At 34.8% G+C, this 72,089-nt stretch overlaps 5 protein-coding genes across 5 annotated transcripts; 2 read left to right on the top strand and 3 right to left on the bottom strand.

Annotated features, from left to right (window-relative positions):
* Positions 1 to 787: 787 nt before the first annotated feature.
* LOC149076498 (ras-related protein Rab-35-like) lies at positions 788 to 12,305 on the bottom strand. The gene is made up of 6 exons (XM_089245552.1): positions 12,093 to 12,305; positions 9,286 to 9,336; positions 8,924 to 9,047; positions 3,321 to 3,445; positions 2,882 to 3,006; positions 788 to 1,027 (listed from the first exon to the last, which is right to left on the bottom strand). Exons 1-6 carry the CDS (start codon positions 12,142 to 12,144, stop codon positions 917 to 919), a joined length of 588 nt encoding a protein of 195 aa, XP_089101678.1. The 5' UTR covers positions 12,145 to 12,305; the 3' UTR covers positions 788 to 916.
* Positions 12,306 to 13,631: 1,326 nt separating this feature from the next.
* Positions 13,632 to 25,557, top strand: LOC149076499 (uncharacterized). The gene is made up of 6 exons (XM_089244074.1): positions 13,632 to 13,693; positions 16,653 to 16,794; positions 18,707 to 18,880; positions 19,897 to 20,079; positions 22,494 to 22,681; positions 25,193 to 25,557. Exons 1-6 carry the CDS (start codon positions 13,671 to 13,673, stop codon positions 25,326 to 25,328), a joined length of 846 nt encoding a protein of 281 aa, XP_089100200.1. The 5' UTR covers positions 13,632 to 13,670; the 3' UTR covers positions 25,329 to 25,557.
* Positions 25,558 to 25,658: 101 nt separating this feature from the next.
* LOC149076500 (uncharacterized) lies at positions 25,659 to 33,596 on the top strand. Its single transcript, XM_089244075.1, has 4 exons — positions 25,659 to 26,957; positions 31,867 to 31,979; positions 32,823 to 32,952; positions 33,409 to 33,596. The coding sequence occupies exons 1-4, from the start codon at positions 26,785 to 26,787 to the stop codon at positions 33,500 to 33,502; spliced, it is 510 nt and encodes a 169-aa protein (XP_089100201.1). The 5' UTR covers positions 25,659 to 26,784; the 3' UTR covers positions 33,503 to 33,596.
* A 2,749-nt stretch (positions 33,597 to 36,345) lies between these two features.
* On the bottom strand, positions 36,346 to 41,572 carry LOC149076501 (clavesin-1-like). Its single transcript, XM_089244077.1, has 4 exons — positions 41,402 to 41,572; positions 38,774 to 38,967; positions 37,268 to 37,378; positions 36,346 to 36,590 (listed from the first exon to the last, which is right to left on the bottom strand). The coding sequence occupies exons 1-4, from the start codon at positions 41,544 to 41,546 to the stop codon at positions 36,423 to 36,425; spliced, it is 618 nt and encodes a 205-aa protein (XP_089100203.1). The 5' UTR covers positions 41,547 to 41,572; the 3' UTR covers positions 36,346 to 36,422.
* A 10,484-nt stretch (positions 41,573 to 52,056) lies between these two features.
* LOC149076502 (alpha-tocopherol transfer protein-like) lies at positions 52,057 to 68,303 on the bottom strand. Its single transcript, XM_089244076.1, has 6 exons — positions 67,742 to 68,303; positions 61,975 to 62,151; positions 59,864 to 60,109; positions 59,553 to 59,746; positions 55,803 to 55,913; positions 52,057 to 54,238 (listed from the first exon to the last, which is right to left on the bottom strand). The coding sequence occupies exons 1-6, from the start codon at positions 67,758 to 67,760 to the stop codon at positions 54,062 to 54,064; spliced, it is 924 nt and encodes a 307-aa protein (XP_089100202.1). The 5' UTR covers positions 67,761 to 68,303; the 3' UTR covers positions 52,057 to 54,061.
* Between the last annotated feature and the right edge of the window lie 3,786 nt (positions 68,304 to 72,089).

Here is a 72,089-nt window from a genome sequence, read left to right on the forward strand (position 1 = left end):
ACACCCCCTCCAAACCAAATGGGTGATGATGATGATCCCCCTCAGAAGTTCTCTTTTTTTTCCAAGAGAGTGAGGAGAAAAAAAAGGGGAGAAAACTGACCAATCCCCAAATAGCGTCTGATTTTACCTCGCGATGAAAACAAACCAGCTTCAGAGAGTCGCGTACCTCTTGAGCCGCCTCTTTCTCCTCCTCGTCTCGCTGCCCGAGTATGTGAGGCGCAGAACAAAACAGTACATTTGTTTTCGCCGCTATTTCGTACCTCTCCGCTCACATCCCCAGTATGTGTTCGGCCTAAGAGTGAAAATAGACTCTTATAAAATCTACCTTATTTATTATACTTTTTCTTGTTATATATTTTTTCTTTCCCCCTTTTCTTTTTTTTTTCTATTTCTAACGTGCGGCCAGGTTAGGACAAGTTTACCAGATTTATCACGGATTCATCAAATAGAGATAATCCAAATTTGTTGCCAAAAGCTTGTAGGCGAAGTGGTTAATTTACCAGAGAAAGCACCAGAATATTTCCAAGGATGTCACAGAAGCTAATGACTAATATTGCTAAATGTTAGGGTTTTAATATTCAGATGTCACACTTTTTTGTTCTGCTAGTGATTTACAGCGATATCAAGGGTTTTCGGAAAGATGGTATACCGTTATGTAAGTACGGTATTGAAAATCGCAAGTTTACGTGAATAATGAATTAAATGTGCGAAATATTTTTTCAATGTATTTTCCTGATGAATTTCTTTAAAAAAATTTAAAATCCGTATTCAAGAGAGAAAGAATCTCAACATTTTGAAAAAAAAGTTTATTTACATTAATACAAATTGTGCCACAAAAAAACATTTTTCATGCATAAAATAAAAAAAAACACCTCTTTTTTTTTTCTCTCTCTTCTTGAAACTAGTTAATTTTTCTTCAGCAAGAGCAAAATTTCCATCTCGAAGTTTTTGTTCGGAATACGTCGTCAGGTATGGAATGATAAAATGGGCTGTTGTCTAGCATCATTTCACATAACGTCTCGAATGCCTGGTAGAGAATTGAAAAAAAAAAAAATTACCGTAATTATCCAAACGTGCAAATTTCGATACTATATTGTAGCAAAAAATGTCATCCTACGTACGATCCGCATGTGCGAATTCCATTCGTCAATAACTAAATTCTAAGAAATGGAAGGCCCTGACGTTCGTGTCTTTGAATAAAAAAATATTTATTTTTCTATTCAGTTATATATATATGTATATCATCAGTTGCTTTGCGCATACAGTAGTCTACTTGCGGGGCAGACCATATAAGCCAGTGGTTCCCAGACATTTTGCGTCATAGAGCACTTCTTTAGGTGAAAATTTTATCACGGAGAGCACTAATTTTGAAAAACTTAAATGATTTTGATACACTAAAGTGTCACAGTATAAAAAATGGATAATAAATATACATATCTTATTGCACTACTCAGCTACATCTGTATATATATACAGATGCCCACCCTGTATATACAGGGTGGGCAAGTCCAAAGTCCACATAGAAACTTTAAAAATTCACGAAAACCGCAAAAATAACAGAAATTAAAAAATAAACCACGTTAAATTGGAAGAATTTTCATACGGGACCGGAGGTTGTATGTCCTTAACATTTTCTCACCTTTGATACTTCCAATCAGACTACAATAGTTTGAAGAAAAAAATTCTTAGTGCCAAGAAAAATCATCATTTCATACTGCTGATGCAAACACTTTCCTAAAAGAACTGGCAGGGTCGGATTAACCATTAAGTAAAATAAGCACGTGCTGAGGGCGTCAGGAGCAGGGCCGTAACTAGGCTTAGGAACTCGGGGCACTGCCCTGAGCCGAATGGGAGGAAGGGCTCACAAATAATGTATATTTATTTTGCATAATTTTTTTGTCTTTCAAGATGGCCCCCAAGAAAATGTCTGCCCGAGGCACGAAGAAGGCAAGCTACGGCCCTGATCAGGAGAGAAGGATCACCATGACAAATGATCATATTGTTCATTTTCTTTTTAATGTAAATTTTTTCCCCAGCGTCAACCACCCCATAGGGAATCCTAAAATTTTAAGAGCACTTGATTTCACAGTTGAATATCTTTAGCAAGGTTGATCTGGGCAGCAACTGAAGGAGAGGGGGGAGGGGTGGTCTGGCACCCCGGGCGCCGGACTTGAAGGAACGCTGGTTTCACTCTTTTTTCGTTAAAAACTACAAGGATGGGGGCGCAAAAATGGATACAGACCCACAAGCGACTGAGTAAATTTTCGTTTCTACTTACAACCTTGAAGGTGACACAAAAGCAGAGAAACTAAGCTAATTGCTAGCAAGAACTTGCGTTAATGTTCGGTATTTTGGATTGAGATTTCACCTAATTTCGATTATGATCCGAATCGTCTGAACAACATCATAGTCACCCCTAACCCGGGTAAAACAGTCTCTTTAAGCTATAAATACTTGCTTATCCAATTTGCAGCTCACTCTCTCCAAAATTTCAACCAGATCAAATCGTCATGAGGCCTGCTCAGCACTTGAGTCTCTCGACCCGTGGCATTATAGGACCCGGGCAAAACAGTTTCTGGAGACCCTATCCCCCGCCTAAAAATACCCGTTTACCAATTTGCTGAGTCACTCTTGAAAATTATGAACACATCTAATTGTCACGAGGCCCCGGCCATGAGTTTTGATAAAAAGTAAAGGGAACGGGGGCACTAAAATTACTTGAGCGCTTAGGGCCTTCATATGGGTTAATCCGGCACTGGGAACTAGTAATAATATAGGTCACATGCACGCGGTTTGATATTAAAATTAGGATCATGTTTGTTAAATTTATCAAAGAAATCATTGGATTTATATTTGGTTTAAAAACAAACAGAGGACTTACCTCTTTGACATTGTGATTTTCCCGTGCACTTGTAATAACATGAACACACGACATCTCACTGGCGTAAATTTCAGCTTCTTTTCTCAGATCATCGTCGTCAGCACAATCGTCACTCTTATTACCAACTGTAATTAATAAATAATTAAAAAAAATCTTTAATTTCTTATATAGCTTTTTTCCATTTCAAAAAATTCATATGAATCAAATAAGGTATTAATTGTAAGAAATTTATAAAAGAATGAATTTGTGAAATGCATTTTATCATTTAGATTTTTTTTCTTTCTTTCGTAAGAAGCAAAGATAAGTAATTTATGAGAATAAGTAGAATGAAAGAAGAATGAGTTTGAAAATACAAATAAAGGGGAAAAAAACGTGACCTTAATGCATTAGCTGCAACATAAAAAAAAGGAAAAGGAAAAAATATATATATTGTCTTCACCTAATATGAACGGAACTTCCCCGACAACATCCCTGAACTCTGCAACCCATTTCGGGACGTCCTCGAATGTTTTCCGATCGTTCAGGTCGTAGACAATCAGAGCACCGTGAGCACCGTGGTAGAACCTATATCAAATTATTTCCATTTAGAACATTATATGTGTTACGGCCAAAGCCCGAAATTGGCCAATTAGAGTTGGGGCTGTCACTTCGCGAATCGGGCAATTTCGTTAAATATTGACCCGGCTGACCAGTTCGCGAAGTAGCCGGTGATACCTGGCCAAAGTCCGGTAACGAAATATATGATTCGAGATAATCGTCAAGTTGGTGTATTTTTTCGTGATAATTATGTTCACGTTAGTTAGGGACCGTTCAAGTATTACGTCATCATCGATGATCGATGGGGGGTGTAGGAAGGGGGTTTCCGATTTGCTGATTTTTGATAACAGGGGGGGGGGGGTTTTGATAATACTAACGTCATCAACCACCCTTTATGAAAATATGAGTTAGGATTCAGAGGGGCAGAGCTGATGACGAAATTTTGCTGACAAGGGGGGGGGGGAGGGAGAGGGGGTCAGCGTTTTGCTGACTTTTGCTGACAAGTGGGGGGGGGGTCAAAAATGGCTAAAAAAAAAATTTGCTTACGTAATACTTGAACGGCGTCTTACTTACGGCTATAGCCACTAGAATGGCCCTTATCAAGTCGCCTTAGTTACGGCAACCCTCAAACCAGTGACAATGCGGTAATCATGTTTTTCTCAAAAATTTGGCAGAAAAAAGCTATATAGTTATTTTTACCTCTAGTTTTTCTCTCAAATTTCCCTTTTTTTTGTCAAGTCCGAATTGCAGAAATGGTTCGGACTTTGGTCGGCCATTTCGTGGAGTGGCCGGAGATTTCTGGACGAAGCTCGATGTGCTGATGTAAAACTGCCCAGTATAGCCAAATCTATTGTTTTAAACGCCAACGTTCTTCTGAGAGATACTTCTACTTCACTTCTGAGATATAGATGGCAGCACTGAAAAATCATACACAACACTAGCTACGCACTCGGACTGTTAGGTACACACAATTACACTTCCGGCACAACTCTCTAGGTAGTGAATTGCCTATGACGATAGACCTGAGTTGTGCTCGGTTTGGAAAAACAAAATCGCCAACGTGTGATACGTATCTATATGAACTCCCTATAACGAGGCAAAAAAAAAGCGAAATTTGAGAGAAAAACTGTAAAAATAATTATATAAACATATAGTTTTTCTGCAAAATTCTGAAGGAAAAAATTACCGCAACGTGATTACGGTTTGATGGGTTGCCATAACTAATGTGGGCATAATTATCACGAGTAAATACGCCAACTTCACGATGATCCCGAATCTAGTCTTTTGTTATTGGACTTAGCCCAGGGATCACCGGCCGGTTCGCGAACTGGCGTTGTCAACAACGTCAACAACAACGTCAAAATGGTCAATTGATGGTCAAAATGGTCATCCCCGTCGCTAATTGGCCAATTTCGGACTCTTTGGCAATAACATACATATAACTTTGGCAATAACATATATATAACTTTGGCAATAACATATATATAACTTTGGCAATAACATATATATAACTTTGGCAATAACATATATATAACTTTGGCAATAACATATATATAACTTTGGCAATAACATATATATTGTTACAAATATTATTTTAACATGACTAATATAATTACCACACACAGACAAATTTGGCTTATTCGAAGTTGGGTCATTCAAAATTTTGGATAATTATAATTTTATTAATTCCCCTCAAGTTTCCTATTCAATTTAATGTAAAAATTACTTGGACTTTTTCTAATTTTTTTTGGATGATTCGAAATTTGATTCAGACATATGCCGTTCGCAAAATGTCTTTTTCCCAGAATTCCTGAGTAATTAATTATATTTCTGAGAATTCCTATATATAACTTTTAGTCATTCTTTTCTTTATTTCGTGGTTTCCTGATTTTTTCCCCAGAATATAAGATGCAGCCACCATTAAAACATAAAAAAATTACAATCATTAAAATCTGAATTTTTTTTTGTTGTTGGTTACGTAAAAAAAACCAATGATTTCTCTCTCTCGTTACCAGTTTTCACGCATTGGATTTTGCCTTACAACTTCAACTTTTTACATGATCTTGGATGACTTCATTTACACCTGCTAATGGCGGATGCAAATGCTGCTGCTACTCGGGAAATGAGAAAGTTTGTGCGTGTATGTTGTAATCACTTTTTTCCAACACAGATGGGGAATGTTTTCAAGTCAGAGAGTAGAATTGAAATTCTAGTTTGTTTGGCTGTTAAAATTCATGACTCGCTAGCATTATTGTTCGTTTATTTCGGGATATCAATATGGCTTAGTAACAATTTTCTCCATGTCCAAAGGAGTTTCGTGCGCTAGTTCAACTCTGGGGGGGGGGGATGCGGTTGACTTACGGATGCGCACATCGGTGAAGAAGTTGAGAATAAAATAAAATTGAATCTTCTACTGATGAAAACGAATTTAAGAAAGCAGCAAAGATCCCAATTCCTTCGCAAATCAAATAGTTTTCGTGATCGTTCACGTTTTACGTAAACACTAGCTGCAACAGCGAGGAAATTGGCATAATATGTGTTAGCACTCAATATATTACTAATTATTAAGAGAATTTTTTATTCTTTTGTGAAAGGAAGTATAGTTATCCCATATTAAGAATTGGAAAATAATCGTAAATACTTTTTCTTTAAGGTATCCGACTACTTTTCTTGACACTTTTCTATAAAATGGTACTGGAATGAACTTTGATAAAATTTTTTGATAGAAAGTGACTCAAAATGATGAAACTGTCATTTTCTATGAAAAAATTGTTTTTATGTCACATTTTAAGGAAAATTCATGTAAAATTCGAAACGTGATCGCAAAAAATTCTATGAATGGATTTATTTGCCAATTTTCACAGTATATTCAGCTAATGATGATGCAGGTTAAGAACTAAAATCTACAGATTGTATAGTATGCTCATAAGTTTCACCCAAATCTGTTGATGTACACGTGAATTCTGAATTTCCACAAATAAATATGTGGAAAAAATTCCACATATCGTTTGTAAAACACTAACTAGACAAATACATGGAATAGGCCTTAAATTTTGGTTCAAAACCTTTACACTATATAACAAAATGTCGTATTAAAATTTTGCAATGATACAATCAATAGATTTTCAGAAATCGTCTTTCAAACTCAAGTAGAATGTCAAAAATAGCACAAGAAATGAGGCTTTCATAAAAATAAGAAAAAAAAATCTATATTTTCTCTCAAAATAAATGTTTTAAACGTAATCGGATTAATTTCTGAAAGTCTTCAACCTTTCAGATATTTCGAGCCGACTTTCAACTTCCCACGAAACCCGTGGGACGCCACATCAAGTCATTGCGCTGCTTATAATTGTGAGATAGAATCCAGATTCACAAGGACTTAAATAATATGCAGCGGTGTCTTAACGAATTAGCTGAACATGGCCCAGAGCAAAAATATTGGCTCCAAATATTTTATTTGTTCTGAAATTCATTTCCTTTCTCCAATTCTAAAAATAATTTTTGATTAATTCTTTCTTTTATTATAATTCTGAAATTTTCCACATACTTCTGCCATTATTATTTTTCATTAATTCTGAAATTATTTTTCATTAATTCTGAAATTATTTTTCATTAATTCTGAAATTATTTTTCATTAATTCTGAAATTATTTTTCATTAATTCTGAAATTATTTTTCATTAATTCTGAAATTATTTTTCATTAATTCTGAAATGATTTCTTTCACTGATTCTGACATTACTATTTTTTTCGAAAAAATTCTGACATTAATTTTTTCATTAAGGCAACACAAATATTTCTGTAAATTGTGTAACTATGTATGCTTTTCCCAGCGATAATGAAATTAAGGTGCCAAAAAAGAGTGTGCCCTCTCCTCCTCATCTTGTTTGGACGAGCCAGGTATCATATGCACAGCGTTATGACAGTGGAATGCGAGCTTCATAAATTCATTATTACGTTTTTTATTTAATCATCTTTCAATTTTTTTCAGCTACTTTTACAATTTTTATTTTTTTCCCAAAAAATTGTCGGCCAGACACGCCCTATGAAGTAGTCTCTAAGTCAGAGGTCTTCAACCTTTTTCCAGTCGCGAGCACTGCCTGTACCCATCATCAAAAGAAGAGCACCCTTACGGCAAGTTTGGCATACGAATACATGAAATGACGATGATTTCAGTCCTTGAATGCAATTCCTCCAACGTGTTTAATTGGAACGTTGATCAAGTGCTCGCGAGCACGAAATAGGACACGAGCATCGAGCACTCTGGGTACTTCAGGGAGCACCATGGTGCTCGTGAGCAATGTGTGGAAGATGCCTGCTCTAAGTAAACAGTTTTTTTATACATTTTGTGTGCTCCATTTCTTCCAGAAGGGTCAAATTTTTCTTGATTAAAGTTTGAAATGATCCTTTTTCCTGAAATTGCTTTCTCTATTAAAGCATTTTTTTTCTTGTTGAGAATTTTTGAAGTTTCATTTTGATTGTGTTGTGCAGTTTTTGTATTTCTAAAGCTATGAAGTGCCTTATCAAGTTTTGCTTTATTTGCACTTAGTTGGTAGGTGATAATGCAGTTGCTGCTTCTACTTATAAAAAAAACGGAAGTGTGTGTATCTAATTTTGCTCTTAAGTCGTTTTCGTTGCTACCTAAACTTTCCGTACTATTTCTTACTTAATTTTTAAAACTCGCCCGTTAAAAAAAGAATTTCTGGAGTGAATTTCATTTATTTATTTGCCACTGTTATCGACAAGTTTATCTGATTTTAAATTTTATCAGAAGTTGATAAAGGAGACGTTGCAAAAAAATTTTCGGCTTTGCAGCAATCAGTTTATCGATTATCGGAAATCGTCAGTTAATTATAGAAATTGTTGGTCCGGCAAAGAGAAACAACGAGGATGTTCCTCCATGGAAATTAGAACCAAACAATGCAATCAATCCAACCCGTTATCGGGAATAAAGATGAAACTAAACTGTTGCAGTGGAGAAAACAAACATGAAATTAAATGTTTCAGCTTTTTGTTTTTAATATCTAGAAGAGGTTTCAGAAACGGAAGAATATGTCTGATTTTACAATTGCTTCACTTTTCGGAGGTGTTTTACTCTGAACAAAGCAATATCGCAGATAAATTCAATTATGCGTTTCTTTAAATTGTAGTCACAGATGTGTTGAGCTCATTTAATTTCAGTCAAGTTTACTGTTCCACATTACCTGAAATTAACGATAAGTTATTCAACAAATAAGTTAGTCTTTTCTATGTGTGTGAGAGATGTTTAAAATTTCTGTAAACACTTATTATTTTGATTACCAACGTCTCAGTAAAGAAGTTTTAATAGAATAAAGCAACCGACTTCTTTAAGGGACTTGAATGTTTTTACATAATTGAATAACATCTACATCAAGATAATAACCTTTTCACAAAGAAATTAATAGACATAAATATTATTAAAATTATAGAGACATAACAGACATAAATATTATAAACTTTTTTTAAATATTGAATAAATTTCTCACGATTTCGTAATTGATCGATACTTTTCTTGGCCTGCTGTGTCCCATAACTTTAACCTGATCCATGTGTCATGGACCTGAAGGTATGCTTGACGGCAGTCCACTCCTATTGTAGGTTCAATACCATCTGCAGAAAATATGTATTTCAATGCGAAAGGAAAAACATTGCAAAACACACACACATTTCTCCATGAAACTTTTTTGGTTTTTGTTTGTTTTATGAAGCGATAATTCATAAAAAAAATTTCAAATAGTGAATGGATCGAATGCATTTAGAAAAAGGTTGTACGAGTTGAATCTTGTGCACTTTTTCTTAGTATATTTTCCCGATCAGAATAATTTTATGGAAAACAAAACTAAATTACCTGGGAAATGGTCGTCAACAAACCGCACAAGGATAGAGCTTTTGCCAACCGCTGTATTAAGAGAAAAAATTATTTAATTTCAGTCGTCGGCATAAATAAAATCATAAACCATTGCCTAGTATATACAGTGTGCATAGCACCAGCAGACATCGAATTTTACTGGCGGACCGTTGATCATAGAGGCATACTTTCAATTAGAAAATGTATCCAAATAACAATCCAATAAATAATCTCATTCATATTGCAAGGGGTTCTAAAGTTATTAAAAGAAAAAAAATAACTTTTCATACGGGGATCCTGTGCACAAAAATCCGATTACAAAGTTATTGCCCTAAAGTTGTTGATGCTTAAGTTCCACGTTTCTAAGAGCAATATTTACTGAGATATTTGAATTAAAAAAAAAATGTTGGGATGGGGGTTAAGACCAGGATACAGGATAAATGGGGGTAAAACGGTTTTCCAGCATTTAGAGCTGTTTTTTTCCCCACTTTCCTCTGATTTTCAAATTCGAATATCTCAGTCACTTAGAAAAGTGAAATTGTTTTGTTGGCATCAGGTGAGATAGTGCAACAACTTTATAATTGGGGTTCGGGGCACACGAGGATTGTATAAAAAGTTAATTTTTTATTTTAATAACTACACAACCCCTTGAAATAAGAATGACATATCTGAGTACTACACGTTATTTGGAAACTTTTTCTAGTTAGAAGTATACCTCTAGAATGAACGGTTCGCCGGTAAAATGCCATATACCCCTTTTTTACTACGCACTCTGTTTAATGCTTTATTAATTTTTTTTTTTCAGAACGAAAATATTAATCAAAATGCTAAAAAATTATTGCTTTAAATGTGAATATTTAAATAATCCTGTCAATCATATAGGTCCCACGTAGTCCGGATTATAGAGGTACGATCATATCATCTTTTATCAACGCTCCTCTTTTCTCATCCGAAATGCGCTCCACCGCGACACTCTTTTGTCACTTAGAAAACTATCTACCCACTGGCGCTATTCGCGATATTGATAACAAAAGCAAACGCCAATTTGGCGCAATTTCTGTCTGGGCAAAAACTTTTGTAACTTTATGTACTTTTGTAGATACAGTCAGCCCCGTTTAATCTGATAAAGGATAAACGGAAACTTCGCTTAAGCGGATAAAATCCATCCGGCACAAAAATTTCTTCCATAGAGACAATGTTAAAGTTCTCGCTTAATATGATAATTTCAATGACTTTTCTCTGCTTAATCGAATGTTACGCTTCAGACGCTAACTGCTGACCACTTCACGTACAAGGTTTTGGCAAGAAATTTGGATTATATTTATTTGAGACGAATCGGCGATAAAAATGGTAATCTTGTCCTAACCTAACTGCACGTTAGAAAAAGGAAGAGGGGGAGAAAAAATGTAAAAAGAAAAGTTACAATTGATAAAGTAAACAAGAGAATTTTTTCTTAGTTCTATTTTCATCCTTACCCTGCGTGTTCTCTTTCGCTCTTACATGTATAGAAAGGTACGTTATATGTATGAAAAAAACCAGAAGTGAAAGAAAAAACAAGGGTTACTACAAAGCTTCACGATGGCGAAGACAGAGAGGAAAGAAAACACATAGAACTTGTTTGAATTTATTCCGCTGGAGTTTGCACGTAATATTACACCCGTGATCGAGAAGAGATTAATACACATTAACCACTATGCGCATACATAGGTGCTTTTATCAAATGAAACAGTTGGAATTAATGGAAAATATGTTGCTGGGTTGAGATAAATACATTAGTGAGATTAGATATTCAAGTATTATAGTTGTCAGCAATGCGTATATTTATTATATTTTTGTTTTTTTTGAGACAATAGAGGGCGCTAACTTTTCTAATGAAAAGTTAAAATTTTAGATATTGTGGTCCTGATCATTGTAATTAAATATAATTTTCATTTCATTTTTGTGATTCTGATTTATTCGAGAATCTTTATTATAATTCCGATCTTTTATCAGAAATATGCAAATGCAAAATATGAAAATGCAAACTATACTAACGTTATGAAATGACAATTGAACAGTTTACCGCATAATCGGACATGGTGTGCTCGAATCATTGATATCCGATTAAGCGGGCCCGACTGTAAATGTAATCGAATTTCAATATTGAGTAAAATCCCTCTTTTGCGGACTCCGGAGGGGTTAAAAAATTATTTTGTAAAAGACGATGATGTTTAAGTGGGGGTTTAAATTGAATACTTTAAAAATAGAATCGGGAAATTATTATTTTATATACCTATAAAAGAAGAGGTGATTAAAGAAGGGTTTTATTGTATACTTCATTTTTTTAATTTTAAATATTTTTAATTGGAAAGCTACTCAAGAAATTTGTAATTCGTTGTTTAACCAAGACAATTAGTGCTCATATTTCGCATGCTAAAAGCTTTTTTTTTCTGTAATTGATATATTGTATCATCATAGTAATTTTGTGGTCTGTAATCAGAATTAGGACTCAAATTTTACTAATTTCGAATGAATGTAATGCCACAAAAGGTACGGTTATCGTATCGGGTTTTTAATTTGAAAATATATTTTTCGAGAAAATGAGATACACATAAACAAATCTCTAACCAAGATAAATTCTAATTGATATTTTGGTAAATCGTATGTTTTGTATTAATTTTTATGAAATTGATGAAATATGATCGCATAACTTTAATTATATGTTAAAAAAACAGAAATCTTTGTTGTCAAAAAAAAAATTTCACAAATTTCTTAAAGTTTAATTTATGAAGTCATATATTATTGCTAACTATTAATTCCGTACTTACTCGAATCACCGATGATCAAAACTTTGAATGTGGAAACGGGCGGTTCATCCATTTCTTGAGAGTTTTATGATTTCTTATGAAATGTAGGAATGAGATTATTGTCACCAGCACTCCTGAAAACACATTGTCCTGGAAGGGAACTATTTTTCCAGAATTAGATGAGCCATTTTTACCGGTGAATGGGGTGTGTTTGTGTCAAGAACCAAACTCGGAATCTTTTAATCACATTTTTCGATAAAATTATCTCAATGACGTAGAGACAACTGCGAACCGAAAAAAAAAAATAAAATAACTGAGGACGCAGGTAAAATTTTCTTTTGTTTGCGACTCAAAGAGGGAGCCACTTTAGCATCGTTTTCGACGGAACTGATGGGAGGAAAAAGAATGAAAGTGTGAAAAATACCGTCAAAAATTTCGTTAGAAATCTGGGATGGGGGGGGGGGGGGGCGGGCGGCGCAACAATAAAAGAAAACACAGTATTTATTAAATGCCAAGAAAAATTTCTATATAGACGTCAAAGAGGACTCGAATGACCGGTATAATATGCTAGTAATGTTAAATTTTAGAGATTAAAAAAAAAAAAAAAAAAAATTGATAAATTTACATTTGAATATGCAGCATAAACTTATTTATTTCACTTCGGAATATTTACATTATACATCCGGGACCATAATTTTTACCATAAATGAATACTTACAGAAAGGTTAAGATGTGTGAACAAAACTTCGTTGAAATATGATATTTCAATTAGAATAATTTCATAATCATAAATATGCTTCGAGATTGAAGAAATGTGCTTCAACTAATTACTTGCCCGTAACTTGCGCTTAGTAAGCACTTGGTAATCCCTTTGGGGAAATCCTAACGAATCGTTGCCGATCGGAATGCGGGATTTGATTGTATGCGTGGCTTCAACATATTTTTTATGTCAGTTTTATCTTTTATTTGTGTTTTGTGTTCTACTCTGGTGCTGAAACATTGGGCCACGGGGGTTTTGCTGAAAGTTGCTGGTAGTCCAGGACTCGAGCACATACGCAGGATAGGGAGGTTGTTCAGAAATTATTGGGGGGAGGGCTCAAATGGTCTCAGTCCCTAGGTTCCTGCATATAGTTTATGTTAATATTTATTCACTAAAGTTTTTTTTCCGCGTATGGCAAAAATGTAATGTAGAAATAATTTTAATTAAAAAAGCAGTAGATCACCAGTACCAAAACAGAATACAAAATGCTTTTGGCACATCCCAGAATTTATGATGGCAAGCCGCCCTTTTGAAGTGCTCTTAATAATTTTTCTCACCCTGAATATAATTTGTTATTGGAATGATCTAGAATGGAAAAATAAACGAATGAGAAACAGAACAAAAAATAGATATGATGAAAAAAAAAAGTGACGTAAGGAAAAAAAATATTTCCTTATTGTTCTCATTACCTCTTAGTTAGACGGAAGATTAAAGAAAAAAATCCACGAATCATTATACACGTGCGCGATGTAATCATTAAAAAACCATTTTCTATTAATTGCCTTAGACTGAGAAAAGATTATCTGAGAGATCCAGAAATCATTTTGAAGTACAAGGCTATGGAGCTTTTCTACCAGTCAGTGTAAGTTAAATTCAATTTGTTTTTATGCATTAAATTCTTTGGTATACATTTGTTTAGCATTCGGTATATAATATTGAAAAATATAAGAATATCAGTATCAAACTCCTTCAGCTCTGAGCGTTATTTTTTTTTGGAATTTTCAATATATTTTCACATTTTTGATACCGATAATTTTCAGCAAATCATTGTATTTTCTTGAAATTATCAATTTATTATTTTTTGTGAAGAAATAATTCACTTCATTCAATAGTTTTCAGCAAAATTGATATGCAGAGTGCAATATCTCCCAGGATTTCATTGCTAAATTTTATGTAATAAATCACATTTCGACATGCTATGCTCCAGGGGAATAAAAAATATCACGCTGGCCGAGAATCCCACTTGGATTGATTACAAAATCTTAACTCTCGGTTGCTGAGCGGAGAGAAACAAATATACGTCAGTCTAACAAAGGAAAGGGGCCCAAAGGTGACGTCTTCAAAACGTTTTTCACCACTGATTCTACTCAGTTAAATGTAGTATACACAAAAATATGAAAAAATCCGGTGGAATTATCATTTGTCCCTAAAGAAATTGTAAATATATTAATATTTTAAACGTCAAAAGAAGCCAAGAATGACTACAGATCCCGCAACCCTAGAGTGTTAGAGTGAGGTCATTCAAACAACACATGATCAAGTACATCGCATACAAAGAAAGAGAAATAGCTAGTATCTGGAACAGAGAAGCTGGAGGAATGAAAGGAAAATATGTTTTTTATAGATATCCACCAAGAAGCGGAAGAGGCAATTAGTAGCCGACTGTAACCATTTTCAGTAATTTTTTGTGGCTTTAATAATTGCATTCCGCTGCTAATTTTACTTGTTTTCATGTGTTTCAGGGTGAGATGAACTTACTTAGACTTTTTCATGATTTTTTGAGGACTTGGGTCCCTTTCTTTCGTCAAACGAGTCAAAAAGTAATTTGGTAATCAATCCAAGTGGTATCCTCGGTCAGCGTGATATTTTTTATCCCCAGGAGCGTAGCATGTCGAAATGCATTATAGGAGTTTTATATTTCCCTCGTGTTTGCCTTATTCGCTGGTGATTTCTCTGAGTATTATTAGACAAAGTTTTTCTATTTACTTCCTCTTTCATTAAAAAGAACACCCTGAAATTTCAACTTTAAGTGCTGCCCAGTTATGGTAACTCGTGGGAAAATTGGCCTAAATTGGTTCACGGGAAATTTCGTGGCGTTTGTGGGAAATTTTGAGAGTTCATCAAACAAAAGAATTTTAATAGAAAAAAATATATATATATAAATGCGTAACAATGTGTATGTGTGTGTGTGCTTTTGTAGTGTAAAATACTTGACTGCATATTTCCACCGATAGATGGCAGCACAATTTTCAGAAGGTGTGGGAAAAATTTAGTCAAAAGGGAATTTCGAGGGAAATTTTGCTTGCGAGGTTACCATCACCGGTGCTGCCCTCTGATGAAAGCCTCAAAAGTTCATCACTTTCAACTCAAAACTTACATAATTCTTTAACTCAGGGTCAAACTCAATGGAGTTAAAAAAAAATAGTTCTGCAGTGAGAAAAAAGTAACCCGCACATTTGTGCATGCGAGGTCTGAAGAATATTCAAGTTATTTAGAGCCCCAGAAAAAAAAAATACGTGTTTTTTTTTTTCGAATTTCAGAGTTTACTGTCAGGTATCAGATAAATAATTATGTTCGATGAGGTAACTGATCAGAATTTTCTCTACATATGGATTAATAATACTTGAAAAACAGTGAGTCACACTTATCTTAAGCTATCGGATTACGTTTAAAACATTAATATATATAGAAGAAAATTTCGATTTTTTTTTTCATTTTCATTTTTTATAGAAGCCACATTTCTTGAGATTCCAAAAAAATGCCTTGCTTTGTGTGTATGGCAATTAGAACCGAAGTTGCGCGAAGTTTAGTGCTTCGTTTTTACATACAAGTAATCTGTGAATAAAAACTTTAAACGCGTTTTACGAAGAATGCTATTTTTGACATTTTACTTGAGTTTGAAACATGATTTTTAAAAATCTATTGATTGTATCATTAAAATTTTCTAATATGATATTAAGTATTACGTACATTTGTCTAATTACAGTGTTTTATAGACGAAATGTAGAAAGAAATTTCAAAAATAAAAAATTCACACTTACATTAACAGATTTGGGTGTATAACTTATGAACATACTATACAATATCGTTTAAATTTTCATTCATAACCTGCACCATCATTAACTTAATGTTTGCTGTGTAAAAAAAACAAACCATTTCGTTCATAGAATTTTTGCAATTGTGTTTCGAATATTACATGGATTTTGCTAAAATTTGACGTAAAAATGGTTGATTTGAAAAAAAATTGCATAGTCACAGTATAAAATTTATCGTTGTTTTCACCATTTTGAGACCCTTTCTATCAAAAAATGTTATTGAAGGTCACCTCAGCACCATTAAATAGGGTGCCCCAAATTGTTTGCACAGCGGATATGTCTAACCGTTGACTGTAGAAACATACAGTACTTTCAACTACAAATAGTTTTCAAATGACGTGCAGTTACTTGAAATCACAAAAAACTTATTTCAGGGGTCGTATACATGAAAGAAAGAGAGAAAGAAATTAACTTTTTATACAGTCTCGGCGTGTTTATAAACACAATAAAAAGTTGTTGCCGCGATTTCTGAGGCCAACAAAAAAAAAATTGCACGTTTCTCAGTGCAATATTCGAATTAAAAAATCGGAGCAAGGTTGGGAAAGAACATCATGAAGTAACGCAGAAGCTAATGTTATGCTGTTTTCCCCCCTCCCACTTTTCTTGCAATTTGTAAATTCAAATATCTCAGCGATTACCCCTGGTTTAGAGGTTTGAAGGGGGGAGGGGGGAAATATGGATTACATTCATCGGATATTCATATTTACTTTTCTCATTCGGTTGCAGGCCAGTCAAATTAGCGTACGATGAGTACGATCCTTCTGTAGACAGCGGCAAACCACCAATCATCTTCATTCACGGACTTCTGCAGAATCGAAAATCATTCGAAGAAGCCATCGTTTTGCTTTGCGAAAAAACCAAAAGAAAGGTGCGTATTTTGGGTGTCTCGTGTTTCGATAAAAATTTCATCAAAGTTAAGGACGAGTCATTTAATAATTATGACATAATATAAAGACGTACCACATAAAATAACTTTCCCGTATTGCAGGCATCTGCAGCTATAACTAATGAACGAAATGAAACCATATTTCCTACACAGACTGTGGAACGCATGATGGATGAATTCCACAAAAAAGAAAAATAATAATAATAATAATAAAAATAAATAAAAATGGTACCAAAAGTTACCGATAGGGGAAATTTTGGTACTGCTACTTAACCGTATATGCACCTCGTACACATTTCCTGCGGAATTTCTAACTTATTGGTGCATGCAAGAGTGAATCTGTGTTCTGCGCGAATGCGTGGACCTAACCTATTCATGTCGCCAGAATTGTGCTGGTACCGGGTTCTACTGGTGCTGCCAATTTGCTTATCTAGATTAATCATGCATATTGCCTAGAGAGTACGTGACGGCAGCACTGCTCATTCCTCTTAAAAAGGGGAGAACGAACGTTTAGTCAGTTACAGTTATTTGATTGACAGTTGATTTGTGCAACTTTTTACCGGCCAAATTAAGAATTGAACAGATTTTATAAATTTCTAGAAATATCAACCATAAAATTCATGAAGAAAAAATTTCCTATATGTTTTCTCTGGACTTGCCCAAGCCCATAGAAACGACAATAAAATTAAAAACGAAAAAAAAATATATTTTCTTCCTTAAAAATAGAACATTTAAAAAATTTTAATTTATGACATAAGTGCTGAAATGAATTGAATTTTAGTTTTGCGTAAACTTCGGAAAATCTCACTTTCAGGAAAAAAAAGGTAATACGTCATGTAAGAATTTTTCTTTCTTAATGAATAAAAACGATGTGTGTTCCCAATTGGGAACATTGGCCGTAAAAAGGTTTAATATACGTCCTACCTCATCTTAGCGAGCTCTACTTCTAAAGCTGTTCTGCACTAGACCAGTGGTGCGCAAACTGTTTTAAGCACGACCACCTTTAAAAAAAAAAAAAAAACCCCAAGATCTCTTACATAGGCTGACCATATGGCTCGGTTTTCTGGGACATTCTGATTTTTTTCGTCAGTAAACGTGCTGTCCCGAAAGACCTTTTCAGAACGCTTGTTTCGATTTTGGTTAGGCGATATTGACGTCCAAAGATATTCAGTTTTTTTTTAAATATTTAATAAGTATTTACTTTGTTTTTTGATGTAAAGTACATGTCCCTTATGCAAGATTGAAGCGTAGCGAGGTGCATGGTCCTTGATTATCGTATACAGGGTGATTAAGAAAGAATCATCCGATTTCAAAATAATTCTACATCGACCATTAAAAAATTGTTCATAGAACGTAGACACATTTCCTCCGTGTATTCGTATATTACTTATCATTCTCTATATTCAGTGTTTTCAATTTTTAAGAAATATACAATTTTGAAATCGGGTGATTCTCTCCAAGTCACCCTGTAAAAGTACTAATTTGATACCGTTCCCCGCATGCCGGAAGCACGAATGTACAAATTTTCTTTAACAGCTGTTTGAATCCTTTTCTTTTGCTATCTAAACCGATAATATTGATTATTGTAGAAGTAGAATTTGTTATAATTACATTGTCTGATTCATGGTAATTAGCTCAACTGAATAAACTCATTCTTTAGTTTTGACATATTTTTAAATAAAAAAGAATGAAAAATCATGAATTTATTATTTGGAAATTTTTATTTTTTGTGGGGTCGCGACCCACGGATTGTGCACCACTGCACTAGACAGTGTAATGCCGAGGCGTCTCTTAGGGAATTTAGGAGGAGGCTTCGTAATCTGCATAAAGGTCCATTGTAAGTAACTAAATTACCTCGAACGCTGAATCGGATTCAATTTTTTTTTAATTTCAGGTTTATGCTTTGGATTTACGAGGCCATGGATCGAGTCCTTATTCGAAAGAATACAACATTTTCTCTCTTGCTGCAGATGTTAAACTATTTATCGAAGAGAAACAATTGGAAAAACTCACTTTCGTGTGCAATAGTTTCTCATGCAGAGTAGCCGCGGTCATTGCAAATCATCAGGTGGATATGTGAGATTCATGTTTTATTTTAAAATTAGGTGTATAGTTTGTATTTTTGTTTTAATTTACGCATATATACAGTGGCTATGATCGATATGATAAATTTATAAAGGAAAAAAACAAATATCATTGAAATCGGGGGAAAAAAGATTTCTTATTTTAATAGGTAGGCTGTGATGCTTCTAATTTCGTCTTTCATCCGACGTATATTAAGGTAAGTGAGGGTAATATGGCCATGCTAAGCTTCAGTGATATTTGCTGAGATCTGTATAATGGATTTTGAAAAACAAATTATGTTAAAAATACCTTCGAAGAGTTGTTAAAAGAAAAAAATGATGATCGATGGTATTGACCACAACGGAAAATATAAAAGAAATACTATTTTACAAAGAGTCTACCTCCTACCCCCCCACCCCGCATTCATTATCGTGCCATCCCTCACTTTTCATGTGTCTCTAATGACAGAATTTTATACAGATTAAAATAAAAAAAAGGAATGCAGTTAAAGCATCAAAAACTGCACGTCATAATTAACGAACCGGAGTTGTGTAATAATGGAACCTGAGGAAGAAATACAAATGGTCGTAAGAAAATAACAACGTGATTTTCCGAGTGAGCAAAACTCTACCTGTATCCAAACAAATATTTACCCAGCATAATAACATCGAATTTCGAATTAATTTCGAAATAATAAAAAAAAAAATACAGAAAATTATCGATATCACCACCAGACAATCATGAATTGTAATCTAGTTAGTATCTTTTAATAAGTTAGTTAGTATAAGTTATCACACAAGAATATAGGCAGTATCTAATGAATAACTATGAATTGATGAAGAATAAGTAAAACTGATGGATTTTTCATTAATGTATACTATAATGCAAAATGAAACGTTAAAGACGTTAAAAAAAAATAGTACTTTTGATATGAAGCACTCGTGAATGGTATGAGTAAAGAGATTAAATAACATTAACATTTTCAACATTCATTTTCATGCTTTTCATTTTCTTTTTTAGCCAGGTCTGATCGAAAAACTCGTCTTCACGGAAATTTTTCCTTACTCCAAAGACGACAAAAGAATGAAGTACTCAGTGAGGTTGTACGAGAAGATGACGCAGTTTTTAAAAACGTGTCACTCAGTGGAAGACATTGGACCTACCATAGATAAATTCTCTTCCTTGATAAATACAGGAGATATCGTAAGTCAATCATCTCATTAAATTGCAAGGGGGGGGGGGCAGCCATAGAATTATCGAGGCAATACTCTTGTCAACAAGAACGTCTTTTCCACCCATTTGAAATGGATATGTAATGTAAGTGTGATAAATATCGATAATCTGCCATAATAGCAGATGCTTACCAATCGTCTTGGTAAGTTTGATAAATTTATCACTTTTAATGGCAAATGTTAATACACACAAGCGTCATTGGTAAATTTGATAAATACGAAAATAATTATCCCTTTTCCCGGCGATTATGAATAATAACCAAGTGTCGTTGGTAAATTTGGACTAGGGTATTATGCATAATCATAGATGAAGGCGATAAATTTCCAAGTACAGTATTTATATCAAATTCATCAATTACACTATGCCGTAGTTTGGTGAATTTGATAAATATGAAAAAAAAAATCCAAATGAGTCTCTAGTATATGTGATGAATATAGCGGACCCCAAAATAGTGATAAGAAATTCTACGATAGCACCTCGATATAATGATACAATACATGCATGAATTATAATGTATAGTACAGTGAAATCTGTCTAAGAGACGGACACTGTATGAGACGGAAACCTGTCTAAAACGGATCATATACCGTATATAGTCTTGTGAATAATTAATGCTTTTTCAATCAGAGGAAACCTCTTTAAGATAGAAACTGTCTAGCGCGAAAACGGAAGTCATATTTAGTCTATATGTAGATACAAAACCGCTGAAACGGAAAGAATTTTTGGGCAAGTGCAAGTTTTTGTCCTTAGGATGGGAAGAAAGTTAAGTCGTTCTGATCTCCCCTCTGTTAGGCGAACTCTTTCAATTCTTGCAAAAACGACGAATGTTTCTTATCTATCTGAACTGGTTCTGGGCGTCGGGCTTGAGAGGAAGCGGGTTTACTATTCGAAATTTAGCAAAAGCTTGCTTAGTATTGCATTTATGATGGAAATGGCGACTTTTGTTAAAAACACTCCTATTTCTTGGAAAAAGGTTGATAATTTCGGGATAGTAATACGCGAGGAAGACTGAATTACTGTTCACAATCTAGTGAAACCGCGTTTTAGCTACTGCAGAGATTTTCATTCAGTGCAGAGATGGCCACCAGCAACAAGAAACGCGTATTGAATTGAACACAAAAATGGAGTTCGTAGAGGCGTAAAATAAAAGCAGAATTTTTAACTTAGTGTTACAGATATGTAGAATCTTTCTTTCACAAATAATATTAGTTGTTGATTTCATTGTCATTGGTTTTTTAAAAAGGTATTCAATTTATCAATTTATGTTTTAAATGTAGTGAAACCTCGCTAGAACGATACTCAATATAACGATATCTTTTACTACGATAAATCCCTCTACAATGATATTTTTAGGAGATTTTCGAAACCTCTTTAAAACGATATTTTTTGTATTTTGCTCAAAATCGTGTTGAATTTTAACTCCGTCACTTGTTCTCCTTCTTCTGGAGGCATCCATCAATATTTTACACTAAAAATCACCAAAAGCTAAAGCAAGTTATTGGTAATTTGACTTTCTGTGTAAGACACAGTGTTTAAGTGCAATGCAGTAAACTTCTTTACAAGGGGCAATGCACCTTAGTGAATTTATATAAAATAAATTAATCAATTACAATTTTTTGCGGCATATAAATACATAAAAGCGCATCTTCTGATGGTATTAACAAGGTTGCGATGTAGAAAAGATGAAAACAACAACAACATAAATTTGATCACGCGCGTAAGGATAATTTTGCCTCTCGATATAACGATACCTCTCTACAACGATATTTTTTCTTGGTCCGCAGACTATCATTATATCGAGGTTTCATTGTATTAAAAGAAATTAATTTTTGAGAAAAGTAAGTGTTTATTCCATTGCTATTCAGGAGAACGTTTTATATTGAAGTTCAACTATTAACGTATTAAATATGAAATTTCTAATGCATAGTTATTTGAAACAACAAACATGAAAAAATTCCAAAAAAATAATACGCATGTCTCTGTTTAACACTCGTTGTTTATAGAAGTTAGAATGATGTTCTCAAATTTTAAGTTTCGTAAACGATAGAAATAAATCATGCATATATTCATATGTGCATCTCTATAGAAAGGAAACCTGTCTGGAACGGAAAGTAATTTCAGACTCTTGACCTTCCGTTTTATACAGGTTTCACTGTATATCATATATTCCGATTTATAATGTTTGCCAAAGACGCTTGGGAACTATGCATAACTGCCAGTACGTTCATGTAAGACTATGCGTAATCGCCGGTAAAAGTGATAAATTTAGGGATATTTATCTAACTAACTAAAAAATGCTCGATGTTTATACATAATAACCGGATTCATCACATTTATCACGTAACAGATACACTGAATGCATTCTGCTTTCCCATGTTTTCCAGTCTATCGATTTGCTTAAGAAACAGATGCTCAAAACCGTGGCTCCTGATGAAAATGAAGGAATAAGACTCAAATTTGACATAGAACTTTGTGATTCACTTTTCAATGGGAAATTTACCTTGGAACCTCTAGATGTACACACGGGGCCCGCACTGTTTATTTATGGCGAAGCTGGTCTTGAACTTCTCAAGTGAGCAAACATCAGTTTACTTGTCCATTAATTGCAATCATAATGTAATTTATTTAAAATTTTAGTAAATAGTTAATTTGAACACACAGAATACGCAGGTTATACATAGGATGTATAAAGTCTTAACCCTTATAAACCATTTATCTCTTTTGAACCGTTAGTAATAGGAACATACTTTTGATTAGAAAAAGTATCTAATTAACGTGCCTATTTTAGATAGGTGATTCATTTCCCTAAAGGCTGCATACATTGAGCGCCCACTTTATTATGACTACCTGGTTAGTATTTCATTGGGCCACCTTTTGCTTTTAGCGTTGATTCTTCTTGGCATGGACTCTAGGAGATGTTGATAGGTCGTTTGTTCCGCAATTTGCTGCAGTTACCGTTTTGTGTCTTTTACAATTCTGGAGACTCTCGGTGCCACTCGAACATTCATCAGTCGTTGAAAACCCCAAGTTGCACGTTAAGAGCCGGTTTATTGTCTAACAGTCCCATTTCTTTCCAGTTTAGCCTTTAAACGGTGCTCTTGAACATTTCGCATACATGGCAGCTTCGCTGATATTCGCGCCATGACTCCAAGCTCCCACAATCATCCCACGTTCCAAGTCCGTCAAATCACGTTTTTTCCCCATATCCTCACAAATAATTCATCTGTACCAAATAGATCTCAAATCTGTCTCAGGAACTGAACGTCTTTCCTTTTTTACACTAGTCTAGCCCTTTGGCGGCAAAAGTGTGATACCATAGCTCATTTGCTTAAAACTAGCAGGTGGTCATATTAAAGTGGCCGATCACTGTATATGTACTTAGATACAAAATTTAATTTCTTATACAGACCCCGTCCTCTAACTTCAGATAAACAAAGTATGTCTGTATGCACTGTGTCTTCAAAGTAAAAAAAAAAAAAAAAAAAAATCCATGTTTCTAAGTAATATTAGATGAGATATTTTTTTTTAATTCAAAAAATCGCTGAAAATGGAAGAAAGAACAGCATATACAAATACAAATACAACGCCACAACAGGTAAAATGCCATCGAGGTGGCCGAGAAAAAGATGCCCATAACAAATATGGATGTCATATATTTCAAAAATAAATATATCGATATTGTCGATCTATAAATATATCGAATCCTTCTCGATATATCAAGCGACAAAATCGACAAAAAAATTTGAAACATCCTTTAGCACTTTCAGTACACCAAAACCTTTATAACGTCCGAGATGCCCCTTATCTTTCAATCAAAAATGTCTCGGGTAATATTACATTAAAAAACACGGATTTCTTTTGTTGGGCTCAGGGAAAAACAGGGCAATAACTTTCTAATTGGATTTAGAGGCAAAGATGAAAAATTAAAAATTTTGTATCGAAGTGTGTGTGTACATATACGGCTGCTAGGAGAATAAATGATATCTAAAATGGGCACGTTTGTTAGATACTTTTTCTAATTGAAAGTATGTTTCTATCACCAACGGTTAAAATGATCAAGATGTGTAAGGATAAGACTTTACATTTTGTAAGACACACAGAAAGCGTGTGTGTAGAAATATTAAATGAAGAAACATATGAATGTGTGTGAGATGTACCATTTTTTTGGTCATCTACAATACAAATGTGTTTTAGTGTCAGTTAATTTGCTTTAGCTATGATTTCTACTGGCTGTCCTAAATTGTTTGCACAGCACATATCCCTGCAACCGCTGACTTTCTAAACACACTTTCAATAACAAAAAGTTTTTAAATGAAGTGCACTGACTTAAAATCTCAAAATTTGCTTGGGGGGGGGGTGTACATAAAAAAATAGAGAAATTACCTTTCTATAAGTCCCCGTGTGCTAAAACTTCAAATAATTAAAACGTAAATCTAGCTCTGAAATGTCATTTGTAAAAAATGGCATATTTTGAAATGCAATATTTATCGAGATATTAAATAATACTCACTATGTTTTGACAACTTATCACTGTGTTGGCAAGTTTTCATTGACTCAAAAGTTGCCAGTTTTAGGGACTGTACACAAATAAAATGAACTCAACCGCTTTATTTTTTTTATTCACAATAAATTAAGATTACATTTTCTGACAATCACAAAATTTTTACAACTTTGTGTTTTGAAGTTTCTATGAAGCACACCCTCAATCATTGGTGACAAATGATGAAAACTTCAAAGTCAAATATATCCGTTAAAATACTGCATTTAAAAATATGCAATTTTTTTTTGTAAATGACTTCTCAAAGCCGCATTTACGTTTCGAAAAGTTTTTTGGAAGTTTTAGCGCAGAAGGTCTAAATAAGAAGTTATTTTTTCTATGTTTTTGTGCATAACGAGAACTAGGAAAGTGTGAGATATTCTGAATAACCACACGTCAAATCAACTTTTTGTAACTAAAGTTAATGGTTGCAGAGATATCCGCTGTGCAATAAATTTGGGACAGGCTGTATGTAAGCACATATATAGATAGAGTGAGACAAACTTGACTGCAAATTACAGAGCATCGTTTTCTTTTCTTCAACAGGGATAAAGATGACCCGTCACTTAAGATTTATTTCCCGAATGTAAAAATTGTCGGCATATCTGGAGGAACACATTTGTTGATTGCAGAGAAAGCCAAAGAGTTTGTTGAAGTCGTGGAGGAATTTCTGTCGGAGTAAAAAAAAAACCCGTCCAAACGTTTTTTCTGAGAGAAGGCATCAGTAATATGTTGGAGAAAATTGCCTGAAATATCACGAACTACATAAAGCAAATTACGTTGAATTCTTTATACTGCTTCAAAATTATGTTATCCAACCGTTAACAAATTTATCAATTTGTACTTTTTTCGGTATTTGCATTGACCATTTGACAGTGGATTCCATAAAAAAAAAATACTAATGCCAAGTCGGTTTCTTGATTTGTTTTTCTTCGTGTAAAATTATTATTTCTTCTTCTTGATGTAAAAATATGTTGATTGATGCAGCGCATAGTACATGTGAGTGTTAATAGTGTTTCAGTGGAATTGTGTAATTTCGATGAAAAAATGTTGATAAATCGATTTTGACTGTAGGTGCAATGCACATGAACAAATATTTCAGAGGATTACTTTTGATAATTATTTAATGTATCAAGTTATCAATTTATGAGAAATCATATGTAATTGCAAATTGATTGACGAATATCTCTAATAAGAATGAGTCTACGACAATTCAGCTCGAGACAATTAAGCACCGACGATTCAGTTCGGACAGTTCAGTGCTATTAGAAATTGGATGTTCTAAATTTCGACAGATTTCGAACGTGCCTCTTTGTACTCTATGAACCAAGCGTTTCCACAGAATGTAACCAAAGAAAAATTTTTCCATTTCTAGCAGCGTTTATGGTTTCGTTTAGTTAAATTAGAGCAGTGCATCTTTGGTCAAGAAAATTCAAAGCGTCGTAAAAGAGCTGTGCACACTGTAAAAACAATTATTGAAATAGTTTAGAATTACGAGAATCGAATATCAGATGAATTTCTACGAGGAATAGCACATGATTTTCAGCTGCAAGTATAACAACTACTTTTTATGACATGGTGATACATTTTTTATTACGACGACATATTTTTGTACAAAAAAAAAAAAAAATTCTAACCACACCTTATTCTCAAAAATCATTTCAAAGCATTTTGAAAGTATGCCAGTCCTAAGTCTGGCTCCCCAGCGCGACCCAACCAGCAAGGGTAAAAGGCTTATATACCGGGAGGGACAGAGCCTGGGTCGTGTCTAGTCTGTCGGAGTCCTAAGTCTGGAAAAAAAGTGGGAAGGGCATTGTTATTTACAAAACGCAAGAACTGCGCTGAATCGTCGGTGCTGAATTCTCCCGCGCTGAATTGTCGCAGTGCTAAATTGTCTCGCGTTGAACTGTCGTGACAAGGATAATGTGGCATGTAATTTCTCTTCTCTCTCCTCTCATTGTGTTTTAAGTCTTCCTTTCATTCTAGGTCTTTGTTTTCTCTCCAGGAAAAATATTTTTTTCCTTCAGAAAACACAATAGTTTTTCTTTTTTTCCCCTTCATCGTAATTTTATTTTTCCCCCCCTTAAAATCACCAACATCACATTAAGACGATTCACCACCAACCACCGCTGAAAACGATGTACTTAAGCGCAAGAATTTTCAAGGCATATACAAGATTTCGATTTATATTACATAAGCAGTCGGTAAATAACTTCCCTCCAAAGCACCAATTCTGTAACATGCATTTCGTAAGAGATACGTTTCCAGGATCCAGAAATATCTTCACTAGTGCTACTAATAAAAAAGACAGGTCAGTGTGAAAATTTCATTGTGTTTACACATCATAGCTATTTGTATATTCGTAAGATAAATGGGTATTGAAGCCACTCTAATAATGATATGGAATATTATATGTTCAGAATTAGATGTCAAAAAAAGATATAAAAATATTTTATACTTCAACGAATCGAACATTATGAGCAGGGCCTGTTCCTCACAAGTCCGGGTTTTGGACAAATATGAATTTTTGGGGCCCTCTTATATGTAGTTTTGTTTGATGCAGAGGCGAGCGCAAGGGAAGGGGAATGTGGGCTGTGAATAAAAAACAAAAGGCCAATTTTGACACACTGAAAAATTTTGGGCATTTTGGGATCTGGGTACATGCCCCGTTTGGCCATGCGAGGAGCAGGCTCTGATTACACGTGTATATCATTGTATGCATTGAGTATTCTTTCGCAAGTTTGTATATCAAAAAATTAAAATAACATTCAAATTCATCAAATTAAAAAAAAAATCTAAAAATAACTTTGCAAACTAATTTTGGCATCTTGAGTTCAAAAAATTTTGTCGTGTATAAAAAGTATCTGTTTCGTGATTGCTTCCTGAAATTTATTCCGTCAAATGGTTGATAAATTTACCATTTACCATGGTTGATCTCTGCAAAACCAATTACGATTTATGGCTTTATTAAGTTCCTGATCAATTCCTAATAATGACAGTTCACTTTTCATAAGCGGTAGTGAAATATTCTGAAAATTATTCTGAGAAGAATTTGTCATGGGCTGAAAGGAATTAAGGAAATTATTTGAACAAAGAAGGATCAACAAGCATTACGGTTATTCTTATTTTACTGCTTTATGTCCAAAACTTTTTCAGCATACAGTAGTAATATAATACAGTTGGTTTCCTGTGGTTTCCAACTTCGAGGCACGAATGCGAGACGATCTCCCCTTTAAAAAGTCTCTCCGCAGAGAGCAACAGACTTACAAAGATACACATATTCGATCATTACACTTCACTCATAGTTAGAAAACCTGATTGCAGATGGCGGCAGTACACATATTAAACATTACACAGAAACAAACTTTACGTCAGGTACAAATACGTACACGCACGATCAAACATGTACCAATTCATTAGAAGTGTTGGCACAGGAATGTGGACGAGGTGCATGTGTGGTCTACGGCATCCCGATATGCGATTGAAGGTTCAAACCAATATAAATACAGTAAATAACAGATACAGAAATACATATAAAATTCAATAGTTGTTATCCTGATTATTAAGGAAAAAAAAAAGCGAATATGCAACGTGCGATATACGGAAAAGCGTCGTATAGTCACTCCACCTTTGCTCCATTCCAGTATTTCATGAAGTATCAAACGTACCAGGGAGCGGGGATTATAATTCCGGATATATTACATGATCCTATGGGATATCGCTGAGCAAGAACGCGATCATAGACTCGAACGTCTGGGGGGCGTGAAGATGATTTCTAGGAGCATATGATGTTGATGATATCAGTTTATATATACACAATATGCATTATATCAGTCAGCACCGCCTTTGACGCTGGGAGTGACACCCTCGCCGCCCATGGGGGTCGTGATGCTTTAATTCAGCGCTTCTCAACGTTTTTTTTTAACTCGTTTACATGGCGGAGGACCACCCTCGTAGGCCATTTTTTTTTTAATTTATTCATCAAATTTATTGGTTTATTTTATTATTCTGGAGCAGCCATGGATTCCCCTGACAAGTGTACATGGAGGGTTTCACCATCGAGCCTCTGCGGCGGGGTCAACATCGAATGCAAGGAAATCACGTGACTCGGTGAAAACACAGTTCTTGCACAGTATTCCCCAAAGTCTGATCGATAACCTCATCAGATCCATGGCAAACAGGTGTGCAGCAGTCTTAGCTGTTCGAGGAGACCACACGCCCTATTAAAACTCATGCATCATGTCTAAACAGTACTTTTTTTTTATCGTTTACATGTAACCAAATTGTTGCCCTAAATCATCTTTTCATGTTTTTTCCATATTTTCAAAGAATTAAAGCTTAATTCCAAATTTTTTTACGTCTTTTTTCTGTATTGCGCATTGATACGCGTGTACTATCCATTGTATGCCAATACGTGGCTGTCTCGCACGGTTTTCTTCACTTTTTTGCTTGCTCCCCTACTTGTTTTGAGCAGTGTATATTATTCGAAGCAGTAGATCAAACAAGGACCCCCGCCGGTAGACAGCGCCTTCACTTCCAACCCATCTCACTAATGGCAGTAAATTGCACTATAGCGATATGGCCAGAGTTGGTGTTTGGTGAAGTAGTAGATCAAACAATAAAACAATTATTTATTTAAAAATATAAACGAATTTAAAATAATACGGGATTTGGACGAGAGCAGGGATATGTACTAAGATGCGACCGACAAATATAAACAATAATAGCTCTTTTGCCAGACGTCCTTGACTTTGGATTTTCGTGGTGTTGCCAGAAAGATGAAAATAATTTTTTGTAAGTGCTGGGAAGACACTACAGGATAGGGAACTCACATCTGAAGATGTGAAAAAACTTTATTAAGAACTACTTGATTAAATCATTGATTTTACATTAATACCGGAATAATTTTTTTTTCATCAATTCTGGAATTTTCCTTCATTAATTCTGGAATTATTTCTTTCACTATGGATTCTAGTATATTGTGGGTTGTTGGTTTCATCTATTTGCTTACGCCACTGAGCTATAAGTAAACTGCTTTCCATACAGCTCAGTGGTTTACGCTTATTTAACTGTAATTTATGGAAATAAATAGAAAATAGTCGAGCTGCTGCCATCTGTTGGACTGTTGGAAATTTATAAAATTCTTGCAGCTATTCAATACTATATGACATGAATGTCTCTCTCCACTTGTTAATACAAGATATACAGAAGACTGGATGTTGTGAAGATATTTATTATTTGAGATGATGTTAATTTTTTTTTTTCGGGAGCCGAACCCGGGTCCCTCGATTGCCGGGCGAGTGCTCTGACCACTAAGCTACAGAGGAGATAGAGATTTTCCTTCGCTAGAGCGTATATATGCCGAACAAAACCGTGCAATAGACGGTGAAACCGATCAGCTAATAGCCCATGAGCTATTAGCTGATCGGTTTCACCTTCGGACAGAAAAATGTTCAATAGGCTTACTTTGCAACTTCAATCGCAAAATTTTGTTAATCTCACCCACAGAAGCTACGCCGCTTTTTGCCGTTCTCTAGCACCTTATCCCACCTTACAGGTTTCAAGCCTCGCATCATAATTACGTGTTTTGAATTTGCATGTATTCAATAATTCCACAAACTTGTGGGGCACATAGTACTAAAAAACTAAAGATTATAAACACAATTTTTATTCTTTTATGAAAAATGCTCATGATATTATTGAAAAAATGTTTTTTGTGTAAGGAACTGCCTATTCATTACACCACGTGCGACAAAAGTTATACAGAAAAAACAAGAGTCTCGCCGTTGTGAGATTTGTGTTCGTATTCATATTCGTAATTCACCAAAGAAATAATCTTGATCAACGCACTCTCCTAAGCTGCCATCAGTTCAAAAATAAAATCACTCAAGTATCTTTCCCTAGGCTGAGCGATGCCAAAGCTTGTGGGGGCTTTAAGGTTTAATATAATATCTAAGTTCAAGCCGCTGTGGTGGTCGAGTGGTTATAGTGACGGACTCGCGATGCGAGGATCCGGGTTCGAACCCCACAGTGGTGGTCGGCTGAAGTTGGTTTTCTGTGGTTCCCAACTTCAAGGCGCAAATGCGAGCCGATCTCCCCGCTAAAAAGTCTCGCCACAGAGAGCAACAGTCCTACAACGAAAAATCATTCAATCATAACACTTCACTCATAGTTAGAAAAACTGGTGGCAGATGGCAGCACTACACATAACAAGCATTACAGAGAAACAAAAAACTTCACGCACATTCCCGCATGTGACTCTACTGAACTGGCCACCGACGAGTCCCAATCTCCGAAAGATAGAAAGTGTGTGGGGCATATATATATAAATATACTTATATATAAATGTGAAAGTATATATGTATGCATGCATGTACGTACGTATATATGTCCTTTATAGAAAAGTACAATTTTAGACCGATCGTCGCCAAATTTTGCATGTATGTCAAACAGGACCGGGATTGAACCATAGGCTTAAAAGTTCGTTAGAGCAGGGCAAATACGCAAAATGGGTGAAAAACCGTCAGGCAACAATGATTCCTGGGCCCAACGCTTTCTTTCGGAATGTTTACTTTGGTTACCGTGGTTCTCAAACAATGTGTTTCAGACATGCATATGCCTGTACAATGGTTTGCCTCTCCTTTAATGCTGCCAGTGTAACAGCTTATTCCTTTGTAATGGTTTGTTACTTTTTCAATCCTCCCAGTAATTGAAGAAAACCCGGGGAGCGCCGGGTATTATTACTAGTGACTAATAAAGTCTACTCCAGTGGGCGGCAGTTCAGCTCAGTGAACGCCTCGAAATATGATGTAGAAACTGAATGGTATAATTTGGACCCACAACTCCTAAAACGTTTAGTTTTTTCAATGGAAAATTACTTGTTTGATATCGTTCAAAATAATTGGAAAATTATCAGTTATTAATTAATATGTTGTTTGACAGAAACTATAATGTATTTGATTATTCTATAATCTTTTCGGACAGCCTTCATTTTTGTTTTGAATTTTGGTATGAAAATGTTTTTTCTTTCAAATAAGTTGTTGAATGTCAATCGCATGTGGTCTGTAATACAAATTTTTTACACATTCATGCATTTATTTTCATTCTCCTGAATTTTTAATTTTCGCGTTTGTATATGAACTTCTGGGATCTAAGCATACTTTTATATAAGTACATACTGTTTGCTTTTTATATTAAAAAAATACTTTTGAAATTGCAAGTGTCAAAATGACGATATTGTACGGAGACGACTCCCGATATCCAGTGGAGGCGAATGAAGGAGAAACTTTTCTGGAATGCATACGCAACTGTGGGATTGATATCCAAGAGTATGGTAAAAAAATTTCATTTTTCTTGTGATTCTTGCTGTTATGCTAAAAGGATTTACGTTTGCGTGAGATAACGGTCAACGATCAACGGTCATGTGCCTCCTTTCATCACGACAAGATTATTCGAGCACAATATTGTTTTTTTCTCCTCATTCGATTTCCAGCTTAAACATTTACTTCACTGATTTGATTAGTTAGTTCAATGCGATTTATTGCAATTACGAAAAAGAAGATTTGTGACTAATTAACTTTTTTATTTAAACTAAGTCAAAGTTTAAAATTTTGTGTCAAAAATTTTGCAATGTAGAGTCTAAACTTCTGAAAAAAAATTCTCATAATTATAGACATTTTTAATGCAACGCTATCAGTATTTGAAATTTATTGTAAGTCTTAGATTATTTTTAAATATATTTTCTCTGTTATTTGTCTAAAATTTACCAAAAAAAAAAGAACTTTTAGTATAGACTATAATTTAAAATTAATGGTGCAAACGAATGCTCGCGACTGCTGTAATTAGTTCTTATATCAACATAATGTGTGAGGTTTACTCCCCACGTTTTATTTGGCAACATTAAAAAAATGCTGCTGTCTCCTAAATCAGAGCTTTTTTTCCCCTAACCTTTTATGCTCAGTGGATCCTTTGTGCCAATAACACGAATGCCAGGGATTATTCAGCACATAATAATTTAAGAACAATAAATTCATTTTATATCCTTATTAAACGTCACGGACCCCTTGAAATTTCTCAAACGACCCTGGTTAAGAATAATCATTCGTAATAATATCGTTTAATCTATACGATTTATGTTAAATGTGATTGCAATTGATTTCGTTTTCTTTCAATACAGGTATTTGCGAGGGAACAATGCAGTGTCTGACATGCGTATTAACATTTAATGAACACGATTTTCAAAAAATTCAGGCAGATAAAACAGAAGAAGAGGAAGGACTGTTGTTCCTTGCAGGAAAAACTCCTATGTAAGAGCACATTTTTGTAATCCATCGCACGAATCTGAGAATCTCAGTCTGCATTTCCAAAAGCATAAGGCCCTCAAGTTTTTCTCTCAAATTTCGTGAATATTTTTCTGCAATTTAACGAGAACTTCTAAGATTTGTTACTTATTATTTTTTTCGAGTTTTCACTTCAACAACATTTTTAAAAATCATTTTAAAAAAAACCACTTTAAAAAACATTTTCAAAAATCAATTTGAAAAACATCAAAATTTACCCATATTTTTTAACCATGAAATTTTTTCAAATAATTTTAATGAACAATCCTCTCAATAAAGCATATAAGACCCTAGTACTGAGACACACACAAAGTTTCTAGGGGAGTGGTATTATAAAAAAAGTTTCTCATCTAATCGAAAAATTTTTAATTGAAAAGACAAACTAAAATAATAAAAAAGTCTATATAAATTTTTTTTGTTTAGGTCAAGATTAGGTTGTCAAGTGACGATTAGAAAAGAATTTGATGGAATGGAGATTTTTATTCCATCCAACAGACCCTATGCAACAGACAAATGAAAGTCAATTCTTTCCATAAAAATTGGATGTTGTTGATTGTGTCAGCGAATAAATAAATTGTTGAGCTGAGGGGAGTACTCAGTGAAGGTAAAGGTGATCGCAAAAATTTCCTATGAGTATTTCTTCTGAATAAAGAGTTGAATTTATACATATGTTATCAGCTTGATGAAAAATGTGAATATTTTTGTGATTAACATTATTATTTCTACGCATTTCTTTTACATCAATGACTATTCTTTCTATTGCAACAGGGATTCGAATCATGTGTTTTCAGCAATTCATATGAATGCTTTTGAATTTGGAATTCTATCTGTAAGGGAAAAAACTTATCGAGAGATTAATTTTTTTTTCACAAATCCTAAGGTAATTTCATTGAGCTGTGTAATACTGGTAAAAAAAAAATTCTGAAATCAAGCAAATAACATCATCTGGAAAAAATTTCGAACCTCCGATCAACACAAACGTTTCATCGCATCCAGGGTACGATTTATATGATTGAAAAGAACCAAATATAACTTCTCAACAAGATATATATATTCTTGTTTGCCTATTTCTATTGTATTTTTTAAAGCCGGGGAGGGGGGGTAAATGACGGCCCGCTGCTTCCTTACAGTTTATCACATGGCTTCAATGAAAACCTGGAGGTATGATGAGTGTAACGAACGTCACAATCTCACATAATTTAGTTAGGTTCTTTAATATCCATATATCGATTGTTTTAAATTACAATTAAATTTTTCTCACATCTGAAATTGATAGATGCCGTGTAATTTATTGCCCATAACCCAAGGTGGCATATTATCCACACATGCAAATTTTCCTGCTTTGAGGAAACGAACCCGTTCTATACAAACCGCACAGGAAACTTCTAGTTTATACTTTTATATATCATCGATAAGGAAATAGTAAGGGAAGGGAGCGTTTTATGTATTGATTATGTTAAGAAAAGATGTCGATTCTTTCACTGCCGTTTATACAATGTCTCAAAAAAGTATTTTTCATGAATTATTTTCAAAAATATTCATTTTTTCAATCTTACAGAAAAAAGTTTCATATAATATTCAGAGCTCTATAGTCCATACTTAGAAATTTTGATGTCTTAACCTCTTTAACCCCTTAATGATCAGGGACGAGATATCTCGGCCCAATGCAAATGGGAGAAATACATTCCAGCTCACCCCCGTTTCTTTACCTCTTTTCTCATCATTTGGAACTCTATGTGAATGGATGTAGTTTTTTTAATGCTTCTTCCCTCACATTGGATGCATCTTTCTGCTATGTATATAGGGTGTCCAATGAATTCATGAACATAAAAGTGCTTGAAAATTCAAGGAATATATATACGTGTATCGGAATGCTGTTTGCAAAATGCTCTTCAAAAAGGAAACTTGTTTTTAGTACAGAAGAAAAAAACTAAGTTCAAACTTTTCTCGATAGAGGACGCTGCACGAAAGCTAATCGCTGAAAATATTCATACATATATCAGTCTTGTAAAATGACGAGTGTACGATTAACAGCTCATTTTTTCCTGTTACTAGCGATTGCATAAGGCTTTCATTGTCATGTCGATAAAGTACTATTGGCGAAATTGTTCTACTTCAGTCCTGAATCGCCGGCTGGAGCTTTACGAACCTTTTGGACACAGAAGGGATTGAAGGAATGTCCAGAATGCTGCGATTTGCATCCTAGCAGCGTCATCTGTCCACAAAAATTTAAACTGATTTTTCCCTGTAACGTATACGAGGAAAAAATCCCCTTTCGCGAGAATAGCTTTTTTTGCAAACTGAATATATATGTACTAATTCCTTTCATATTCCATCCTTTGAGCCCTTAGGTGCCGTATCTTTCTGCTGAACTTTCTATGCAATGTTTGGACCATTCGTTAGATTTCGGTACGAAAACAAGCATAAAGGAAAGATGAGTTTTATAACAAAATTAAGAAAACAATAAACTGAAGAAAGGTTCGTCTGATCTAATTTGCGTTGTACAGCGCCCTCTATCATCAAAAATTTGAAATAATTTTTTTTCTATTCCAATTTTTTTTTTTAAGCGAATAACTTTTTTTTCAGAAACCGCATTCCAATTTTCCAATTTCTTCAATTTTTTTTTATGAATTTTTAAACCATTTACGAATTTATGGGAATTATATTGTGGAAGAGAATAAAAGGATGTGGTTTATCACAAAAGAGAGATCTACAGCACTCATCTACCCACCAACCCCCCTCTCCTCCTCCTCCCCCCCCCCCCCCCCCCCGTTATGCATGTATTTCTAACATGCGAACAAGGAAACTTGTTTTTGAGAGTTTCCGCCGGTACTTAACATAAAGATTGTCCAAATTTTTTGCCCAAAGCCTGTACGTGAAGGGTTTAGTAATGGATATATTTCGAGGGATTATCCGTAGGGCATTGCGGTAGGCTTTCAATGCCAACCGCTGCAGATGTAATATCATCAGCTGTTTCCATTATGTTCTTACATTACTCATAAATGATTGATCCACCGGAAAAGTTTTGATACTTGTGGGATGTTTCATTATTTATTGTCAAGTGCGTGATTTTGAATCGTTTTCATTAAAATGAATTATCGTTTTCATTACTGCATCTGCGGACATTTTGAAGTTTTGCATACTAAAGGAAAATTTAATAAACTTCCTAGCATCACTTTAAAAATGTTTCGTATTTTTTTCATTATAACACACATTAAAATTACTTTATAGCACACATTCAACGTGGAGTATTTTCTGCGCAGTCATTCCCACATGACTTTATCTCCGAGTATTCGTCCTTGAGGTGTTTAAAAAAATGATAGGAAAAGTTTCCATAAAATTAAGTTTTTATTTGTTGATATTTTTTCTTTCTGAGGTAGATCTTTGCAAACAGGATAACGGAAAAATGTTCATCGTACATTAAAATCTCATTACGATTACTTCATACGTTCTCGGATTGCAGTGATGTAAGCAGGCAAGGCCAATGTCTTCGCTAATTTGTATTTGATATCTTCTTCTTTCGGTAGAGTACCTCCCAGTTCCATGGGTACTACATTCGGTTGTACGTAGGAAAATAAATCAAGCTTGTTGTCATGAACCATAACCTTCAGTAAAAGATAATAATAATATCGTCGAAAAATTTCAGCATTTTGGAGGCTTTAGGTATATTTGCATTAAAAAACAATAATTTTTATGGATGTTAAGCACATACAAAGTTGCTTTGTATTTGAAGACGCATTTCACCACTTGAGAGTACCTCATTCTAGCAATAACTTTTGATAACGGCACCCAGGAATGATGAAATGCGTGTTTTTGTTGATTTTGTGTTCAATCCCTGCACGATTATGGACGAGACATAACTTTTCATTTCTCCCTGGTTTTTTTAAATGTTTTTCCTCATCATCGCGAAGCTTTATTGTAACCTTATGAATGGAAGTTGTTCTCTCCCCCCCCCCCCTTCCGATTCTTTCCATACTCCTCTTTAGTGATTTCTCTGCTCCCACATATAACGTATCTTTCTTCTATATATTTATATGAGAGAGAGAACAAAAAGGAGAGAGTGAGAAAGAGAAGGCGAGGGCAAAAGTCAAATCTACTGATATATATTTTTCTCTTTCAATTCGTAACATGCGTTACAAGAAAACGTTACAAATACAAATACAACGCCTCAACATACAAAGTGCCCAACAGAAGAAAAAAAAAAGATTAAGAACACCACTATTTTCAACACCACTTGCATTCAAAATGTTTTCAATTTTAACTTTTTTAAAGTAAAACTTACTCTATTTTTGACTTTTTCTGAGCCAAGAGAAGCCACAAGCACCATTACCAATTTTGTGAGCATAGATGGATTTATTCCATTAACGGACTTCAATCGTATCGGCAAACATACCTGTTAAAATGCATGGAGGGGAGTGGGGGAAAGGAAGAAAAAAAATCAACTGACAAATTTCAAATGGGTAAATTCCATTTATTATCCATTTAATCAAATACAAAAATGTTTTGCGGTCACAAATGTATCAGAAGAAGTATCGTTAATTAATTGTCTGAAACGTAGAAATATGTGTGTAGTGTCTGTCTACTTTTACTTTGAATGATAGGAATAAAAAAATCTGGTGAGAAATTTGGTTGCGAAAAGTGTGGAAAAAGCAGTATGCCCCCTCCCTCGCAAGACCGCAACTGGGGGGGGGGGAAGAGGATCTAGTGCTCCGGGTGCCAAACCAAAGGGGGTGCAAATTTCACCCTGTAACCTCTCCTTCAATATTACAAGGGGCTACTAAATTGCGTGCTTGCCCAAGCATCTGGTTGCGGCCTTGACCCCCCAACATGATTGTAATGTCATAATTTAATCTAGATTATATACTAACGCGAAATGAAAGTAGTTTTAAAATTGATTGGGAACATTTAAATCCTCATAAAATAAGGGTGCGGTAGCCCAGGTCGACAAGATACTCGCCTAAAGTACCAAAGGATGTTTAGAGGTGTCGTGAGTTCGATACCCGGTTCGTCCTTGTCAGAAAACTTTCCTGACACAATGGTACAACAGAAACGGTGACATGACCACCGATACAATTGCTACCGCAGGGAGTCCCCCCATCGATGGGTTAGCGGAACAGCCTCTCGATGAGCAAAAAAAAAGAAACAAGCCTGCCGTTCGGAATCGGCAATAAATTGTAGGTCCCGGTCTAATTAGCCCTCGTGTGCAGAAAATGACCGTGGTGCGAAAAAAATGATCAAACGATGATCATGAAATGAAATTTTCTGACGTTGTGATTTAATTCGAGTTTCAAAAAAAGTTTAAACGCGTTTTTCTAATGGTTTTTGAATCTCAGAAAATCCTTAGATACTCAATAGGTAATACTAGATACTTAAAGGCCACATTAGGACTTACAGAAAACACCTGTATGTTTGGGAATTAATATCACTTTAATACAATTAATTTATACGCGATTTTTTGGAGGTTTTGCACGTCTTGAATAAGAGGCCCTGTATAAGCAGTATAATTCGAAATAGATTTTTTTAAATGATTTTTCCGCCTCGGTCTGTCTCTCTCCCAATACGTGCCATCAACTATGAAAGAAAAATCAGCTCTGAAAAAAAAAATTAGCATTTAAGGGTTAAAAGTGTTTATTCTATTGAGAATTGTTCACATATAATCTGAAATACAAAAGAAAGGTAAAAATTTTGTTTCAGTATTCAAAAATTGAGAAATATGTTGTTTATTTTTCAAATTTGATTGAACCAACTCCGTTAAGTAAAACATACAAAGAAAACTTATGATAGTTACCACCAAAATTTGGTACAACAAGTATATATAATACGGAGTGGCGTATCGAATGTATTTCAGTGGGTTGCATTTGAAATCGAAGACGCATTTCAATCCATTGATTTGAGTCATCGGTTCATTAAGAGAATGCAGAATCATCAATATACTGCAATGTAAAAGTTCAGTAACAGAGACTTTGGATGGATTCCAGCGACCTGCAATGAATATCCAAGATTAGTTGTGATTGTCACTGCGTAAGCGGTTCTTAAAATTAGACAAACGATAGTACTTCATTATAACCCTTTCAGACCTTGCTGCAAATGTGTGTGGGTTACTTTTTCCCACTACTACTACTACTAAACTACATATGCACCTCGTCCATGTTCTTCTGCGGAATGTGTTGGAATGTGTGTGTACGTGTTGTGAACCTGACGTGAAGTTTGTTTCTGCTTAATGCTTATTACAGTTCTGCCATCGGCCATCTATTTTTCGAAATATGAGTGAAGTGTAATGATTTAATATTTTTACTGTTATATATAGGCCTGTTGCTCTCTGTGGCGAGGCTTTTTAGCGAAGATATTGGTGATATATCATAGACTCGCAATCGCGCCTCAAAGCTGGGAACCACAGAAAATCAACTTCAGCCGACAATCACTGTGGTGCCGGTGGAGTTTGAACCGGGGTCCTTGTCCTGACTTGAAGAATTGTTGTGTAGGTTTTCATTTAGAAATATGGTGAACATGAACTCTTTGGAAGCTTTCGTCAGTGGGCAGCACTTGGAATTGAACTTTCAGGTCGTTTTTAAGATGGCTTCCAAGAGAGTGCCAAGAGAGAATTTTGACAATAAAATTCTGGAAAAAACTGTATTTGAAGATGAATATGCCCTGCATCATCTTGGCTGAGAAAGTTTGAATGAAGTGAATTATATATATTTCTTCACAGAAAAAAGAGAAAAAAAGAATAAAATTAAATAAAATATTTGCTGACATTTGTTTTTAATGCATTTTTTGAGTATCAAAAATGCAAAAAATATTTTGGAAAGTCAAAAAAAATGAGAGCTCTAGGGTTTGAAAGCGATAAAGTAATTATTATTACACACATTCTGAAGCTAAATTTCGTAACGGAAGCATTACGTGATAACGCTACGGTTTAAGACAATACATTCTTTGTGTTTTTTTTGTGCGTCTTTTGCTGTTGAGAGAAAAATTTTTAGATACATTTTATTGTTAACTAACACTTTCCTCTCGTAGATAAAGTGCCATACTTCGTCTTCATTCCATGCGTTTTTGAAAAGTTTCAAAATTCTTGTTCATCAGTTACGAAGAATTGATACTGAAAATGCCACGCCCCACGAGCTTATTATGAGCGCATTCGATTCAGAATTTTCATGCATCAACTGTTCTGAAACGAAAGACTTTCACTTACTGAGTCGAATGACTCCGATAGTATGGCCTTCATTGTCTCTGCGGGGAATGAGCTCAATGATTCCGGTTTTCAAGATTTCGTCCAATATTTTAGGATCCACTGGTTCGAAGTACTCTCTATACTTTTTGATCAACGCGACCATCTTTTTTATAGAATAAAATGTCTTCTTGACGTTGAATTTGCGGCTCCGCAAATACATTAGGATGACGTCGTCTGTGAACCATTCTCCTTCCATTCCATCTTCCTCTTGATAGAACATATAAAAATATTGCTTAATATGCATTATAAAGGGTGGTCCAGCAGTCCGGACCTCTTTTGAAAAAAACATTAAAAACAACTAATAATGATAGAGACAAACTGTTCTAATAACTTGAAAAAGAAGGTCTCAAAGTTTTTCTGACTTTCTAAAACGACCTGCTTTGAAAAAAAGTAAAAAAAAAAAACAAAAACAAAAAACAACTATCAAAGATAGAGGTAAACGGCTTAAAACGTATGAAAAAGGTTTCAAAGTTTTTTTACTTCCATTATTTGTAACACCCATGTTACAAACAACATGGAAAGGAATGCTCTTCAGGTTTGACATCCTCCGCGTCACTTAAAGTTGTATGTACACGTATAAATTTTGTAGTAAGTAAAGAAAGAAGAAAGGCCGTTTGTCTCATCATTAACGGTGATCTTTTTAGTATTTTTTTCTTCACATGCCAGGACTTTTGGACTGCCCTGTATTTAAGAATGCAAAAAATAAATAAATATAATAATAAATAAATAAATATAGTAATAAATAAATAAATATAATAATAAATAAATAAATATAATAATAAATAAATAAATAATTATTAATAAATAAAATAATAAGAATGAAATAAAAAAAAATGACACTGAATTCACATTTTTCAACGGTGAGTAGTAATTACTTGAATACTGAGGAATCTGAAAACTGGCGTGGTAAACATTATTAAATTCTCAGTTTTAGTTTATTTATACTATGTATGTGAAGCGCTTAATATCAAAATGAAAAGCATTGGTCAAAAGCGCTTACAATCAAAACTCATTTGGTTGCTTAGAATTTTTAGTTCATGATTATTCATTTTATATTTTCCTCTTTCATACACATCAATATCATTAAAATTGATGAATCAGTGGCGCTTAAAAAGATACATGTATATGTTAAAGTTATTAATTATGACATACATTTCATTGAATTGATAATTTTTTTAAACTTACTGCTAATGAGATCTTTCACATCTTGGACGTGAATCCGTCTTTTTTCTGATGTTTCAAATAATTCACACTCAGCTTTCATGACGAATTTTTGAGGCAAATGTTCCATATAATGAGGGTAAAACTCCGACTGAATATCCAGATTCATTTTGGAATTGAATAGCCGCTTTGATGACTAATAAAAAACAATCTTAATATCAACGGCCTATTTCAGAAATCCAACAGTCTAGATCAGTGTGGCTCAACCTGCGGTTCGTGGACACCCAGAGGGTTGTGTGGGTATTCTGTAAGAGGTCCGAGGATTATTACCATTTACTACCATTGCATGAATGACACATTTTGTGATGTGTAATATTAATTTTTCAATTTTTTATGATATGCAAATTAGGGAAAAACATTCTTTCAGATTTTATTGGGGGGCATCGAAATTTATCTTCGGGTGCTATGGTGTGGGGGAGGGAGTGCGGATCATTAACTACTACTACACCAACTCCGGTCATATATCGCCATATGACAATTTTCAACCAGTGGAGTTGGGTGGGAAATGAAGGCTCTATCCATCGGTGGTCGCCCTAGGCTCGGTAGGTAAAGAACTTGCGTCGAATGTTCTATGCCGGGATTCGAACCCATGGACCTTGATGGTAACCTTCATAGTGGAAGACGAGCACCTTTACCATTGCGCCACTCGGGCACCCACCTCAATTATTATTGCCATTTACCTTCACTACAAAGGGTCCACGATATCAAAAAAGGTTAGGAAACACTGGTCTAGAGTACAATCTATGCATTAAAGATTCGAAAGAGACGAAAAAAATAAATTAAATTCAGTTTATTTTGATGCATCATCGGTTTCCACACATTATCAAAAACCTTCAATCCTCTAGGGTCTTTGCTTATCAAGATTTCATCTGCTAATAGATGAGAGTAAAATATAGGAAATAGTTTTTTACCCTCCATTGGACATTGTAATTAATTAAAAAATCCACTCTCTTATTAATTTAATCGCTATGTTAATGCATTGTTTGAATTAAAAATATGCTAACAACACCCAATTACATGCGTATATATAAAAAAAATTCAATACGTTTTTATTTGGGTGTAAATTTATTTACATTCAAAGAAATTGGAATAAATATGTTGAACCATTTTGTTGACGTTAGTGTCTCGTTAAAATAATTTTTGCAGGAATATATAATTTAAGGGGTCAGATACCCTTTAAAGCATGGAAAAATGTCTTTTTTTACTCGCCTCAGAAACTTCGGCTTTCACTGGATTATCTACTGTAAACCAAATGCGAAAAACCTGGAACGATACTTATGTTTAAAAATAAAAAAAAAATACAATAGATAATTCAGATTTGTGCAGGATTTTTTTTTTTTCGATTTCTCAAAATCACAAATTTCAAGCCCATTCACGATAACTCCAAAAACAATTAACCGATTTAAAAAAAATTATTGGCAGTTTCATTTGCATTGATACAACGAGTATAATGAACTAAAAGATTTCAGATCCATACAAAAATACTTGATTTATAAAAAAAAATCGTTTTTTTTAATTTTTGAAAATTTAAATTTAAAATTAAATTTTTAATAAAATAACGAGTCAATGAAACTTCAATCGTTTAGTTCATTTTATGAAATAAATTGTTTTCTTCGTTTGAATTACAATATTGTGTTGATATCAGTCTTATCACATTGATTTCGTGTCATTTGATCAAGCGCAAGATGGTTTTAATGCATCTTTTGAAAATTTTCAAAAAATTAAGTGAGATATATGTAAAATTTTATACTGACATAAGATAGTATACTTAATCAAAAATATGTGTGAAAATTGTGAAGTTAATCATCAATGCTTGAATAGAATTGATGTTTCGACTGGAGCATAGTTTTCACTATGGTAAAGGGTATGTAGACCTCAATACAGAAAAACGTACAATCTAAAAAAATTAAATTGATAGAGATACAGTTTGAATTTCTCTTATTCTACTAATTAACTCGACCACCACTCGACCACCACAGGCCGCTGTGGTGGTCGAGTGGTTATAGTGCCGGACTCGTGATGCGAGGATCCGGGTTCGAACCCCACAGTGGTGGTCGGCTGAAGTTGGTTTTCTGTGGTTCCCAACTTCAAGGCGCAAATGCGAGCCGATCTCCCCGTTAAAAAGTCTCGCCACAGAGAGCAACAGTCCTACAACGGTAAATCATTCAACCATAACACTTCACTCATAGTTTGTAAAACTGGGGGCAGATGACAGCACTACACATAACAAGCATTACACAGAGACAAACTTTACGTCAGGTTGCACTACACGTACACGCACATTCCCGCATGTACCGATTCGTTGGGGGGTTCCGGGGGGGGGGTGCATGTGTGGTGTAGCAGTAGTAGGTAGGGGCTCGGGGATCCATGATGTTCAGCCACCTCGTTGGGCAATTTGCCTGTTGTGGCGTTGTATTTGTATTTGTATTTGTATAATTGCCTTAAATAATGACTAAAATTCCAGCATTTCAGATATACGATTTATATGATATTATTAAAAAATTACGGGGAGAAGTAACTATGGAGAAAAAAAAAAGCTTACAAATGTTATAAATTAATTAGAAGAGTTAAAAGTTAAAATGTTAGAAGTGTTGAAATTTAATCAAAGCTTTTCGAACCTCAGCCGTCTATGGATGAGCTCTCGTTCAATTGCAACTCTTTCTATTGGTACATTGAAAGAAGAAAGAAATTTAGAAGAAATTCTTCGAATAATTCTTGACATACATGAGAACTGCTTCCATATAAGTCAGTGGAGAGCATCAGATGTGTTTTTTCTTTTTACTTTATGGGTGAATTCGTATAAAACACCCATTATATACACTAGATGGCGAAGCAAAAAAAAAAAAAATCTAGTAAATTTCTCTTTGTGACAGATCGAAGTGAAAACTATAAAAATAGTATTAGTGAGATTAGGGAAGAGATCCTTATTTCCAGCTTGATGAAAGACATGAACTTAACTTACATAGTGTTTATTATATATTTTTTCCTTTTTTGCACTGGCATGTTAAGTTGCGAAAAAATGTCAGATATTACCTAGAGAATATCACATTGTGTTCGGAAAAACATAGATATAATCTCTCAAATGAAACAATTATCCGTGATGATCTGTCAAAATGCACCAGAATAATTATAACTTGTTTATAACACTAGTTATAACGTGTTTAGCTATGGTTTCAGTCTTTCTGAAGATGATCGATCAGATTGAAGTTAATTAGTATTGTTCCTGGGAATCACTAGTAATTTTTTTATCACAATTGTGTTTTTACACAATCGTAATTTCAAGTATAATGTACACATATCAAGAGAATTGCGGATTCACCTTCAAACTAAATGCGTTAGATGTTTGAACACTCATTAAGAACTACACGGTGTATATAGTAGGTATTGGTCAACCTAATTTTAGGATACTGAAATTTGATTTTTTTTGTAGCCCCCCCCCCCCCTCCTTCTCCCATAATTCACCAAGGTTGATAATAAGTCAAAGGGACGTAATGTTCCGTCAAAAATGAAGAGTGAGCCCTGCTACGCCATTTCCGCCATACGTCGTTTGACGACCACCATGGGAAAACAATGGAACAATTAACTGTTCACATATTCGAGGAAAAACATCAAACTGTGCGGAATTCAGTCAATATGGTATCAAGTTGAGTTTTTTTCCTGATTGAAATTGATATCGTTGCCACAAATACGAGAATAATTACAGTCAAAGTATCGGGATATTCGAGTCATGTACGTGTCGAGTTATCGCGGTTCCACTGCAGAATTAACGAAGTATGCACAAAATGGATTCACTCACATTTCAAAGTGTTTTTAAGGGTACCACATACAGAATGCGTGCACTCACCGAAAGAGCATCATCAGAGTTAGTATCAATGTACGTTTATGCGGGGAAAAATACATATCTTGGCTGTAATGTGCTGAAAATGTTTTTGCATTTAAAAGCAACACCAAGTTCCTCGTGAACTAATAAAGCATTCTGGAATATATACGGCAAACGGTGTGATGTTGACCTTCAGCCTTTCCAAAGTGTGAGGTTCCACGTATAATCTGGTTTGATCTGTTTTACCCCAACAAAACAGTCCGAAATGGTAAGATTTGAGACTTTTGGGGGACCCACCGACACAATAGAGATGATTCTGCCTCCAAAAAAAAAATCTTCCAGCATGGTCATAGTGAAACTTGTTGCTCGACAGGTCGTAATGTTTTACTGTATCCAGCTATTGCATTCATTATTTTCAAGCAAGGCTAGCTGGCAATATCTTACGTGTATTATCTTAGTAGGATCTTGTATCTAAAGTTGTATGAAAAAACAGTGGACAATATTTATTGTTTTGACATGGCAAACTAGGCGGCCTTTGTCGTAGATAATGCGGAGATGAATCATGCAACAAATGCACCTCGTAAACTAAACATTCCTTTGAGGAACTTCTAACGAACTGGGGCAAGCCAGAAAGTGCCGTGTATGTGTTGTATACATACCTAACATGAAGTTTGTTTTGGTGAAATCCCTGTTATGTATTCCAGACGAGCTGCCATCGGTGTTCTGAATTTGAAAGCAAAAACAAACACGGCACTTTATTTTCACCTGTTCGTATTATACGTTCGAATTTTAAATGTTGTAGATCTGATTGACTCTTTAATCATCATCATCAATTTAATCATCGACTGTAGAGCGCTATGCTCAGTTGCTTTGAGTAACAAATTGAAACAGCTTAACGAATGATCTAATGGATGCTTTAATGGATGCCCTTAAATAAATGGATGTCCTTACAAATGAAAGTCTGAAGCTATTGGCAATACTGCACACATAATTCAGTTAGGCACTCCTCAATTTTCGCTTCAGCTATTTGTCTGAACCACTGTTCTTCAACTGCCGGTCCACGAAACATTTTCCAAAATGTTAAAGTCACTACATGATTGGAAGAGTTGCATTGTTTCGGGATGAGAAAGATGATTTTGAAGTTTCTACAGTATTTATGTGAAAAGAAAAAAAATTGTTTCGTTGTGTCAGGAATAAAAACCAAACAGAGAATTCGAACAAAACTTTTATATTTTATTATTTAACGAATTTTTTATTCACAATGAAGCAGCAGATGTCATTTCTACTAAAAATTAGTGACTTGGCACATCAGAAAGTAATTGTAATTCTGTGGAAAAATGAAAATATAGTAACCGTTATACATATATATATATATATATATTACGGTGAATAAAATTTACACCGTTGTGAAGAATAAATATAAACAATTTTCTGTACCATAAACCATATAAATGTATAATAGATAAAGCTTTCTATGGCACAGTAGGTACTTTGAAATCAGTGAAGGCTCTTCGATCAGGAGACCTGTTGATTCAAGTTCAATTTGCTTCTATATTTATTTTTTATGTAAATATACGAAGAAAACGCCCGTTCAACAAGCTCCGTGCTAACAAAGGGCAATAAAAATATTATGGCTTTTCTAGAAAGTTCAACGTATTCATCACCACCGCCAACTGTTAGCCAACTGTTAAATTTAGCTCAGCTTGTGGCAAGAAATCGTCAAGTGTTTCAAGCACTTCCTAAAAAAAGACCACTTCCTAAAAAAAGACCACTTCCTGCCGAAGTTCAAGCAGCCACGTCAGGACTTTACCCGGGACAACCACCTAACTTCGGTGTGCAAAAGCAAAGAGTTGTGAAGGATGTCCATGTCTTCACACAACAATTTGAACAACCTGTATTTGGTAGACTTCATCTTGACAAAGTTGGCAACCTTGACCGCTTCATCAAGAACGTTTCGCAAATTTGGAGACAACGGTTTCGATGCAGGGATCTGTGAATATAGTAGAGAATCCATTTCATTTTGTGACCAGGCCTCCATCAGCGATAAGATCTGCCCTCGCCGCTATTCGAAGAAAGAGCCGCTCCATTTCCTTGGCCACGGTTCGAACAGCGCCCTGACTAGGAGTAGCGTCTGGATGAATAGATCGGGGAATCTGATCTGCAGACTCCAAGAACGAACACCAAAGTGGTATTAAAGGTGCTTCTTGCGGAAAGTTGGTCATATCAAAAGAGAAATGATGTTCTGAAATTCGTTAACGACGTGTAAAGGACTGGTGACAATTTGTTTGTCTTAAGAAACTGCAAAGTTGGGGGGGGGGGTTTAAGTAACGTCACTGTAATTTACCTTGTTAAAAATATTTTCCCTCAATACGACATATACGAGTTTTTATCTTTCTCACTCATTGTTAACTAACAGCTGATACTCGAAATAATACAGCAACTGTCGATGGTACGTATTAACAATACAGGACATTTAAATCAAACCATTATGCATTGATAAAAAATAATTACAATCTGGTAACTAAATGTTCTCGCGGTATTTCTAATATAATATAACACAAAAACATAAAGATAACACGTAGATATAAAAACATAATTATATCTACGATTCAGCCAAGAATACAAGATAGATCCAAGAATCCAGAATTTAAAACACGAAATAACCTCTAATTCAGGGGTTCTTAACCTACGGATCGCGACCCAAACATGCGTCACCGGAGCTTTTTAGATGGGTCGTAAAAACCCACTAGTTATGCTACTGGTGTTTCATTAATGACCTTAGTAAGAAATATTTAGCCAGAGTTTTTGATTTTAGAAATTGCCCCATGAAGTTGCGGAGTTGGTGGCGTTTATGATTTGAGTCTCGGTTAAAAAGGTTAAGAACCCCTTCTCTAATTCAAACGATCGATAAAGTATCTTATGTGTATTACAGAGCATGAAGGAAAGTTACACATAAAAAAATTGCACAGGTCAACAATTCTTAACTTTTTGTTTTATAACACGAGTAAAATAAGTTTTTAGACTAAAAACATTTCGGTGATATATACGTTACGGTAAATGTGATAAATCGGTTATGGTACATGATAACCGGTTACTATACCTACTAATCGTGTTGGTAAGTTTGATAAATTTATCACTTTCACCGACGAATATGCATAATAAAATACAGTTGGTAAATTTCACAAATAATTATATCCTATTGGTGAATTTGATGAATATTAAAAAAATTCCGAATGATTCTAGCATGTGATGAATATAATCGGACCCCTATATAATGATACAATACATGTATGAATTATCGTGTATAGTACAGTCGAATCCCGTTTTAACGAATACCGTTATAGCGAAATTCTCGTTTTAACGAACACGTTTCTAATCCTCCAAATAAGTTTACATACGAAAAATGCAGAGACCTACGTGTGGAATTCTTTTATAACGAAATTTTTTTTCGTTACAACGAAATGATTTCTCTGGTTTTCTGGAGTTCGTTATAACGGGATTCGACTATATATGATTTATTTATTTGTTTACAATAACCCCAGAAGGCATGACATGCACTTACACCGGGATGATAATAATAATAATAATAACGAATAAAACTAATTAGAAATAGAATAAATAAAAATAATTAGAATAGTCAAGAAAGGATAGCACTTCGCAATACAGAGCCAGGTCCGAATTCTCAATAGCGGAAAAAAATCTTGCGTAGGAGGCGCATACAAGTTCTGATAGCAGACTGACCATATTCTCTCCACACGGCATCTGTATCCGTGGAAAAAGCAATCTCTTCTGGCCGTTGGTATTCTTATTTGGAGTAAGGTTAACTCGCCTGTCTATGATATCGAAGAAAGGTTCTCTAGATGGTAGATAAACCATTTGGTGGAATACTTTGTAGTACATCTTCAGATCTGCAGCGATTCTACGCCATTCCAGTGAGTGCAAACCCAGAAATTGGAGTCTGGCAATAAGACAGACCGCTCATGCCTGCTATTATTCGTTTAGTAAACGACCTCTGTGGCTTTTCGAGGAGCTTTATGTCCTTGATTTTGTAAGGGCTCCATACTTGCGACCAGAACTTTAGAGTCGGGTGAACGTACATGAAGCGGACACTGTTTACTCACTGCAAAACGAACATCTTTGGTTTTAGTTTGGTTTTGAGACTGGAACTAAAACTAAACTCTCCCCCCAACTCTTGATGAAGATCTTTCTTATACTGTATCACTCACACAAAGAAGCATGTTCAGTTTGTCTTGGTTGTGTCTTATATTTGTTTGTTTAATAAATTGTAAATGTTTAATAAATTTGTGTTATGTGTGGCTTCAGTGGTGACTCTCAAATGAACAGAACCTTCTGAATAAACTTTCTGATCTCCAAGCTCTGGATTATTTTCCCTCTGCTTCCATTGGCCTGATGGCATCTTCTCACGGTGAGTTAGTGTTTTTTCGCTGATCTTCCTGTCTTTATATTTTTTCTTCTAAAATTCTAATTGTTCGCATAAAATTATTTTAATTGGAATTTTATCCTCGTTTTTCACCATCTATTTTATTATTGTTATTACGAAATGGATGACGGCACGGATCCGACGGTGGTCGCAAGGGTATCTTGTAAATTACTTCCGATATGGATAAATAATATTGCTTTATGGTACGTGCAAGTGGAAGCTAATTTCGCTGTAGCACAAATAACTTCCGATATAACGAAATATAACACCGTTTTTCAGCAGCTGTAGATGCCGACTCGCTTCATTCGGTTTTAGACTTGGTGCTTAATCCACCAGCCGAAAACAAATACGAAGCACTTAAACAAAGGCTTGTCGCTGAATTTACAGATTCTAAATCTATACAAATCCGCAAACTGTTGTCTGAATTGACACTTGGGGATAAGAAGCCATCCTCTCTACTAAGACAAATGAAAGAGCTGGCAGGAAATTCAGTAACTGAAGATTTTCTGAAAACTATTTGGATGGAAAGGTTACCTTTGAACTCTCAGACCATTTTATCAGTGTCAACTGCGGATTTAACTGAGTTGGCCACACTAGCCGATAAAATTTCCGAGATACCAGCAATATCGAGTATTTCTGCGATTTCTTCACAGCCAGGCCCTTCTTCAGATTCTGTGAAATCTGATATTGCACAATTGCGTAGTGAAATATCGCAATTAAAAATTCAAATTGCAGATTTGTCAATGAAAATTAAAAATGAAAATTACTAAAGAGGGCGTTCTCATTCTCGCTACCCCCCGAAGCAACAGCCGTAATTTTGGAAATCGTAACTTCAATACTACACAAATACTATATTTCTATCATGATAAATTTGGTGAGAAAGCAATAAAGTGTTACCAGCACTGCACATACAAATCAAAAAATAAAAGCACGCTGCTGCATCGCTACAGCATACTTTTTCCGGTGCAGCAGCAGGTCCTACTAAATGTAGACATTACGTGTATGATAAAGTGACAAAGCACAGTTCCAGAGCACTTAAGCGGCCTGGACACATTTCCTGAGCACTTGAATTATCCGTGAAACATTTAGAGATCGCTGAGATACAGAGTGGCTCTGTAAGGGACTTATTATTAGGGAGAATGTTAGTTCAGGTGCCCACAAAAACTAGTGAAAGTTTTTTTCGTGTTTGGCGCACCGAGTAATAATAACACGCCATTAAGATATTTCATATTTTCATAAAATGTGGTTGATGACGTAAGCATCATTCAAACCCCCCTCCCTCCTTGTCATCAAAAGTCAGCAAATCGGAAACCAGCCCCCCCCCCCAATCGATGCTGACGTAATACTTGTTGGATGACCAAGGGAGTCAATTTGTTTATTACTAAGAGAAGAGATTGTTGAATTCCTTTTGGGCCGTAAAACACATAAATCTTCAATTAACGATTATAATTTTCATTTTGATATCGAAGATATTCACAATGAAAAGAAATGACAGAATTTTACACAACTTTTTATCTATTCTCATACTCCCATAATCCCTCCCACCAAAACTCACGCATTTAATAAACAAATTTTTTCTCCTCTGATGAAATCGAAATATCGTTAGTATAATAGAACTTTATTGATACAGTACTACAGATATTCTTTACAATGATTGGCAACATAATGATACAGTACATAAATAACAATGCTATATGACATAAAAATACAAAATAAATTCTGTAGTTTTATATACAGGGTGCATAGCTAACTGCTCGAACCGCAAACTACTGGTAAACCGTTGATCCTAGAAGAATACATGAGGAAAAAAATTTGCATGCAACGTGCAGATCTCAGATACGTCATTCATATTGCAAGGGGTTGTTTAGTTATGAAAATAAAATAAAAACATTATTTATTTGGTTAACCTGTACTAAAATAAACCAGTTAGAGAAAGAAAGTCGTTGCCCTGTCTCTCCTGAGGCTAACAGAAAATATTCTAAACTTCTAAGGACAATATTTGCTGAGATATTTGAATTCGAAAACATGATATAGGTTGGGAAAGAACAGCATAAATGAGGGAAAAAGTGTTGTCCGTCAGTTTATGCTGTTCATTCTCAACTTTACGTCAGTTTTTGAATTCAAATAGCACTGTGAATATTGCACTTCGAAACGTGAAATTTTTTTATTGGTCACAGGAGAGACGGGAAACAATTTATTATTGGGTTTTTAAGGACAGGGTGTGTCCGTATAAGAAATTATTTTTTTATATTCAATTCTTAAATAAGACACCATAAGTACTTTTTTGTGGGCGTTATATATAATATTATACGTATATTAACATATATATATATATATATATATATATATACAGTTTTTAGTTTTCATAATTGCATTTTTAATTGGGTTGCTGCATTTTAGAAATATATGACATCCATATTTGTTTGTTATGGGCATCTTTTTACTTCGTTGGGCATTTTGCCTGTTGTGGCTTTGTATTTGCATTTGTATTTATTTACTTATACTACCCCCTTCCAATATGAATGACGTATCTAAGGTTTGCACGTTATTTGGATACTTTTTTTAATTGGAAGTAAATCTCTAAGACAGGTGTGTCAAAATCGTGGCCCACGTAGGCAGCCTACCTAAACTAATGACAGCCTGCGACGTACCAAGACCCAAAAAATACTGGTTTTCTTAAATTAAAAAAAAAACAAACCAATAAATGATTTTGTTATTAGAAAGTGTGAAAAGCTGCAGAAAATGTCTGTCTTAAATATGTGTTTGCATTTCATGGTATTTTTGTATCGAGACACATTGGGGTCGAAAGAATAACAGCAATAGCTAATAATTTGCGTGAGCTGTTGGAAGTAATGTCCTCAAATGTACAGTTTGTTTCCAATAGTGCTTGACGAAATTGCGCAAATGACTTCCTTCGGGCTAATGCGAACATCACTGAAGAATTTTTAGAAATGTTCACGAAACCACAAGAAAAGAATATATTTCTGACATCATGACAAACTTTATCAAGAGTTTTGCACTTAAAAAAAAACAACAACTTCCTATGAACAAACTCGTAGCGGTGAGGAAGAGAGGTACGTCAGCAATGGCAGACAGAAATGTAAATTTGGCTTCAAAACTTACAGTGAAATCGAAGGAAATGTAATCAGACATTCTTAAACTGCAATCTCTCCATTGCGTCATTTATCGGAAAGTACTTTGATGGAAAGAGTTGGAAATAAATTGCATTCTCACGTCTGCGACGATCGCTTTGAACTTTATCCGGCCCCGAGGTCCAAAGTAAATCTTATTCCCGCAATTTCTTCAAAACTCTGAGAGCGATTTCGAGGGGGGGGGGGGAATAACTTATTACACAAATATTCGTTGATTGTTTTGTCATAAAGTTAATTTTTTTTTTGTTTTTACTGCTAAACGAGGTAAAACTATTCCTAGAAATAAAAGAGTAAAATGTTTAATTTTTTTAATGGTATGACACGAGTGCTAAATTTAGCGTTCTTCATTGACAATTACAGGACATTTGAATGACTTAAATGTCCAACATTAAAGGAAAGATCACCTAATAACGCATATTTTCCCATTAAACTTGCTTACTACTTTATTAAGCACAGCACATTGAATCACTCAAAAGCCATTTAGAAGAGAATGCTCTTAATTATTTTTTATAGGTAGGTAGAAAGATAGAGAGAGAATTAATTTCATGATTTATTTTTCTTCCTCTTTCATTTCCCGAAGATTCCAATTCAACAATTTTTTAAATTTTTATAATTAATTTTTAATTGCTAATTAATAATTTTGTAATTACATATTACCAAATCTTTGCTATTAATTAACAGATTTTTAATTACTGGTTTTTAATAATGGGCGGCCCACTTGAGAGATAATTTCAAAGCCCATAGCCCCGGGGTTCAATTAAGTTTGACACCCCTGCCTGAAACCCTAACACCCCGACACCCTAATGTTTTACAAACCGCATTCAAATACACCAATTCCTGGAATTTGTATGAATTTTTAAATTGTTTACGAATTTATGGGACACCCTGTACATTTGATGAAGCAAAATTTCCACTTAAAATAAGAATAATTATTCTATAGACTAGCGTTTCTCAACTTTTTCTGACTCGCGGAGCCCTTTTCAGTGCATAATTTTTATGGTGGAGCCCTGTTTGCCTCGAGGAGTCCTTTTTAGTATATTATTTATGTGGCGGTACACACACCCTTTTAGGCTTCTTTTTTTGTTTGTTCATAAAATTTACTGATTTATTTTATTATCCTCGAGTGGCCGCGGAGCGTCAAAGGAGTGCACACGTTGCCCCAAGGGCTCCGCGGAACACCGGGTGAGAGCCGCTGCTATAGACAAATATCTTTATTGTGTCGATCTAAAATGTTCCACGATGGCAGTCACGTAGTCAGGCCAAGCTAATGTCTTCGCCAATGTATTTCCGGTCCGTTGTTCTTCCGGTAATGTACCTCCGTATTCCTTGGGAATGATGTTGCGTGGTACATGCGAAAATATTTGATTTGGATTATCATGAATGAAAATCTACGGCAAAAATAAATGAGATTAAAAAAAAAAATTAATAGAAATATTATTAGAAAGCTACAAAATGAGAAATTGATCAATGAGATGGCTAGAAAAAGAAGGAAAAATGCTCATAGAGTAAATATGAATGTATCTTAGGCTGTGATTACACTATAAAAGTTTGATAAAATATCTTTTACAAAACTTGAAAAAAAAAACCAACTAATAAGCGTATCGATTATATTCGAGCAAGAGCAGGTTACATTCGCAAAAATCGGTTACATAACGAAATAATAAACAGCCTTATTAGATGTTTGAAGTTTTATAACTTTTATAAAACTTTTACAGTGCAATTCTTACAGCTATAACAAATATGGTGCAGTGATTATTTCGGTTCAATATAAAAGATTAAAAAAGGCTTAGCGCAAAATTTTTGAAGCTTATCTACGTAGATACATACCTATTTCTAACGTCATCAAATTTCATTTTCTAATTTCCCAGGCACAGTGAAGTTCTCGTGAAAAATATAAATGTAGTGAAACTCGGTTATAACGACATCGAATGTTCCGCGAAATTTTTCTCGTTATAATCTAGGTGTTAATACAACCAAGGCTGATGCTTTCAAGATCTTTTAAGCATCAAAAACAATCAGATGCGATAAAATACCGTGTTTTATCATTATTAGTGACCATAATTGATCAGAAAAAATACGATAAATTGGGAGTCATAAATAAGGGACACCGCCAGTTCTAGATAAAAATGTTGTTGATTGTCGGCAAAATCACCAATTATTTCTTACATCTTTGTATGGGGGGGGGGGAATCGAACACGGCCAGCGCCGTCTGAACACCAGCACACTCCTTCCCCTCTATTTGGCTAGAAAAATACCTTTTTACATACTAACTGTTGCAAATATGACCACATCTATTTTTCATGCGACCCTATCTGCACTTGAGACGCCGTGCGAGGTGGAACCGTAAGTTCAGATGGCACCGAAAAAAAAACGCGGCAAATATATGAGATTATTATTAATATATATATATTTATGCATATAATTATCATAGTATAATCAGTAAATGCAAATTATCTTCATCCCCAATTTTAGTAGGGTTATGAATTCAAGTAATGATCGTTGAAAAAAAAGGGCCTTTTAATTAAAAAAAAATAGTCAATAAGGAGCAAAATTGCGAAATGTATACGTATACGTATCATATTATCACCCTAATCATGATAAATAATACCGAACAACGAAAAAATGTCATTATATTCGAGGTCGTTGTGTTATGAGCAACGTATCGTACGTTAACATTATTCTCTATGGGAGTTGAATAGTAGTATAATATAGTCCGCCAGTTATTGTCGTTATAACCAAGGTGTCGTTGTAACCGAGTTTAAAACCAACTCTATTTAATTTATGTTGTTTCAAGAACATGATCATATCTGCAGCAAGCTAAACTTCCAAGACTTCGTTAACTGTACCAGAAGACGCACCCACATTATCATCGACTTAACGTTATAATAATTGTTAATAGATTCGCGAATCATTAGTCGCAATTTCAAAATGCCAATTAATTTATGATCTTACCCTTTTTTTCATTTTTTCAGAGAGAGCCGATCTTATCAACGTCATAATCATTTTAGTGATTACTGATGGGTTTATCGCATAACCTCCTTTCGCTCGTATCGGTATACACTCCTGTCAAAATACAAAGGAAAATACAATGGGAATTTAAAGTTCCGAGGTTAAGATGATCTGAAATAGGAATGTTTTTGAAATTCTGTGTGAATACCTGTGAAGTATCGGAATTTTTTTTGGTGAAGGAATAGATAGATAGATAGAACCGCGATCACAACCCCGGACTGATGCAAAGCAACGGAAATAAATTGCTTTGCATCAGTCCGGGTTGTGAGCGGTTCTATCTATCTATTCCTTCACCAAAAAAGAAAAAAAAATATATAGTAGGATAAAAATACAAGAGAATTGAAGATAAAAAAAATGAAGAGATAGTGAAAAAATATCTTTTGAATGACAAAAGCGCGCTAGTGCTGCAGCTCACTGATGAAGACCCACTGCATAGGTTCTATTTCACTCTCATAAAATTCAATTTTTTTCTTTAATAATTCTTTTTTTGTATATGTATATAAACATTTCAAAGATAAACACAAGTCCGATACGGACCTTTGAAGAGGCAACTTGCATATGAGCCAATGACCCAGATTCTACTACTATTAACCGTACACGCACATCGTAAATATTCCTCCGAGAAATTTCTAACACTTCAGTGCATGCCGGAACGAATTGGGTGCGTGTAGATGTGTGGTTCTAACGTGAGAATTTGGAGTGTTTTACTGGTGCTGCCACTTGTCTTGGCAAATGCCTGAATTTTCATGTGACGCAGGTATCGCGCTGAAACGTCTGCCTGCTCTCTGCTGAGAGAATTTTTCGAACGGGGGACTCTGGCTCGCATTCGCTCCTCAAAGTTAGAGAAAGTTGTACAGATTTCGAAAAGTTTTTCATTTTTCGGCACATTTCATTTTGGAACATTTCAGCTGGTACCAGAAAACTAGAGGATACATCGTATTGAACCTTTAGTATGGCACTAGTAAATGCGTAATAATTTTTCTTCATACGTAATAAAGCACAAATTGCTATCCTGTGGGAAATTTGTGAATGCACACATACTTCTCTTCGCAAAATAAAATTCGTTTGCTTCACAAACTCTCACATTAAATTCCAAAACATTCTGAAGAGTCGCTTCTATTTCAGACCATTTTGAAATCGATACTCCGATTATAATCACTCCGTACAATGAAGCTACGCAATCAAATTGACAATATGCTAATTTATAAGAAGTATTTTTCTTCTTCTTCACTATCGAAAGTATACCTATTGGAAATAAGAGAGTTTTTCGGAGAAAAGGATTCTCTACCTTTAAAATGACATAACGTGGAAACAGTGACAGACAAAATGGTGAAATGAGCAGTTCATTTAATAGGGCTGTTCAAGTATTACGTTAGCAGAATTTTAGCCATTTTTGATCCCCCCCCCCTTCCTTCATGGGCGGAGATACGGGTGGGGGGCATTGCCTCTCCCAGCGTCAAAGGTGAAGTTGACTGATCGAATGTATATATGAATTGACATCATCATCATCGTGCCCCCCAGAAATAATGACCGTGCACCCCAGACTTGCAAGTCTAACTCCGCCTATGCCTCCCTTGTCAGCAAAATTTCATCAGGGGGCAGTGCCCCCTACCTCCTAACGCATATTGGTGGGATGAGAGACGTACTCGGGGGCAGGGGGGGGTTCTCGTGCTCCCCACCCAGACGATCAAAAATTTATTTTTTTGATGCAAAAAATTTAAAAAAAAAATTAAGATTTCGGGAGAGAAAACACCTATATATGTTATTATAATCAACTTTTGTTAATTTCAATGCTATTTGAAGGCTAGGAACTCAAAATTTCTGTTTAAGAAATTCATTGCGACCCACCCTCAAGGCCCATATATGCTAAATCCATGGTTCGTGGATCAAATGCGGCCCTTGCAGTTATCTGATGTGGTTCAATCAAACTTAACTGTGTGGATGATATCAAACTTAATTTTAACTAGGTGGTGAACTAGGTGGCACATTTACAGATCGCTTAAGTGAACCGTGGCACAATTCCAGAACACTAAGAGGTCCGTGGCACATTTAGAGATGCCTTGAGTGACACGCGGCACAGTTTTAGAGCACTCAAGCGACCTTCGATGCAGTTCAACATCACTCAAGCTACCCGCAGTACACTTCGAGATAATTCGGCATAATTACGGATCACTTGATCGATGCGCGGCACAGTTCCAGAGCACTTAAGCGGCCCGTGACACATTTCTGGAACACTTGAAGGATCCGCGAAACATTTAGAGATCACTAAAGTAGCACCGCAGAGGACTTATCAATAAGGAGAATGTTAGTTCTGGTGTCCACACAAATTAGGGAAAGGGTTTTCTCCTACAACGAGTAAGATGCCATTAAAACATCTCATATCTTTATGAAAGGTGGTTGATGACGTAAGCATTATTAAACACCCCCCCTCCCCCCCCCCCGTCATCATCAAACGTCAGCAAACCCGAAAATTCCCCCCTCACAACATCGATGCTGACGTTATACTTGAATGACCTGCCATAGGCAGGCCGAATTTTAAATACACGTATAGTGGTTTGTGAAATAAGTTACAACTTTGGCTGATAGATGGTGTCACAATCTCATCGCAATGCCTCCAAAAAGTTGGTGATATTGCCCTTTGCACACATGGTCCAACTCACGGTATGGATTGAAATGGTCGCTTTGCCCAAGAGGGACATGACAAAAGTGAAGAGTGGAGTTTAAACACCTTTTCTTGCAATGTTTTAAATGCAATGGATGCGTATACCTCACAGATGAACTGTTCAGGCTGATACAGTCTTTGAGGACCCTTGCCGTAAGCAGTCGCCTTCACATGGTCCCCCAGCAGAAAGAAGTGAAATAAATCGACTGTTGCGTCCGTCATCTGTTAGTTGAAATTGTTTAGCGATTATGCAAACCGGTGTATTTAAAATTCCAGGATTTTGTTCATCAGACGTACCACCTGTTCCATCTTTCGATTTATCACTGTTTCCAGGTTATGGTTGTTCTCACCAAAAAAAAAGGGGGGGGGGGATTTTGTTTTGGAAAAAAAGCAAACTGCGTGAAGCTAATCACTGGAAATATGCTAATCAGAGTTCTACAAAATGCAGGGTGTACAATTAGCAGCTCATTTTTTCCTTCAATTTCCTGTACTGGCGCTTACATTATGGCTTCATTATGATTTTTGCATTATTGGGTAAAGTAGTATTGATGAAGTTGGGTTTTACCTCAACCACAAATCGCCGGCTAAAGCTTTACAAATGCTTCAGACACAAAAGAAAATTGAAGAAAGGTTCAGGTCCAAAATTCTGCGATTTACTTTAGTGCAGCGCTCTCTATCGATAAAATTATGAACTATTTTTTTTAAATTAAAAAATCCTCTTTCATGAAAATAACCTTCTCGCAAACTACATTCAAGTAGAAATTTCTTCAACTTTTATGAATTTTTAAACTATTTAGGAATTAAGTGGGGGGGGGGGGACAGCATGTATAAAAAACACTCGTTTCTCATTAAATGTGGACTTTTCTCAAAATCCGAAAAGTTCCTAGCAGCAATTAACTTCGTCAGTATAGCAAATAATAATGTTTATATTAAGTAATTTTTTTTTCTAACTTTAGTTACTACCGTTTCGTAATTTTGTAAGGAGTTGATTTATTGGAAACATTCAGGAAGTCGTATATCGGACTACTTACCAAGAGAAATTGGTACCAGAAGAAAATGTAGAATGGTGTTATGTAACGAATGTATTTCAGTGGGTTACATTTGAAATCCGCGATGACCGCCATACCGTTGATTTGCGTCATTGGCTCATGCAGTGCGTTAAGAGCCATCAGTGCACCACAATGCAGGAACTCTTTCTCCGTGATCTTCGATGGATCCCAAACACCTGTTCCAAAAGTAATTGAATTCCCGTCATCACTGTTTATATGAAGTAAATACTATGAAAAGCAATAACATTTGTATAACTTTCCCAACTAATCAACAAAAGCAAAGTTTCACCTACCTACTCGGAATATGAAAATGGTTCGACCTTCGCTATCCCTTTTAGGTAAGAGTTCGTAAATTCCGACTTTCAATATTTCATCCATGGCTTTAGGATCTATGGGCTCGAAATACCGTCTGTGTTTCTTGATGAACGCAACCATCCTTTTCATGGAAGCAAAAGCTTTACGGGAATCAAATTTTCGACTACGCAAGTACATGATTATGGCTTCGTCCGAGAACCATTCCTCTCTCATACCTTCCTCCTCTAAATTGATGTGAAAACAATACTCAATACTGATTCTGATTCAATATCAACAACATGTGAGACAAAATATTTCAGAGACAAAACATATCGTTTTCGCTCGCTTTAAAAATGTGAAATGCGAAAACTCTTCGAATTATCGAAGAAATCGACAATAATAATTTTTTTTAAAATCTTATATTATTTTATATTACTGATTCTACGAATTACGAAAGTTTACCAGTCAGTTTGCGAACATATGCATTCTCAGTTATCTGCCACATAAGTGGGTCGCACATTAAAGATTAAATGTTGTTCTGTAATTAATTTAAACCCCTGCAAAAATACATTCATTCTCGAAATACGTTCTCGATATAGATCTGCACTGCTAAATGCTGTTGTATCAACCATTCAGCTGCCAAGTAGTGAAAATCAGCCATATTTGTCGGGATAGAGCACCATCAAAAACATGCGACTCTATCCTCTTCCCCTCTATTGTGCTGTATTGTTGTACATTTTGTCAAGAATAGCGCCATAAAAAAAAAGACGAGCAATATCATACTATGTTGTTATCGAAATGTTAAACATGGGCGTGGTAGCTCAGGTTGATAAGATACTCGCCTAAAGTACCAAAGGATGTTTAGAGGTGCTACGAGTTCAATACTCGGTTCGTCCTTGTCAGAAAACTTTCCTGACACAGGGGTACAACGGGAACGGCGACATGACCACAGAAAAGATTACTACCGCATGGAGTCCCACGCCGAGGGGTTAGGGCACCAAAATCTCGATGAGTATGAAAAAAAGGAGCTGCCGTTCGGAATCGGCAATTTTGTGCAGAAAATGACAGTAGTGCGACAAAAATGATCAAATGTTAAACGGGAACACAATTTATGAGGGTCGTTTGATAGTTAAGGCAAATTTCTATGAAACAACAGTAATATTGCTTTCAAATTATTGCAATCGTAAGTAAAACTCTTCAAAAACCTGTGACAACACGTTTCAGCAAAAAGTACTTTGTGGGTTTTTTTGAACGTTTTTCCGAGTTTGAATTGTAGTAGTTATTCTGGAAATGAATAATAATGAGTAACTTTGCAGTAAAAAAAAAATCTAAAATAGTTGCAAGCATCCCAGTTAAAGCTGAATTTTCAGACCATTTATATTAGTGGATCAATGAATTTAAACGGCTACTCATCCACCGAAGAAGAAGAGCGTCAAAAAATCTGGAAATCATCAAAAAAGAAAATAAAATTCGGAAGAAAGTGATTCCAGTTAGGAAAAGAAACGTGTATTTTGTAAGTTTATTGGAAATTAAAGATATAAGATTATTATACATATATATATATATATACAAATTATGAAAGTATTTCTAGAGAGGTATGTAAAACGTCGAAGGTGAAATCGTTTTGAACATTTGTAAGAATTGCTTCAGAGTCATCCAGCATTTCATAATTAACTGTTTTACCCTTGAACTGCGCAAATAGAGATATGCTTCTTACTCTGCGAGGAGGTGGAATTTTTTCCCTTTTTTTAAGAAAGTTCAGAATTCGTTTAGTTTTCCTTTGTAAGAGATAGATAGCACTCAAACTCAGATGTTTCATAGATCGAGTAAGTACGAAAGAATGAAATAATGCAGTACAAGCTAACCTGTGAGGGGAAATAATACAATAATGATTAAAAAAAAGAAGTAAACTAGAACATTTATATTCGTAAGCCATTTATTCGTTTCGTACGACATCTTTTATACGTCATTTCAAGAGTTTCATCTCAAATCGTCAGGGAACGAGAGAGGAGGCCACTAATGCCATCATATAAAAGCGATGGGAGCAGTCTAAGGGTTAATAACGTCTCATTCCAAGGGTTAATAACGTCTCATTCTATAGGTTACTTACTTCTAATAAGTTTCTTCACTTGTTCAACACCTATCCGTCTAGTTTCTGGTATCTCAAATAACTCTAATCTAGCTTTATTCAAAAACTTCTGTGGAATATGATCCATATGATGACTATAATAAACTTCTTCGCTCTTATTGTCATTCGGCTTCATTCCGGCAATAGGTTTCTTGTTATCTGAAAAAAAAAGACAACAAAATCACTGTATTTTCAAGTAAATAAACCGCACCAAGAAAAATCACCAAACGAAAGAAATGTTTCCGTAGAAACACTGAACTTTCGGATAAGCCACTTGTAATTTTTATTCGAGAGCAAAATAAAAATCTGATATCGAATTAAAACTAAATTTTGCGCATTGAAATTTACCGTTCAAGTTTTCTTTGAGAATTTAATAGTACAATGCGACTGCGGGTGTTATGCTGTAGTGAAAGTTAGATTTTTTTCAGTGTACTTAAAAAAAACACACACACACACACACGCACAACAAAATGTTCATAAGAATTAATTGGAATCCCTTGAACTCAGAACGACGGAGAGAAAAATTTATTTAACAGCCCGCGTCTTTGAATTAGCCGCAAGAATTAAAAAATTAACTTCTAAACTATATAAGTCGTGGCTTTAATTCAGGGAATATTGACTTACTATAAAACAGAATTTTTTTTATTAAGAAAGCAGATAAGATAATTAATAAGATAAAAGAATATATATATTTATTTGTGAGAACGAGATAAATGATACAATTCTGAGATACATTTTACTGTTTTTAGATTATGAATTGAAGAGGAGTAATATATTTTGTAATTTTTTTGTTTCTTTTTTGGCCGAAGTATACATATGATATAAACTTGTACATGATGAAACACTAAGGTAAATGTTTTATTATCATGAAATTACAATTACTTTACCGTACATGCGCTTCGCATACATTCATTGGCATACGCAAAGGGTGGGTTTTGGGATCTAAAACCCCCCCCCCCTCCCCAGCCAAGACTATAATGTCATTTTGCAGAAAAAAACGTAACTACCCCCCCCTCCGGAGGAGGGAAAAAATCTGAGAAACCCCCTCCTCGAGAAAATTCTGCGTACGCCTATGCACACATTCCTCTGCGGAATTTTCTAACGAATCGGTACATGTCGGAATGTGTTGCGTGAGTGCATTCATATGCATGGGACTAACGTGGTTATGTCGTCAGAGTTGTGTTTGTTCCGTGTTCTTGACGATGCTGCGTCTGTCTATCATGTTTTGAAGCAAAGATGGTGATGTGTGCTTGAATTTTCATGTTTTGTAAGTATCATGTTGAAGATCTGCTATCGCGTCAATTTCTCTGCTGAGAGACCTTTCAAAGTCTTATCATGAAGCTGCAGATAGTTATGGACACAATAATGTTTTGATAACAAAAGCAAATGTGGTTGATACTGTAATCAACTGACGTAATGTGATACCTTTACCTAACGGTGATAACATACACAGATACAAACATTTATTTTTTTCATTGAATATTGATATGATATCGTTACCAATTTTATTATCAAACATGTTAATGTGATAAGTTTATTTATTTATTGTAGTTCTCTATATCTTGCATGAAGATCACGAAAGATACATTTACTATTTATGCAACTGATATTTGAAAAACCATAAGATTAAAATCTGAAACATTTATAAAAATTTATGATTTTAAGTCCCGATGGTATCTTTAAAGTCAAGGTGAATGACATGAAGCTTGAACAAACGTTTCCAATTACATATTTCAATGATTTATTATTCACAATAAGTTTCCAGTATTTGGCTGATTAGTGAACGGGAATTATGGAATTGTTTTCTATATACCAGAAACATCTCGTATTTTTTCAGGGGAATTATATACACGAATGGAATGCTGAGTAAATAGATCTTGTTGCGGTTGTTAATGATGAACAGGAAAGAAATCAAAATGAGTAATACGTTGTTAGAATCATAAAAATGGTATGTTACACAAGAATACGATTTTTGAATGATAATATATGACGTGTATGAGTATAGGCAGATATCTTAAATGATATATAGCATCATCCGGACAAAATTCAAATACTACTCACCCTGAAATATTTTCTTCGTTGATAACTGCAGAAATGAAACATGCACGTTCATTGATTTTACCTCGTTATATATTACCTCGTTATACATTGATTACTGCATGATAGAAACAAATAATACCATATTTCCTTGAAAGAAAACGCCGGAACGACGAAAAACATTTAGAAATGTTTTGATTCAAACGCACGTGCCACGTCAGCGTAAATTTTACCATGATAAAAAAATAGTGCGATTCAATAACTTTTTTTTATTCAACAAGAACAAAAAACATGAGAACTGGTACAAATTTGTAGAAAAAGACAAAAAACAGAAACACAAAAAATACATGAATCAGGAACATTCATTCGGTGACACTAAGGGACTAGGGTGTCCTTCCAGTAGGTCTACAAAAAAATATATGAACAATGTAAAGCTTAGTTTTTCTGAGCCCTAGAAAACATATTTTTCCATACCGACCACTCCTTAATCACCGCACTGCCCGACCGAGGGGAAAAAACTTTTGAACAGTTTCGCAGCGAAACCACGGTCCTTCAAAGTGTTATTAGTGGCAAATAACTTTGACCTTGTATAAAAGTTCAAGACGAGCGTAACAAAGCAAATTGTTTGTTCGTTTGGATATCCTATATGCATAATATACATTTCATATAATAAATACACATTTGTTATAATTTATATAGAAAATAATCTCTTTCAATGCTCTTTAACTGGAATTTATTTATTTTTTCGAAATAAAAAGTTGTGTTGGTTGAAATTTTTAGACGTTTCTTTTGATAATTTCATGAAAAAAATATTTTTTTTAAATTTTAAGCTCACCACAAAATCCCTCCAAACTGGGAAACTGAACATCAAAAAATAAAGGAATTCATTTTTATGTTCGTATATAAAAAGCAGTGTTGAATGCAGTTTGATTTAAATGTTGTGTTTGTAGTCTCAATACCTATTTTCCAATCCCAAACATGAAACAAAAGAAAATGAATAAATAATACACAATGACTTTTCCGAAAATTCCAGTTCTTTCCATGATAAAGAAAATGTCGATTCAATTGATTCATCATTTCGCACTGGTTCTTTCTTTTATTTTTCCCGTAAAAGAATGACCGAACGACCTGAGATCGAATTGACATTTTACTGAATGTTTCTGGTTATTGAACATATTTTTACGATATTCAAACGAACAAACAATTCGCTGTTTACGCACGTGTTGAGCTTCTATAAAAGGTCAAAGTTATTTACCACTATTAAACCTTTCAAGTGTGGTGATTTCGTAGCGAAGCTATCTGCTTAAAATGGGATGGTCGGTTTGGAAAAATATTATTTCGGAGACTCAACAAAGCAATTAGATAGCAGCATAAAAAATCGTTTTTAATTTTTTTGTTTAATTCATTCATTAATATCGTGTTATGCAGAGGCGGTGGTTCCGCGCTTAACCACCGCTACCTTCTTAGGAATGTAAAGAAGAAGAAAAGAATTTCCTATTATATTTCACATTAATAATGCTTAGACATTATATTTATTAAGTAGGATTTCATTAAATATTGCAGCTTGCGGCCTTATGACTGTGTTGGTAACAGAAAAAATAAACTAGAATTTTTTTCAATATCTGAATAATGATAATCTGACTTCCCGCTCCAATACTTGGTTTTATTCTAAGGAAAGGTTGATACCTTAATAATGGTTGAAATATTTTAATTTCGGTGAAACTGCTCACTGCTATTTCCCAGTACATAGGTAGGTGAAAGGTTGGCAAGAGTGCCGACTTAGTGTACTTTTGATTATAAAAGTGATACTTGAAAAGATGAAGTCCAAAAAATTTAACAAAATATAGTTCATTAACTCAAGAATGAAGGCATAAGGGGCGGAAGCAGTAACTCTTTACAAACAAATTATTTCCGAATATCAAAAAAAGGAAAGAAATATCACGAATACCTAACCCCCCCCCCCGGCCACTAAAATTATGCAGTGTGAGTGGTCAAGAGAGTGAAACCGTAGATTTAAAACTATCAGCAAACTAATATATCTCCATACCTTCGTAACTTAGTCCTCATGCCACCATTCCTTACATATTCTGCACTACTAGTATTTAAGTGTACATGCTTCTCGTATAAATTCCTTCGTGGAATTTGTAACGAAATGTGTTCCTAGTGTATGTGTGGCCCTAACATATTCATGTTATCAGAATTATGCATGTTCCATGATCTACTGGTTCTGCCGTAGGTTTTCTACGTTTTGAAGAAAAAAGGGCAAGTGCCTGAATTTACATGTTACATAAGTATCGCGTTGAAAGTTTGCCTGCTCTCTGGGGAAGGGATCCTTTCAAATGGAAGATTGGGGCTCGCATTCGCGTCTTGAAGTTGGGAAACTTCAGAAAATCCTAATCAACTTCAACCGATCACCACTGTGCTGCTAACGGGATTAAAAACAGGCTCTTCACGATACGAGTCCAGCACGATGCCTACACAACCGCCCATGGATATATATTACACATTGAATCGGGGCCTTTTTGCGTGTTTATTTTATTCCCCTCTTACGTAAGAAGGAAAAAATCAATACTCCCCGATTGAATTCAATCTTTATCGTAGGATTGTTCAAAGCTGGGTAGAGGGAATTCCCATTGCATGATCAAACTTGTGCAGAAAATCAAATTTTTGATAAAGTTTTTCCTGTGATTTTATGGGTTTTTTTTAAATGTCATCAGCCCTTTTTATGGTCTTCGGCCTTTGGTCTATTTATTTCAAGATTGCAACAGAGACACACACAGTTGTGTGCGTATTATTAGCCACCCGTGTATTGCTTTTATAAATTGCTCATAGATAGCAATATCCTATATAGATTTGAATTTTATCGTCATTGTATTATTCGGCAGAGAGTGTTCTTCACAATAACTTAAAACTACAAAGGTTTAGCCCTTTATATCCAGACGGTATTTAAACTACCAGGCTAGGTAATTTATTTTGAACTTACTTAGTTGTTTCAAAAACAGTGGTTTTGATTTTTGTCTTTAATTAAAACTGAAATGGACTATCGAATAATTTACATGATAATTATTCATTATTATCATTATAGTTTTATTTTAATTTATTATGATTTTTTCTTCTTCTACTTTTCACAATGTCGGACATAAAGAGTTAAGTTTAAGTTTTCATTCATAAAGCTTTCATTGATCTGCTATCAACAAAAAAATGATATATTAACGTGACAAAATCACATTTGGAAGAGTTGATCAACTTTGCCCAAGAATATTTAGAAGGCACCAACGAATAAGACAAATACACATAAGGCAAATACTCGTGTATTTGCCTTATTCGTTGGTGTTTTCTTAATAATTAAAAAAATCACATTTCACCTAATAAATGAACGACATTGATGTTATAAATATATATGGTTTCTTCAAAGCACACGTTGGTCGTATTCGATTTTATTTGCGTTGCTGCCAACAGCAAAAACTTTACGTGCATTCTCTTACCTATAACTTCGACTTTCTCCTAATATCTATCATTTCGAATTCTTCAAATTTTAACTTATTGATCTAATACTCTTGTGCTTATTGCATTTTATCTCAATCCAGCGGAATGCATTTGAAAGTAGAATATTTGACTGATTAAGAAACGCTTACGAATAAATTAGACTACTGAAAATATATGATAATATATCTTTTTACCTTAATTAGAGATGACACGTATGAATACTCACCGATTTTAAGCAAAGGCATCCACAATCCTACTTTCTCAATGCAAAAAATATAGCCACTCTAAACGACGAATGTCTAATCCAACAGGTGTCCAAAGTGGTAAGTATCATTGGCAAGACATGGTTCATATATCTATTGTGAGGGGTGATATTTCGCAATCGAAACTGCATCATCAATATTTTAATACTCCTTAAACCAATCATCATCAAACATGGGAATGCGCATGAATAAGATCAACACGTTAAAATCGAGTAAATTACAATCTGTCACGTGCGTTCAAACGATCTGATGAAAGAAAAGTGATAATACGCAGGTGACATGTATCAAGTTCGAGTTATCCCTGCCCGAAGAAAAATTTCCCTAAATAAATATATAAAAACAAAGGACTACGTAAAGCAATCCCTGATGAATGACATTTATGGTTCAAAATTGCATAAAACGATGTTTCAATGCAATTATTGATATGACATTATTTGAAAGATCGAGTCTTAACTTCTGTAGGTCCACGGATATTTTACACTACGATCAAAATGCATCTTTATTGTCTTCCAACGAGGATGTTCTGACTATGTGTTTGGAAACAATACAATATTACGCCTCCAAAATGACATCAAATTTTTATTCTTTTGTGAAAAGATAATTTATATCTGGGAAATGAGATATGCAACTGTTTTTTTTCTGAAAAAAGATTAAAAACAAAAATATCCTCCACACAAATTGACAGGAAATACTTATTACGCAATATTTTATATAATTTTTTTTTCAATCTTTCCTTATTTTGGTTCTTGCATACGATCCTGATCCATATAGTATCAAGTTACCGACCAACTTATAATGAATGGAGCATGATTTTCATCGTTGACAAAAGCAAGGTCACTCGTTTTCGTAAAAACAACCCACGTTTCACTTACATGGTGAATATTAAAATTATTCCCCTTATGCAGCTAGGGTCACCCATTTGGGAACTCTCATTGACGAGTGGCTTATGTTTCCTGAAAATTTTTACGCGTTGGTCAAAAAAGCAAATGCAGTCGAATCCCGATTTAATGAATACTGTTGTAACGAAAATCTCGTTGAAACGAAAACATTTTTTTATCATTAAATAAGTTTACATGAGTAGTGCGATTTTCGATATTGCGAAATGAAAAATCAATTGTAACAAATTCCGAAAGAGGTTTCTAAAAATCAACAAAACGTGCGTAGAGCCTTCCAAAAATGTTCCCTTGGAATCGGTTTCAGAAAATTAACTTGCTGAACTGTTGAAGAAGGGGGAGGGGGTTGTTCTTTTATGGCTTTTTTGGGGTGTGTGCGGGAAGAAAAAATCGTAACCGATACGATGCTTGAAAAGAAATAAAATCTATGGCAAGAGCCAGTGCAAGCCTCATATTTCTGTTGTTTCAAAATGAGTGGCCTCAAAAGAAAACAGTTTCCTATTGAAGAAAAACTTGAGATCATTTCTGAATATGATGCTGGAGTAAGTAAAAGAAATGTTAAAATCCCATAGAAAAAAGACTAGACTTTCAAATTTCCAAGATTTGGATGTAGCTGTCTTTACAGGTCATTCGTTAGGGCCATTTTTTCAGAAATATACATGGTTTCAGGACATTCATCTCGAAATGCACCAGCTACCAGCCCACTCTCACGAGAAAAGACTGGGATTCGAATGTGCTTTTGGAAGCGAAATTTTTCAAGCATTGCACGCGTTTGAGTACGCGTATACTTTAGAGCAGTAGTTCTCAACCTTTTTTGCCCATGGCCCTCCTTTCAACCATTTCTCATTCCTGTGGCCCCCTTGCGAACATGATTACTTTTCTACCTCCCCCCCCCCCCCCACGTTTTCCCATTAAAAGACAATTATTCAAATATTGTTTTAAGTATAAATATGTGTTTGAATTTAATTAATTTTTAATTTATGGAAATAACGAAAAAGCAAAATAAACATATTAGAACACAGTAAAAAAGTATGATAAATTATTTTCAATGAATGTAAACTTTGGGGGTCATTCAAGTATTACGTCAGCATTAGGGGGGGGGGGTTTCTCATTTGCTGACTTTTGATGACAAGGGGGGAGGGGGGTTTGAAGGTTGCTTACGTCATCAACCACCTTTTTTTCGAAGATATGAAATATTCTAAGCTGCTGACGAAATTTTTCTGACAGGGGACGGGTTACGGGGTCAGTGTTTTGCTAATATTTGCTGACAAGGAAGGGGGGGGGGGTCAAAACTGGCTAAAAATTTGCAGACGTAATACTTGAACGACCTCTTTGCGCTTGAAGACGTCGTAATGTCATAAAGTTACTGTACAGGATGAAGTTTGAATTATTTACTAATTAGTTTTTCTCGGGTAAATTTGAATTTTGTAAATCAGAATTTCAAACTAATCCAGAATTACAAATAATCAAATTTCAAATAAAAAATATTGGTTTATTGATTATAATTTCGATACGGTGAGATTTATATTCATCGTGAAAATCTGATGTCTCGTTGGATGACAGGCTATCTCCAAGTGGCTTTTTGGTTCATAATGTGGCCTCTCTCTCGCAGGTGAACGAAGCAACGTGTGAGTTGGCTTAACCACAACGCAATATTTCACATAACAGACATTACAATAAGTAATGTACAGGATGCATAGATAACAAAACGAATGGTATTTTACTGGTAAACCGTTCGCCCTACACACAGCAATACTTTCAATTAGAAAAATTATCCAAATAACGTGTAGTACTCGGATATGTCATTCATGTTGCAAAGGGGTGTATAGTTATTAAAATAAAAATGTTAAATTTTTATAGACTCCATGTGCTCAAAAACCCAATTACAAAGTGTAACCCTGTCTTTCCTGATGCCAGCAAAAACATTTTATCCGCATTGAACGCAGTTTTTCGGTTGGTTATCTTCAAATAAATGTTACTATCAATCACTGTCATTAAAGTAACACTGTACATATAAATACATTCATCTGAAACCTTATAATTATTGATAACACATGCTTATGACTAGGGTTCTGATTTTTATGACCTAAAGAAGAAACGTAGTCGCTAATAGCTTATCAGCAACGACGTTTCATCTTTAGGTAATAAAAATCAGAGCCCTACTTATGAAAAATTGGATTGAACACTCACAAAAATGGCATTGTGCTTGTTTTCGTGAAACTATTAAAATATTTGATACTTCAAGTATTAAATTTCATCTTTTAATAAAATTTCATCTCTTCCTTATGCTCAGTGTTGAAACATCCTGCGGTGTTGAAAAAGCAATCAAATCTTTGTTAGTATTACTTAAATAGGGGAAAAATTGTGAAAAAAAATTCTATATGCATTTTGTTTCAAATTAAATTTTTTTGAGAGATCACTATTTTAATAAATTTCTTCGTGGTCCCATTATCAGCAGCCATGGCTCCCCTTTTGCGATATTTTCCTCCATGGCCCCCTGGAATATCCTGGTGCCCCCGCTTGAGAACCACTGCTTTAGAGCAGTTTCCCAACATTTTTGTCCCATCGCCCCCTTCTTCAGAAATTTTTTTTCCCTATTGCCCCGAACGCAATCTAACCCATAGGATCCTATGTTATACCCGTAGCTTCTACCGCCCCCCTGGAACATTCCGTCATTAACGCCCACGTTGGGAATCACTCCTTTAGAGGATTTTTTGTTTCTCCGGCTTCCACAATACTTATACAGAAAAAATTGAAAAATTGCAGATTATTTGCCTCAAACATGTTAAGTATATGAGTCAAACCTATATATATATCCAAAAAAAATTAAGTTATTTTACCTAGAACGTAAATAAGTAAGAAAATAAATTAAGAAGAAAAATTAATAAGAAGAAAATTATTAAAAAATAAAATAATAATCATGCTAACAATAATATATTTTTCTAATTATTGTATACACAAATCACAAAAAACAAACATATAATTATACAAATACAAACATACACGACAGATACAAACATAAGAACACATAAATACAAACACTATGCCACCCAAGGGACTTAGTTTATCCTTCCAGTAAGTGTAAAAGGGGTTATAATTGCATATGGTTCAGACAACCGCTTTTATTAAGATTAGTCATGCTATATTGTATTTTTATTTATAAATCTACGATTACGTTAAAATGTTAGCTTACTCATTATGAAAGTCATTCGGTTATATAATTAAATTTCTTATTGCGAAGATCAGTACAGTACATTACACACCATACATATATTTACGTACATGTACCTATCTATACATATATGCGCAGTCACAACTGTATACCATTCATCATTACGTATGCATCTATTTTCTACTTAATGCAAAACTGTTTTTATACCTGATTAAAAAGTATTCGTTAAAACCATTTCATAATCAA

This window comes from Pholcus phalangioides, unplaced genomic scaffold (genome assembly GCF_987345545.1).
Source record: "Pholcus phalangioides strain wild (caught in Gottingen) unplaced genomic scaffold, Ppha-v1.0 ptg000015l_1, whole genome shotgun sequence".
Classification (NCBI taxonomy): domain Eukaryota; kingdom Metazoa; phylum Arthropoda; class Arachnida; order Araneae; family Pholcidae; genus Pholcus; species Pholcus phalangioides.

Coding starts and splice junctions, on each gene's coding strand:
- LOC149076499 (XM_089244074.1), top strand. CDS start 13,671: ATGGAGCTTTTCTACCAGTCAGT. Junction 13,694..16,652: donor GAGCTTTTCTACCAGTCAGT/GTAAGTTAAATT, acceptor ATTCGGTTGCAG/GCCAGTCAAATTAGCGTACG. Junction 16,795..18,706: donor GCGAAAAAACCAAAAGAAAG/GTGCGTATTTTG, acceptor TTTTAATTTCAG/GTTTATGCTTTGGATTTACG.
- LOC149076502 (XM_089244076.1), bottom strand. Junction 59,747..59,863: donor CATTTTCATATTCCGAGTAG/GTAGGTGAAACT, acceptor CTTTTGGAACAG/GTGTTTGGGATCCATCGAAG. Junction 54,239..55,802: donor CTGAAAAAATGAAAAAAAGG/GTAAGATCATAA, acceptor TTTTTGCCGTAG/ATTTTCATTCATGATAATCC.
- LOC149076498 (XM_089245552.1), bottom strand. CDS start 12,144: ATGGATGAACCGCCCGTTTCCACATTCAAAGTTTTGATCATCGGTGAT. Junction 9,337..12,092: donor TTTGATCATCGGTGATTCGA/GTAAGTACGGAA, acceptor CTCTTAATACAG/CGGTTGGCAAAAGCTCTATC. Junction 9,048..9,285: donor TGTTGACGACCATTTCCCAG/GTAATTTAGTTT, acceptor TATTTTCTGCAG/ATGGTATTGAACCTACAATA.
- LOC149076501 (XM_089244077.1), bottom strand. CDS start 41,546: ATGAATCTGGATATTCAGTCGGAGTTTTACCCTCATTATATGGAACAT. Junction 38,968..41,401: donor TGTGAAAGATCTCATTAGCA/GTAAGTTTAAAA, acceptor TATTCATTGCAG/GTCGCTGGAATCCATCCAAA. Junction 36,591..37,267: donor CAGAAAAAGTCAAAAATAGA/GTAAGTTTTACT, acceptor CTTTTACTGAAG/GTTATGGTTCATGACAACAA.
- LOC149076500 (XM_089244075.1), top strand. CDS start 26,785: ATGTACTTAAGCGCAAGAATTTTCAAGGCATATACAAGATTTCGATTT. Junction 31,980..32,822: donor GATTGATATCCAAGAGTATG/GTAAAAAAATTT, acceptor CTTTCAATACAG/GTATTTGCGAGGGAACAATG. Junction 32,953..33,408: donor CTTGCAGGAAAAACTCCTAT/GTAAGAGCACAT, acceptor TTTTTTGTTTAG/GTCAAGATTAGGTTGTCAAG.